Genomic DNA, 72,089 nt, shown 5'->3' on the forward strand with positions numbered 1-72,089 from the left:
TCTGATGTCTCCTGGATGCCAAACCAACTACAGCATTCCCCGTCGTGAGTCAAGATGGGTGAGTTCATGATTGTGAAGTGACAGTGTGACGTAGATCTGTCAGACTTTTCAAATTTTTGTTTCACCGCCTACTTTCTATCAGAAGCTAATGCAAGAGATATGCGTAGGAATATGTGTAAAAATGTGGTTTCCTGAAGACGGTTTCATCTCATAAAGAGTAACACTGTCGCACTGAATCTGGCTCTTTGTGAAAAGCTAATTACCTCCTTAGTTTATAACAACTAGCTGTGCCACCCTTGGCAGCAACAACTACAATCAATTAATGAGTATCGCACATCCCATCATGAAGATGTTTGTTGGTGAACGTCAGATTAGTCTTTGTGTTTTTGTTTTTGAAACTCACCCGTGGAGACCGTTTTTGCTCCATATCTCTTTCTTAGAGTTGAATGATGACCTCTGACCTTAACTTGCACCTCGCAGGGTCTGCAGAGCTTTAGATGGTGTTTGGGGTTTCTTTGATCTTGAATTTATTCAAAACAGGCAGCGATATGATGCTTTTGAGAGCTTTTATTCTACTTGTCTTTTCAGTCATGTTTTCAGAAATATTTGATAACAAAAAGGAGCAGATGAGGGGGGTCAGTCGTTTTCTTTTGTTGTTGGCACAGCTGTATCGTGTTCAGATGACTGACTCTGGGGCCAGTCATCGACCGGTGGGAGGGCTTAAAAGTCACCTGGAGACAGGAGAGTCTTTCAGCTTGTCTCGGTTCATTGAGAAGCCGTGCTGGCGGGTTTATCCCCCCCCCCCCCCCCCCCCCCCCACCCCCCCACCCAGATTGGTGGCGTGACGTGCTGCTCTTCGGGCAGGGTAGGTAGGTGTTTTCTGGTTCTATAAGTCGTGTTTTGCGATTGTGCTTAATGTTTATTTTGGGCTTGGCAGGCCCTGAAGAAGCATCGGTTCTCCCAACCTGGCAGTGCGGAGTTGAGAGAGGGACAGCATCGACGTGGTATGTATTTGTTGTTGCTCTCATGCATGTTTTCGCCTCTCGGCAATCTGATGTTTGTTTTTACATTGTAGGAGAGAACTAGGACTCAGCCATCGAGCGTTCCGTCGAGCTCAGCAGGGTTGCTGCTGTGCCGTGGTTTCCAGGTTGAGTCTCGGGTTAAAGGAAAGAGACCATCATTTAACAAGTGAATTTTGTGTTTACTTGTCTTAACTTTAGTTAATGATCTGAAAAATTCAAATATGACAAAAATGAAAATAAATTCAAAAGTCGAAGACATGTTTTACATGTTTGGTTTGGAATTCAGATCTGCCCATGCCATCAAGACCAGGGGTCACCGGCTCCGGTCCTCGAGGGCTACCATCCTGCACATAACAGCTGTTTCTTTGCTTCTACACACCTGCTTGACATAAGTAATTAACAGGCCAGTGCAGAGTTAAGGATGGGATTGCATTACTCCATTCAGGTGTGGTAGAGCAGGAAAAACAGAAACTAGCAGGATGGTAGCCCTCGAGGACCGGAGTTGGTGACACCTGATCTAGACAAAATAATTCAGTCCTTAGTAACATTTCCTTTAAACCCATACAATAGCTTTATCACAAATGGGTAAAAAACATCTTTATGGGCCACAAAAAGATCTAGAAAATGCTCTAGGACACAAACAAGCAGGGACCTTTACTGGTGCTCTGTTTGAACAATCTACTGTGGCTGCAGATGGATGAGAACAGTCAGGTGGCGTTACCAGTCCACAGCCCGGGGTCTCGATGATCCCCACTTCGCCTTGTGGTCTATGATGTCACACAAGGTTTGCCTTTGAATAGCCATGTGTTCCTCACCACTAATATCAAACAGATGATGAGAAAACCTCCAAATGATGGTCTTTCACAAAGACAAGCAGTCAAAACAAAGCTATAGGAACACAGACAAGCACTGCTCCAAGTGATCACATGACAGAAAACACTATGCGATTTTAATTGCTGCAGGCTGTGCTGCGGTTCAGCTGCGTTGTGCTATTCTGCTTTATTTAACGTTTCATTTTAAGCCTGTATTTATGACAGCACGGAGCATGACTGAATATCTGTCCGGTGAGGCTTCACAGACGTTTGCAACACAGTAGTTCCTCTACAGTTTTAGATCACATTAACCGCAGCTCGAACATCCTGAAATAACAAACAAGACTACAAGAACTGGATGAGGATCGTTCGTCATGCACGGACTTCCTAAACTGCTACAAAGCAACAGTCCTCCTCAGTAAGTGCCAGAGGTGTGACTAAGTCACTGCTTTGCAAGTCACAAGTAAGTCACAAGTCTTTCCAGTCAAGTCTCGAGTCAAGTCCAAGTCAAAGACAACCAAGTCCAAGTCGAGTCCAAAGTCAATGATGTGGAAGTCCAAGTCAAGTCCAAGTCCTTAACTTTTACTTTTCAAGTCATAATCAAGTCATCTGTCCAACTTCAATTTAATGACAATGATAATAAATACATTCCAGAAATAAAGCTTCTTAAAGCTTCATTTATTTGCTCAAACAAGCAGGAAGTTCACCTGAACTTGATTATAAACAAAGTGCTGCTGCTTTTAGCGGTACAACAAACCCAGAACCAAGAATGATTTATGATTTATGTCCACGTCGTGCCACTATTGTGCTAAAATATCAAATGTTCTCAAGTCATGATCAAGTCAACAAATGCAAGTCGATTCAAGTCGCAAGTCTTTGGCGTTCAAGTCCGAGTCAAGTCATGAGTCTTAATAGATTTGATCAAGTCAAGTCAGAGGTCACTAAAATAATGACTTGAGTCTGACTCGATTCCAAGTCTCGAGTCGCTACATTAAACCCTTCAAATAAAAATTTAGAATATGGTGCAAAAGTTCATTCACGTCAGTAATTCAACTTAAAAGGTGAAACTAATGTATGAAACTGAGTCATTACATGCAAAGCCAGGTATTTCAAGCCTTTATTTTTTGTTATAATAGTGATGAGAATGGCTTACAGCTGATGAAAACCCACATTTCAAATCTCAACCTACCAGAATATTGTAAAAAGTTCAATATTCTAGAGTCAAAGTGTCCCAAGCTAATCAGCTAATGGATCCATAACACCCACAAAGGGTTCTTGAGCTTTTAGATGGTTTCTTAGTCTGCGATGGATTGCATACATGAATGGATTTTTTTGCACAATATTCACATTTTTTTGCTTTTCACACAAAAAGCAATCTCAGCAGTTCTTGACATTTTCTATGCATTCCAGGATGCGCTGTTTCAGGGCACCATCACATTAAGACAAAAAGTTAGAGCTGGCAACGCCCACCCATCCACCTCTCAGGCTGCAACAAGCTGAGAAGCACAGCTATCCGGGAGGAGCTCGGAGTAGAGTCGCTCGTCCAGCATCAACAGCGGCGTGGGTGGGGTGTGGGGGGGTTGGAAGTTGCCCCCTTGTGAAGACAAAACCAGGAATATTTTAAAACCCTGACAGAAAACAAAGTGGCAGGTCATTCTTAAAGCTTTCCCAGAGAATGTTTTAACAATAGGAAATAATTACCGTAAATCCTCTAATATAGGCCCGGGCCTGTATTTGACTCAAGCTCATCAAGCTCCAGGCCTTTATTGGAAGGAGGACCAGAATTAGAGGCAGGCCTCAATTTCTATTTGAGCAAAATGAACTAATGGTTCACTGGAGTTTTTGACAATTAAAATTGAGCCCACATTTTCAAAGTTAAACACATTTCTTTTAACAATGGTAGTTTCTGCTTCAGCCCTCTCCCCCCTCCCCCTGCGCAGCGGCTGCAAACTCACTGATGCGCCTGCAGCCTCTCGGAGTTCCTGCTGCTCTAAACATTAAAATAATTATTTCATTTCCTGTTCCTCACTTCTGATTACCTTCAATGGTGTCTGTTTGTTGCAACCACCAGGTACAAAAACTAACTTGTTTTTATTTGACTATTTTTCTGTCCCGCCTGTTTATTATCTTCCTGCATCTCCTCTCAATCCTAAAGAAAAACTGCTACCTGGGTTCATATATATTCACCTTACGAGTTACCTTTGAACTGCAGTTCTAAAAGATCTACCGACCGCAAAAACAGCGGAGTGCTCGCCGGCCACATCAGTTAGGTGCGTCACCGAGGACAAAACAGGTGATGCGCCCCGATCTACAGCAGCGAAACGCATCAGGCACAAATAAAAGAATAAAAGACAGAAAACATAAAAGGAAATGAGCCGACATGAACGATCGCGTGTTAAATTAGTTTTTGAGGTGGCGACACCTGATTTGATAATGTTACTGTGGCCGTGCTCAGGACGCAGATGTCTGGAGCGCGTCAACAATCAGAGCTTTGCATGCGCAAGCTGGTTAAGGTTGGGATGGGGGTGAGGGGAAGGTTAAATTGCAAGAGGGTAAAGGTCACAATTTGGTTAAATGTCCGTTTCTCGGCGAGTGTCAGTACCGACGCTCTGGCACAGCGCGTTTCCTCCTGACGTGCAGGAGCTTGTCACCTGCTGACAGCAGGCTGCTGTCTTTTCCGTGGACTGCATCTTGCCGGTCATTATCACGTGACAGCGACTAGTCGATGACAGGCATAACAAGTCACTATAGAGCAGCGAAGTCGACTAGTGACTAGTTCATACAACCCCTGCTACTGCTTCCCAGAGTGTTCTGCAGCATAATCAGCACGTTCTCTTTGAACTTGATATCAAATTTTTGCCTCCTCTTTGTCTCCGCACGGTTAAAGTTACCCTCTCGGTCTATCACTAGCAAATCAAAAGTGAGACGGACAGGGGCGTAGCACCAAATTCTGGGCCCTAGGTACAAGTCTTCTAGGTGGGCCCCCATGCTCATTTACTTAATATCTCTCTTACACATTTTTTGTCATGCTATAAGACAAGTTAATAAATATGATCTTAGTTTAACCTCTATATTGAGCAAATACAAATGCCAGCATAATAAAAGTGAAATGCCCAGACTTCACATATAATTATTTTTATTTGCCAACAATGTGTTCAAACAAAAATCCTGGAATTTATTTTCCAGTAAATGCCCACTGACAGGTCTTCATGTTAGCAAAATCACTTATGAGATCTTTAAAGTCCAATTCTTTGGCTAATTGGCTTTCAATAGAAAGAAGAGCTAGGCTGTTCAGTCTATCCTGGGACATTGTTGATCTCAAATAATTTGTCACCATTTTCAGTTTGCTAAAAGCCCGTTCACTCCCAGCAGCAGTCACAGGTAGTGTGCAAAATATCCTCAGTCCAATACAAACTTCTCCAAAAATGCTCTGTAATTGCATCCTGTAGATGGCATTAAGCAGCTCAAGAGGAGACCAAATGTGTGGAAATGTGGCACCATATATTGTTCTCAGGTGTAGCATCTCATTCTCAAATTCAGCTGTGAGATCCTTGTAATATTTTCTCATCAGTGCCTGGCATGATATCTTCATCTGCTCTTCAGTCATGTCTGTCATGGTTCATGATGTTAAGCTTTGCTAATACTGATATATCTTGATATATTAAATACATATGACATGAAATAAACCAGGTTCTCTCTGTGAATGTAATGTACTCTAAATTTTATAATCCCTGAATTATCAGCCAAATTATAAGATTGTCCATTTTCAAGATCAAATATAAAGAAATTTAAAATAGACTTAAAATATCTAACCAAGTCAATAACAATCCTCTAACACCAGTGTCATCATGCTATACGAAAAACAGTGGCAGCTTCACATTCCTGAGATTACCACGAATCCATCGATACCAAGTTTGTCCTGGTCCATGACAGGAAGGAGCTGAAATATCCACATAGAGTGAACCTGTTTTTACTGCGAGGTCCGCGAATTAATTGGCGGCGGCCGCCCGCGATAATAATTCTGATTAATATATATATATATATATATATATATATATTAATTAGTGTTTTCACTGATAACACTAATTAATTTATATTTGATCTTGATGGTGAAACTAAAGGCGTTTAACACTGAACACCTAACATGAATGCAGCTTCTGAGAGCTAGCTAATATCAGCTAAAACTGTGTTCTGCTGCTGCTGCTCACCTTCCTTCTTGAAAAACCTAGTCAATACTTGCTTCTGTTCAATTAACTTTTTCTCCTTCTCCTTCTTTTCTTTTCTTTTCTGGAAGCCAGATTTCCCTTTCTTGGGAAAAGACATGACTGACTCTCCTGCCTCCAGCTCTGGCCGTCGGCATCTGCGATGTCTCACATGCGGCCGTGCAGCCCCTGGCCGCTGGTGTGGACTAAACCACTTTGCACATTTTTAAGGGGTGATAGATGCCTCAGAGATTATTCAGTTATTATTTTTAAGGCGAAATTCTGTTTCTTAACCTCTTTATCCAGGTAAAGGGAAGTTTATTAAGACATTAAGTAAGTTGGGGGGGGGGGGGGAAACAACAACAATAAAACATTTTTATTCAAAGCTGTCTCAGGGCCCCTCCCTGCAGTGGGCCCTGGGTAAATGGTACCCTTCCCCCCCCCAGTCCGACGCCCCTGGAGACGGATGACACAACTGCCCCCCGTACTTGCTTGTTACCACATTCCACCCGGCCACAATAAAAAAACGGCCATTATTCACCTCCGCCGACTCCGACACCGGCCAAAATGTGATACCCGGCAGTTAATTAAATACAGGCTAATATTAGAGGATTTACGGTATTTGAACCTCTATAAATATTTGAAACTTTGTTGGGGCTCAAAATGGCCCAGAAGCCCTGACAATTGGTCAAATACAACCCATGGTAAAGCCTTACCATGAAAAGATTGGTCTGAAACAAAAAGGTGAATTGGTCGTTTGAGCACAGACAACACACAGGCTACCCAGATGTGAGACAGGATCCCATACAGGGCCGGGCCGCACCGACCCAAATGTGAAACTCCTTCAGTACTCAAGATAATGCATTAAAACACCAGCAGGAAGCACTGCAGAGGAAACGTGTTGCTTCAGCAAAACAAGCTTTAACTTCTTTTTGCTTTTCAAGAGTAATCATGGCAATTTTTGTCTGTCTTGCTCAGTTTAGATGAAATCCTTGTGGTCTGGTGCATGTCTGCCTCGGAGAAAAGACTCTTCTTCCTAATGCCAAAAAGCTCTGAAGATCACATCTACATAACTGCAGAAAGCTGTTGCACGCTCTCGACAAAGATAATACGTTTAATCTTTCCTCATGATCATATTTACAGTTTATTATGACCTTATGGCAGCTTTAGAAGAAGTCACACACAAAACATCTGTTTTCCTCTGTAATCATTTTGATTACAAAATATTAGTTGGAAACAAATGGATTCCTTTTTCTCGGTGCGGGGCATGATGTGGGAGAAATGACGGGGTTCCGGTCCCCTGGGCTTCAGACAACTAACAAAACACATCTTACTTCTGCTCTGCTGCCCGCCCACAATGCTTTTCACATACAGGACGGGTCCAGCTAAAGGATGGAAGAGCATGGCTCTTTCACAGAATCCCTTCATAGAAAGAGTTGGACAAAGACTCTGGCGAGGAGAAAAGGGAAATAAGTTATTTTATAGTTCCTTTAAATACGGGACTACTGGAAATTCCACGAAAGCCCAAGCACGATCAAATCAGGAGTTAATTATTATCGACCCCATTTTGAGCTCCAACAGTCTATCCTAGAGCCCCACTTTGCACCAGGCACCAATTCCCTACGACAGCTGCTCCTGTTTATAATGTATACTCGCTCTATCTCCAAAGCGCACACTCAATTAGCTCCTCTTCTAAATAACTGCTCTATTCACTCAGTTTCCGGCTAAGCAATCACCTCCTTTCATCGAGCCACCCCATCCATCTCAGAACACCCCCCACTGAAAAACTGTGCCCTTGTCTGTGTCCATAAACAGGACACACACTGAGACACTTCCTATTCACATCAGATCATTTGCATGAAGGTCCTCTTCTCATTAGGTTTCTCCCAACAGCTCTGCCAAAGCAGAGAACACCAGACTCTGAAGGGCTCAGATGGTTTTTATCTCCCAGCCTTGCAGTAAAAGCCCTTATTTAGTTCATCTTTAACAGCTGATGCTAAAGTTTTTCATTTCTGCTCATAAACAGAAAACATCTCTTCTGATCATCTGTCAGGAGATTCTTGTTTGAGTGAGAATGTATCGCCCTTATTCCCAGAAGTTTATGGTTCATTCTAGTTTTTAGTTTTTGAGATTCTGATCACATCTTTCTCAACACGCTGAGATGAAGCTCCTTTATGTGAGAAAAGGAGGAGAATGTCTCAATGGAACCAACGCAGGCCCACAAACTGAACACGAGATGTTAGCTTGTTACCAACATGTGCAGAATTACATCACAGTCAAATCACATCTATTTATTTTGTTTTGATTTTAATGATTAAAGTGTTTTCCAACTCTGTGTGTGTGTGTGTGTGTGTGTGTGTGTGTGTGTGTGTGTGTGTGTGTGTGTGTGTGTGTGTGTGTGTGTGTGTGTGTGTGTGTGTGTGTGTGTGTGTGTGCGCGCGTGTGTCCTCCATCAATGGTTGAAGTAAATGTTAATAAGTCGCTACAAGCAGCTGAGCTCCCGATAGCGGCGGTCTTGTACCAACATGTAAAAGTAATAAAGAATGTGGATTTGTTGCTTAACGGTTCGAGGAGAAGCTTGTGTTTGTTTCACTAAACAATTCGTCATTAAATCAAAGCAACGTCAGTTTTTTTAAACGTGGACAGAAATGTGCCTCCTTGTCAAAGCAGAAAAGTCTTTACTGAAGCATCTCCATAAGTGCGTTTATGTTTTTCATCCACTTTAATGAGGAATATGAGTGCAAGGATGAAAAAGGCTTGCGTTGTGAACAAGTTACTTCACTCCAAAAATATGTTACCTTTATTAAACTTGTCTTCTCTGTAAAAAAAATTGTCAACGTGAATTAAGCTACGGTAAAGAAAAAAGCTTTCGGTTTAGGAACTGTGTGCCCCACATGAGCTGTTTCAAAATGTCCCTTATTGTGACGCCCCATGAGGAATACCAGCAAAGCTGTGGAGGTGAAGGAGCAGCGGCTCTACTCTGAGCCCCGCCTCAGTATCGGATCTTCTCATATGACAGCAGCCTATCTGGGGATGGGTGGAATGGCCATCTCCAACTTATTTTCCTCTGGGACTTGTTTTGAACTAAGAACTTCGTGAACATGTTTTAGATTGATCATAAAAAGTTGCATGTCCCCTTTAAATCAACGAAAACTTACAGAGTGAACAAAATGTTGTTTAAACTTAATGTGGTGATTCAGATTTTCATGATGCAGCTTTCTGAGAAAATATTTTACCTACTTCGAAATTGAAAAACCTCCGTTTGGAGCAACCGGTTTGTTCTGATTGAGACTGACGAGCTAACAGTTTGTGGAGCCTGTTTTAAACAACTGTCACTAAAAAGCTTTAATCTCAGAAATTTCCTAGCTGTTATGTATGCTAATGTTTCATAAATGTCTACACTGCAGTGTTGTGAGTTTTCATGAGCCCATAGAATTACCATATTATCCTGATTCTGCAGCTGAGCATCAACAGTGATGCTCATAACCATTTAGAGGTGTTTAAACTGTTATGCTGCTGGATTAAAAAGCAGGAATGTGACCCGTTGTTGGGAACCAGGGAGCAGAGAAAATAATCCTGACACCATTTAAACCGTTCGTCTGAAATGTGTTCAAATACAACCTGTTAAAACCGTCATTTCTTTCATTTATCCGAGTAAAAACATGACATTTTCAGATAGCACATGAAAAAGAAACGTGCTAATATTAAGAACATTAGTCTCAGTATAGCCTCATGTTCCCGTGGCAAAGAAGCGCTGTCCTCGGCGCTCAGGTCTGCTGAGCAGGATGCCGTTGCACGCTGGTGGGACGCAGAGCCCGCAGCAGCAGTGCTGTTATTTTTTTAGCTTTTGTGAGACAGGCAGAAATTTGCTTTTGAGCATCATTTTTGTCCAGTCTCGTCAAAGAAAAGTCTCGCCCGTCTCATCATGTTTTAGTCACTAAAACGCTATTTTTAGCTAGTCAGCATCTTGTTTTCATTATGGGAAAGAGCGGCATCAACGAAGTCCTCTAGTCATTGTCGTTGTTGACAAAAACAACACTTCCAGGCTCCGCCATGATGCCAAAAGAAAAAGCTAAATTGTTCCTTTTCTTTTTGTGCTTGACTAAAACTATAACAACACAAACTGACAGGAAGAATAACCAATCGGAAAACGGAATAGGCAGGACTACAGGAAAAAATAACCAGAGTCCAGATCTGGAATTACCGCTAACCGACGTCTATGCCGGTAACAGTTTATGTCTAATTTCTACGGCTGGGAGGAAAAGCATTAAAACCTTTTTCTTGGTGAGTACACATGCGGGGTTTCCCCTGGTTGTAAACGTGTTGTGGTGGTAGGGAGGAGGGAGGAGGAGCAGGCGGAGCAGGGGAGGGATTGTGGAGCTGAACTAAAGTGAACGCGTGGAGCGGCATTTCAGGCTGTTCTAGTGGTGCTTCCCTTTAAAGAAGTTAAAAATGATTTTACTGGAAGAAAATACTTTTAGTCGACTAAAATGAGAATAAAATAAAAAGAAACTGGACGAGCAAATCGTGACTAAAACTCTTTAGAATTTTAGTCAAAAAACTAAAACTAAATCAAGACGGCTTCAAACCGAGGCTATTGGACAAGTACTATGACAAAACTACAGCTCCCAGAATGCATTGGGGCTAGTGCAAACATCCCATAGTCTTCTGACTGATGCTCCTTCGTTTTTGTCACTTTTTATGGTCTTTTTAGCTAATCCCAAATATAAATGAACTTGGGAAAAAGAAAAATATGGAAGAAGTGACTCAATTGTTACTTCAAACGTGTCATGTTTTTCTTTAGTCTTAAGATTTAGTCCAGATTATTTGTATCTGGTCATTTGTAGCTTTAATGGCCTGTGTAAAAACCTTTTCACTGGAAAAATGAATTAAAAAATACTATTACCGTCTTATTCAAATAATGTAACGATGAGTAAATTATTAATATTTGGGTAATGAAAAAATATTTCTTAAGAGAATATTTAAATTTCAATATTGAATATTGAATTCTGAATCTGTGACCTGCAGGCTTAACTGTAGTTAATATATCTGAATCAAAACATCAAATTGTGAAGGTTGACCAGTTATGTCTGGATAAAAAATGTGATTAGGACTCAACACAGCCAGCGTAGTTTAAAAGTTCATGTTTAATAACTTGAGGAAGGATTTCTGCAGATGAATCGGTTGTTGTTGCAGACCCATCCAGACAGGTGAGTGGATTAGGTGAGATGAGATGTCCCGTAAAGATGTATTTTACTACCAACACATCAGCAGCATTAGAAGCTTTTTACCCTTCCCTGTCACTAAAGAACAGATAAAGTGTGTTATGGGATCCTCCAGACAACTTCTAGTAGACACACATTTTAGTCGAGTCACCAAACTGTATTTGTCTTTACATTTAGTACAAAAAACAGACATCTCTACCCGTTAGTGCTTTGTTTTAAAGATACTATAACATAAATAGACAATTTATTTTCAGTGTTCAGAACAGACAGTTCCAGTGTTACTGGAAAACCAACATTCTCCGCCGTATTCCAGTTGGCAGCAGAGGGTTTTATAGAGTTCTCCACTCAAACTTTGGCGCAACACAACGTGCCGCCATTACACAATGTTCTCGTCTACACCTCAAACTCAGGCCTCAGCCAATCTCGAGGGTGTTTGTCAACATTTACGTAGGAGTTCCCCTTTAGTGAGAACACAAGAGGATTTACAAACGTTTGCCACCATGTTTGTCACCTTAAGTCAGCTGCTGTCATTGTTTTTGTTTTGTTTGTTGTTATTCCCACGTTCCTCTGGGATCCTGTCCATGCAAATCTCAAATAATGCAAAAATCTACTCCAAACTTAGCTGTGGATGCATCCGTTCATCATCACGATCTCTATGTGACAATAAAGTTCTGGGCTGTTGTCTACTGGTAATTAGCAATTACTTTCTGAGAAGCAATTAGATAAGATTCTGCTGTGCAAAACAATGCCATGAAGAGCTGATAGTGTCAATTCCACTTTTTCAATCTTCAACATCTCTCTGGTCCAAGACCCAACAGTCAGGGCGTCCTCATCCAGCTACTCCGTGGTGCCACACCTCCTGAAAATAGGAGTCTCCCGCAGCCTTATTTGCAGGTAAACACCTCCGTCCTCTCACTGCACGTGTTGCATTTTACGAAGCAGCACCATTGGAATTTACAGTTGCATTGCCACACTTTGGTGTACTGGTGAGTGTTGTACCCTCGACCGCAGCACATAAGGTCACAGCCGTCCGTGTGTGGTGAGGTGCGGTTGCAAAGGCGTCCCTGGGTGCCAACGCTCCCCGTGGCTGCGTCCTCCTCACAGTAGTTGGGTGACCTCTCAATGTAAACGAGGTCCGTCTCCATGGGCTTTCGGTAGCCCTGTGTCTGCTTCACCTTGAGGTGGGTGGGCTGGCGCAGTCGGCTCGCCCGGACGACCTCCACGTGCACCGCTTCGTTGTATTTTTCCTTAAGTAGGTAGCCGATCTCTCGGAACTTTGGGAGTGTAGTCCAGCATGTCTTGGTGGTGCAGGAGCCTGAAACGCCATGACACTTGCACTCCAGCTTCATCCGCTCTTCTAGGACCTGTCAACAGACACAGGAAATAAAAGAACTGCGGCACACATGTTCATATAAATAATGTTCTCCTTGGCTACAGATTCTCTTTATATCTACGGATAAATTAAATTAAGATTGCAAACAAAATGTCACGCCAACATAATAATACAGACAGACAGACAGACAGACAGACAGACAGACAGACAGACAGACAGACAGACAGACAGACAGACAGACAGACAGACAGACAGACAGACAGACAGACAGATAGATAGATAGATAGATAGATAGATAGATAGATAGCTAGATAGATATAGAACAAGCATGTGGATCTTAATCGACTCAGATTATCTACAAATCCCAGATCTATTGTGACAGATTAACTTTTGATGCACCAGAGAACCCAGTAATTAAGCTTTCTTAACAAACTTCTAATAAAATGCTTTAGGCACATTTAGACTTTGTGTTTATGTGCATTTAAAAACAAAATTATTCTCTCTGCTCCCTGTAATTGATGCTTATGCTGTTCACTTGCTGCCTCGGGCTCTTTTCCAGACACCATTAGTCTGGATCATTGCAGATCTCAGTGAAATAGACAAATCCAAACATATCAGGATTTTCCACCACCCTCTGCATGCAGTAGCATGCTCTGAGACAAGGTAGACTGTAGGTACTGGTAATAATCTATCCTGTAATTTTCTCCTCTCTTCTTCAAACCACATCAGTCTCACAGGAAAAATAAACACGGCTTTCTTAGGAGCCATCAATTTCATTTGGGATGATTTAAATTTAGAAAACTGTGTTAAATGTGCAACTGAAGACAAAGACCAGCTCAGTGTGCAACTAGAGCAGGACATTTGAGGATTATGTGATTCCTTAAATAGTAGACTGGTAATTAAAGATAAGCCAGTTTACTGAATGCCACAGGAGAGGATTTATAGTCTGGAATTGTTTTAAATGAGGTGCATTAAAAACAAGCAGTGAAGCACAAATGTCTTCTGTTAACATCTCTAACCCCGGCTGCCCACTGGAAGCATCAGCAGTGCAGAACAGCAGCAAACCGGCTTACTCGTGACAATCACCGCCCTCCAGTGCACACGGGAGAGTCTCAGCCAGCGAAGCGGCTTCTCTGCCGTGCTACTTGCTCGACTCGCGAGATCACTAAACCCCTCGAGACCTCAAAGTTTCTTTGTGCAATGCGCCATTAATCCAAAAAGAAGGAAATCCCGTTTTGCACCGCTGTTTAATGTCATATATGATGTTGTTCCTCTTCACAGTCGAGATTAAAGCCACAAAAAACACACCACTGCATTTCTGGAAAGATGCTGTGAGTAAATAAGCCGTTAGGTCACACGAAAGCTTCATATACACGGAATTGCATTGCTGCTGTACTTTTATTTTGAAAATCACCATGAATTTTACACTGAAACCGTGTGTGATATCTTGTCTAGCCCTATGTTAACTTTTGACCCCAGAAGCAGCTCGCTGAAAATGTACAGCCCGACCCTAACTTTAGCGGTGTGGAGCGCCGCTTCTGGGACGCGTCTAAAACCTGCTGCATCACGACCGCTTTGTGACACTCCATAAACTATAATAGATTCTATTTGAAACAGTGACTTTCCGCTGGCGTTCCGCGCCGCTGATGCTTCCAGTGTGCTGCAGGGGTAATGGTCTGACACAAGGCCTTTAGCCCGGTTACGACCCCTCCAGTTGCTTGAAGCAAAATTGTGTTTATGTTGTAAAGTAAGATGTTGGTTCCTCGTGCAGCCTTTTTCCTGGCGCATGTCCCGAGGCACAAGTCATTGCTTCTATCCAACACTTACGAGCATTCACAAGTGATGCTCGGTATCTTTGTCAGTCATGTCTATGCACCAGTGTGGTCAGAGTTTCCCCGTTTGAAGACTTTTGATTGAAAAAACATGAGTTTCCCTGAATGCTGAAAAAACAACAAAAAATTAAAAAAAAAGAACGCCAGGGTCAGCTGTCAGCTTCGCCGCGGATGTTGATTCAGAGAGAGGATTTCCAAAAATGCACAGCGCACAAACCACAAGGAATGCCTGGCATAAGGAGCCTGACAGATGCATGGAAACATTTACTTAAACTATGTCCATCAAAGCCTCTGATCTGTTACTGATTAGTCCAATACGACCCGGTTCTCATCTGAAGATTGCTCGTCAGACACACACACACACACACACGCACGCACACACGCACACACGCACGCACACACACACACACGCACACACACACACACACACACACACACACACACACACACACACACACACACACACACACACACACTTCTAGATTTAAGGGATGTGGTGTTTCACTGGGTGTTGTTTTACACTGGGTTAGGGTAACAGAAGAAAATGGTATAATTATAGTCTTTTGTTTTAATGATGGCTCATATTAGAGATTGGAAAACAAAATCTCAGCTGCATCCCATCTGAGACCCAATTCCTTTCCTCATCACGACCAGAATATTATTTTCCTGCTCATTTGCAATAAATTCAGAAGTGATGACATGGTTTATGATCCCGCATTCTGTTGCGCATGACGCCACCTGATGCAGAAGGTCTACACGATCTATCATGTTTAATAAGAACCAATCTTTATCACGAACTAATGCAGATTGTAGTTGGATGGCTGACCCTACAAGAATCCTTCCAAGAAGCATCAGATGTCCCCCTCTCGACTGGCCTTGCAAAGCCTCAGTTAGATCTTCAGGCATGCACTAAGAAAGCATCACTCTTGCAAGAGGGGGCATAAAACCCTCGTGAGTTAGGTTGTGGTGGTTCACCATCGTGGTCCTGGGTGGAGCATATAGGAGTGCTGTGGCAGAAAATCCTTCATCTGGGCCTGGAACGGCCTGATAGTCAAGAATTTGAAACAGGGCCGACAAGACTGGCCTCACTAGCACTACACCGGTCCCACCCCAAACACATCCCAGTCTTTGTTTTGTGCTCCATCTGATGGAATCTCTCTGCCTTAGATGCCCACACCCCGTTTAGAGGAAACTAGTCGAGAGGCTAAAGCTTTTAGAGGTTAAAGAGCTTTTGGTTGTGTGAATATAACAGAAAACGTAAAAAAAATGTCAGCTCGTGACAACTGGCATCACCATCTCTATAACAACACAACAGGTTGTTCTAATAATGTGCAACTGCAGAAAGAGTGTAGGAGAATGACACTGGGATGTGGAACTGAGGAGCAAACCTCTTTGGAAGGTGAATTGTTGGATTTGGCTGGAGTATTTATTTATTTATTTTTGCATCAGCCTCTAACAGGATCATAACTAGTGTAGTTAGTTTTGATCCTTTGAAATAATTATAACACATTTTACCATCTGCTATGATAAATATAAACAATGAGATTTTTCTTACGTGCATTTCTATTTTTGTTTGAGGATTATGATTTCATCTTTTCAAAATTATGATATCAGGACAAAAATGATACTTGACCGGCTTCTTCTCGACCAGAAAAGGGCAGCTTGCCAACTCCGTTCACTGGTGAGGGAAGGAGGGAGCGGGAGATCGACAGGCGGATTGGGGCACTGTCTGCAGTGATGCGGACGCTGAACCGGTCTGTTGTGGTGAAGAAGGAGCTGAGCCGGAAAGCATGACTCTCGATCTTCCTTCCAGTCCTCACCTATGGTCCTGAGCTTTGGGTGAGGACCAAAAGAACAAGATCACAGATACAAGCAGCCAAAATGAGTTTTCTCTGCGGGGTGGCTGGGCTCAGCCTTAGCGATAGGGTGAGGAGCTCGGACATTCAGGAGAGACTTGGAGTTGAGCCGCTGCTCCTCCGTATCGAGAGGAGTCAGTTGAGGTGGTTTGGGTATCTTGTTAGGAGGCCTCCTGGACACCTCCCCAAGGAGGTGTTTCAGGTATGTCCAGCTGGCCTGGTCGACCCAGGACACGTTGGAGAAAGTGCATCTCCGAAGTGGCCCAGGAGCGCCTTGGGGTCCCACCGGAGGAGCTGGTGGAGGTGGCTGGGAAGAGGATGGTCTGGAACTCCCTAGTTGGGATGCTGCCCCCGCGACCCGGATAGGTGGAAGAAGATGAGAATAATGCTTGAGTTTTGTTCAAATGCCTAATATGTCTGGGGAACTGTTCCTCTGGCTGCGGTTTAATGAGCTAAAGGTGTCTTCTAACTAGACGGTTACAATGAAACGTCCCCTGTCATTGGGGTTTGTGTGAGTCAATAGCGCTATTTCAGTTCAACCAGCCGTTTAATAAAAGTAGGATCAAAACCTTTAATTCCATATGTGTCGGCTAATAAGAGCAAAACTGAAGCCCGTTTATCTGGGGTTGTCTACCTTTTAAGTCCTTCTCAGAATGACTTACTCTAACCTGTGATACCCTCAGACAGAGGAGATGTTGGAGTTCCAGGGACCGGGCTGAGAACAACAACGCCAAGGCTGATGGTCCAGCATGCCAGCACCCTGGCATGCAGAGCACAGACCCCATCAGTCTGGAGTGTTAACACCGGCATTGTCAGCCTGCTTTCACACCCTGAATAGATGCATTCAGATGACTGGGACATGTTTTGGTATTGTGCAGACAACTGCAATAATTTCCTGTTCCTGACTTCTTTTTTCATAACTCCATGGTAGGAGCTGAAAAACTTGGGGATGGCTGTACACCATCCATCAGCTGCTGTTTCCCATACAAACGGAGCACGTCTGCAAATTGAATGAAATCCTTTTTTCATCATATCATCAGTCTTGTTGGTTTATATTTAATGCATTACATGAAAATATCCACACAACGTTCTGAGAGGACTAATAATAAATCATCATTCTGGCTCAAGCAAAGCTCATCTGTGACTGAGAACTCACGCCAACCTGCATCAGTGAACGAAAACACAAAGACCTACTGGCCACTACATTAGGCACACCTGTCCACGGGGTTAATAACACATGGCAGCAACTCATGCAATTGGGTTTACGTGTAGTAAAGATAACGTGAGGATTTAGGTGACTTTGAATTTGGTGTGGTTATGGTGTCAGATGGCTGTTCTGATCATCTGGGATTTGAACCCACAACCATCTATCTAGTTTACTGAGACAGGTCAGGAAAAAAAATCCACTGAAGAACATCCCTGGAGAGGAGATTTGTCAGACTGGTTCATGGAAATCAAAATTATTTTAGAAAAAAAATAAACTTCGGGGTTCAGCCAAGCGGAACCACCGCACGCTGAACCCTGAAGCAGCAGACGACCCGCCGGGCGTCACGCCCATCAGCCAAGAACAGGAAACTGAAACTGGGCTATTATTTAGAAATCTTCGGTTGTGCTGCGTAGGCCTTTGCTGTCATGTCAGATCATGAGTGTGTTGTTGGGATGTTCTGGGGCTCTTGGTGATCCAAAAGCTTTCTTCACATAGCTGGTACACTTTGTTCCTAAGCAGACTCAAATGACAGGGTCTACTGTCTAAAACGAATACTTTAAAAATTACACAATCTCTTCCATACACTAGAGTGCTGTTGAGGTTCAGATCCATCCATCTACCTCAGTAGGGTCACAGGGAGCCGGACAAGAGGCGGGGGACACTCTGGACAGGCTGACTGTCAATCACAGAGTGAACTGTAGACCAACAACCAGCAACACACTATCGCACGCCTAAGTAAACGTCACCACTCAGTGTGACATCCATATTTCTGGACAGAGTACACAAACACCAAGGGAAGAACATGCAAACTCTGCACAGGGAGGTTGCTGCAGGGATTTGAACCGGCATCTTTAGTGTTGCTTTGTGAAACAAAGACGACGTATTTAGCTAGAACAAAGCATGAGTGCAAAAACTAACAAAAAAAGTTTGGTGGACCTTTGCTCAGGCTAATCAGTTGATGGGTACAAAGACTAAATGATTGGGTTAAGTCATGTGCAGTATGACATTTTTGCTATCCCATTATTCTAGCATCTTCATTCAAGAGAACTCAATCTGAAAATAAAAACCCACATGTTGCAGAGCTTGAGGATCTGAGAAGGCTCCTCACCTTCCTGCCCGCCTCATTGTTGTGCAGGTTCATCAGGCGACGAGGAGTCTTTTTAATCTCACGGGCATCTACAAAGCGTCGTGAGAACTCGATACCGTACTTGATGTCAGCCGAGCAGCCGCCCCACTTCCAGCCCTCCTCCTGATTGTAATAGCCCTGCTTCTCCCGGTCACAGCCACACTGGCTCAGGTTGCCCTGGCTGCATGCCGCTGTGATGGCATGGGCCACCCCTGCTGCCGTGATGGCGTAGGTGAAAGCTGCTTCCCGGCTACCTGGAAGAAAGAAAAGATATGTTTGTTCCACATATTAACAATTAAATAACTTGTGGATGAAGTAAATACATGTAATGATTCAAGTCTATCTAAATGTTTGGATAATTTGCTGGTTTTCCCTCCTACTCGTAAAGAGCTCCTCCCCTGCACTTTGGTACAAATGTGGTTTCCATTTCTGACCACAGAGTCCGTAAGTCCGGTCTGTGAGCGAGCACAGCTAGAACTCCAGAACGAGGAGAGCTTTTCTAGGTGCTGTCCAAAGTGCTGAATTCCTCTGCGGGAGCACCTTGCTTGCTGCTCACAGTGAACATGGCTGAGGGCTGCAGGTCATCCTGTCGCTGACAGGAAAAGGAAACACAGATGTTTCTGAGCAGGATTCCATAGAAGGGCAGAAGTTGTGATCAGCAGTTAACACCATTAGTGTTTGTAACTAATGCAGTTTGGTCATTTAACCAAACGGTGACTTCTGTTTTAAATGTTTACGTCACTTTTTACAAACTGGGAACATTTTTCTTCTCTGGACTCATGTCTCTCAACCTGAATGCAAAATGCCATTTAAGGATTTAGAGAGGGAAAATTTCAATTTAATTCAATTCAATTCAATTCAATTCAAGGTTATTTATATAGCGCCAAATCACGACAAGAGTCGTCTCAAGGCACTTCACATAATAAACATTCCAATTTAGGTCTGTTCATTAAGCCAATCAGAAATAATGTTTCCTATTAAGGAACCCAGCAACTTGCATCAAGTCACTGACTTGATAATAATAATAACAATGCAAACATTTGTTTTCCTGCTGTTAAACCTGCAGCTTATTGATTTCTGTGGAAAGTTTAGTGAAAATGTGCATTTTATGATGGTGCAAAGGTTCTTTGCACTGATTTCGTTAAACCACCTGCCCTTATGGCAGCTGAGACCGCAGCGCCGTGCTGCTCATGTGGGGTTACAAATGCATCAGATGCAAATGTAAAGTTACTGAGGATCCTCAAGTAGAATGGCTAGGCTAACCTAAAGACATGTTTAAACTGCAAGAATAAAAAAGTTAATAAAGAAAGCAGAAATAAGCAGCTGAAAAAGGAAAGCTTAATTTTTGTCTTCAGAAACAAAATACAATTTTAATGCAGTCCTCATAGTAGGCTGGGGAGGTGGGGGGTGGGGGTGGGGGGGCAAACTTGCACATGTCAAACATAATCCACCAGTATGGCATGTTCAACAATGTTAGATTTTCTATGTAAAATATAAAAATAAAGGAAGTAGAGGGTTTTATAATCCAATAATCAGTCCCACCATAGATATTACACAGTAGAAGTGACATTTTTTTTTATTATTTAACAATTCAAATGGGGACAAATCAAAAATAATGATTATCTTTAATATAGCAGTACAATATAATTAACCCTCCCACTGTCTTTATGGGTGACCCCGAGAGGAAAGTTGACCATTGAACAGGATTGATGGTTTATCCCTTGAGGTCCACGTGGCGGGGATGATGTGGTGCTCACTCCTCACCCCTGCCACATGGACCCAAGGGATAAACCATCAATCCTGCTCAGTGGTCCACTTTCCTCTCGTGGTCACACCCATTAGGACAGTGGGAGGGTTAAGGAAGCTATGGCTGAAACTTTGTGGATTAGAGCTGCAAGAAACATAAAAAATGACATTATTGTGGAAGAGACTAAATATGGCTGATAATAACCTTTCATTTGTTTACCACCTTTGTCAACATGTTCTGAGCTTGAAGCCCATGAGAGTCACTTCAGCAGTTTGAGTGACTGCTATTCAAGCAGTTCTGTGCAATACCAATGTTGCACACGCAATATGCAATGCATTGTGCAGCTAACATGCATTGCATTAGGAAATGATTAGATTAAAAATGTGTTAAAAATCATTCATAAAACTGTCTTTTAGGGATCTGTACCCTCAGCTACGAGGCAAGATCACATGTAGATTTCATGTATGTCTGTGAAATATGAGAGATGGATTTTAAATTACAAAGTGGTTGTGGGACTGCAAAAACTGAGAGAAACACTTGGCTACAAAGGCAAAAACCCTCTGTGTTCTCCACCGACATCTACAACGGCCTTGAGTTGAAAGCATCTCCTGTCCTACGGAGGGCCGTGGATGTTTAGAGCTCTGCTCTGCCTTGAAGGGGCAGTAATCTGGAAAGAGTCAGACATCAGAGTCACGGTTAGCCACAAAACATTTAGTCTCCAGCCTGTGGAGAGCAACGCTTCCAAAGTCCTTTAATGTGTGTTGTTTTATGTGTTAATGACTTGTTTTGTACTAGGTAAAGTGCTTTTTATCCTCAGCTCTTTGGAGGACTAAACACTCCTTGATAATTTGTTAAAACTACCACAGTTCTCAGGAAAACTACACTTAGAAGTTCTTCAGAGAACATTCAGATGGAGGAAAACTGCAGATCAAAACGTTGATAAAACATCCCAGAGTACAATCTAAAAGACCACAGAAAAAGGCTGCATGGTGGCGCAGTGGTTAGCACTGTTGCCTCGCAGCACGAAGGTCGCATGTTCAAAACTCGGCTGTAGCCTTTCTACGTGGAGTTGCGTGTTCTCCCCATGCATGCGTGGGTTTCCTCCGGGTACTCCGGTTTCCCCCACAGATCACAACATGCCCTATAGGTTATAAATTGTAAGTCGCTTTGGATAAAAGCGTCTGCCAAATAAATAAACATAATAATAATAAAATAATAAAAGCTCGTACTGGATTAACATTTAGGTGCCATCATAAAAAAGCCTACATGTTTATGTTTATGTGCTTAGCAGACGCTTTTACCCAAAGCGACTTACAATTTTTTTTTTACCTACATGAAGAACACACCATGCCAAGCTTTTCTTACACATAAATAAGGAAAATTCAAGTATTTCTATGTAAAGTTTATAAATAATTACTTTGCCTTCAGGCACAAACTTCTTACAGGAACTTTATTTTAGAAAGTCATTTAATTTGCACGCTGATAATTATATTGTGTTTATGATGCAATTTGCAGCTGCTTTCTATTTCATTTCCTCCTCAGCAGGACTTTTTACACCTTTTATTCTTGTCTCAGGGGAGCTTTTTGGTTTTCGCCCAGAGCTACTGTTAATTTCCTCTCCTGGGATTGCTCTCCAGCTGCAGCCACAGGTTTGCCCAGCGGGGACTGACTCACTACCACTTGCTTTTTTTGGTGAGCAGCAGCAGAGATGTACCCCATCAGCCTGTGGTAAGAATTAGCTGCCCCCACCTCACACGTGCACACACACACACACACGCACGCACACACACACACACACACGCACACACACACACACACACACACACACACACACACACACACACACACACACACACACATGTAAGCATGCATCAAGTAAGTGGCTGGCCACATAATAAAAATACACTACATGCTTATAGTTCCCTCCACCCTCACTCACTCTCTCTCTCTCACACACACACACACACACACACACACACACACACACACACACACACACACACACACACACACACACACGTTTGCACATAACACACAAAGTGAGCGTCGCTGTAATGTTTTCAACAGAATAAAGGTAGTTTCCAGAGAAAGGGTGGTTCCCTTGGCCGTGCAGTCCAAGAACCATTTCCTGTCCCAATGAGCTGTGCTGTTTACGGGAGAGAGGAGGATGATGATGATGATGAGGCTTGTACTGGTTGTTACCCCCGATGGGTCTGGCATTGGTCATAATAAAAGCCAATTCCACACACCGATGATGCTTTGATATTTAAAAGATATTTTGGCCATTCTGAATGTTGCTTTGTAAGATGTAAACACTGATGAGCCTACCCATGATGACATCTTTTCTCATGAGATATAGAGGCGATATCCAAACAGACTGATGAGCCAATCGTTAATCTGAGAGCAACCAAAAAGAAAATGTACTGCTGCTTTCTTAAATAAATAAATAATTAAATAAAAACCTTTGCAGCAGTTTTTGCAGCAATCTTTATAAAACCTTTGCACTCTTAAGTTTTGTGTTACGAAATTCCTGAAAAACCTTCTAGACGCACTGGAAATGCTCAGCTTTGCTGCTGCTGGTTACATTTGTGATGAAATCCCTGAAATTGGAGGCATGGTGACACAGTTGGTAGTAATATTGCGTCGCAGCACGAAGGTTGTCAGTTGAAATCCGAGTGCGGCCTTTCTCCGTGGAATTTGCAGGTGTGCATGGGTTTTCTCTGGGCAATCTGGCTTCTCCTCATAGACCAAAAGCCTGCAAGTCCAATTGGTTAATAAACATCAGCTCCCCGTGACCTCTACTGAGGGTGAAGCAGTCAAAGGTCAACTTTACTCATATTTTAATGCATTTGCACTGGTCTCTATAGGAATGAATGCTTTGTAAGTTTTACTCTGGGGAAAAGCCCCAGTGCACCTGTTTCCCTCTTATTTCCATGGACATCTCTCCTCTGACTGGCTAACAGCAACGTGACTCTACCACTCACTCCATTTGCTCTGCAACGCTGATGCTTTATCTCCACAGATAACACAAGCCTAGAGGAGTTCTGCTGTGTGGTGGAGTTGCTAATGCTAACAGTTAGCTCTTTCTACCCGAGACGTTCTCTGCTGGGATGCTAAATCTACAACAACCTTCCTGTCATGAGTCAAGATGGGTGAGTCCATGAATGTTAACTCATTCACTGCCAATGACGACTAAAGTCGTCAATTGCATTTTTTTACTGTGTGGGCATCGGAACGAGCCCCCGCACCGTGAGAACAAACATCTCAGCTCTAAAGCCGATCTCCATCTGCATACGTCACGCGTCACATGATCAGGAAGCAGAAATCCATGTTTTAGGAGATTGTTTGGGGCCGTTCCTGTAAAAAAAAAGTGAGGCGTGAACCAGAAAAGCTTCTGCCGATCACAATTCAACAACGGATTATGAAAGAACGGATAACGCTCGAAACGGGCAGATTCTTCCTGATGTAAGAGGTGAGTCTCCGCTTTGTTTTGGTTGTTTTGGCGTCGACATCATCCTAGCGCGCAATGTTCTGGGACTCTTTAAAAAAACAGTAAAAATGGCGGGAAACGCTGACAGCGAAGGGCTTTAGCGATCAGGAAATGGCTGGCAGGGAATGAGTTAAGAGAAAGTGTGATGTACAGCTGTCAGGTTTTTTAAACCCTAGAATTTCAATGTATATTTTCTATTTGAAGCTAATGGTGGAGATAAGTGTAGGAGACTATTTTCATGTTCAGTCTGCATGAAAAACTCACAGTGACTGATTATAATCCAAAATAATCATGTTGTTTTCAGTGAAGTTGACCTTTAACATAATGAAAGAATGAACGGGTGACCCTGCAATGATGAACTCATGAGACATTCTTGTCAACTATGTGGGAGGTCATAGTACAAAAGTGGTGCTGGATTAACATCTGTATGGAATAAACATGCAGTTATTAAATTACTTAACTTTCGAGATTTATGGTAACAAAAAGTATGGATGACAAAAACGTATAACACGTCTCAAATGGTAGCAATCTAATTGGATCTCGGCACGTTTGATCCAGCTCTGAGTGTATCAGTTCTGCCAGAAGAAAATTCTATTTCTTCAAACAGAAACTATGCAGGAAGCAAATGTAAATAATAAGAAAGCCAATTTTTTATAACTTTATCAAGAAACACATTTTCAAAACAGCCACATCCCAGCTTTTAACTATATAAAAAAGCATGCTGTTCACAATAATGAAATCAAAAGGATCACAGCAGCACCCTTCAAATGGTTGCCTTTGGCATGTATGTAAACATTTTGTTACGTGCAGTAGGTCTCTAGTTTAATGGAAGTATTTTATAATATAGAAATTGCTAAATGTGTGACTTTCTATTTATATATGATAAAATTAGCAAATGTAGGTTCATCTTCATGAATGAGAAACATTTGATCTTCATGTCCATCCTGTTCTGGTCAGAGTCTTGTTGAGTCAGATTATTTAAAATAAATAAGGAAGTCATTAGTACTTGTTCAGTATGTGTTCAATACGTGTACAATACTGGATTTACATAGTATGTCTGAGTCCCTTAAATCATGCTGCACAGTTCTGGAACTCAAGTTTCATTTTTGTTTTTTTAGTGGTTGAATATAGCTTACTGCCTATGCGTGTATACATGTACCTTTGTTATAATAATAATAATAATTATTATTATTATTATTATTATTATTAGTAGTAGTAGTAGTAGTGTAGTTGCTGCTGTTCAAATTTCCTCACTGTGGGATCAATTAAATCTGTTCTATTCTATGCTAACATAAATGCTCTGAAAGTGTCTAAAATCAAAGATCACATGCTCCAAACGCATAAAATATATACACAACATCAAATCCCTTTAATGTGTCTGCAGAGTTATTACTCCTGTATCCTGCACTACTGCACTACTGGGCTGACATTTGGGGGAGTCAAAGCACCCATGAAAGCAAGAAAAATCCCTAAAGAGGCCGCTGGACCGGGAGTTCTGACAAGCCTCCAGGAGGAACCTCCCTGGGATAGCCTCACTAGCCGCCAGCGGAAAATTGGATTGACCAGAGAAACCTCAATGAATCTGGAAACGTCAGGAGAAAAAATAAGAATGGGGAGAATATTAAAACAGATGTTTAGTGGCAAGTGTCTTTTCTACCAGCTAATACAGGAAGCCTATCAGATCAGTTTTACTCAGAACAAAATGTTGTAAAACACGCTAGTCTGTGTAGCTGAAACCAGACGTACTGAAGGGTGTTGACTCAGTGTGCTTTGGCACACACATTAACTGACCACATCACTTTGGACAGCAGCCCCTGCTAGCATGCTGCTCTTCAACCATCTGCTGGAACTGCCCAGGACACAAAAAGAACCTCCCCTAAAATGGCAATCTGTGTTTATAGACAGAGGAAGGCATACTGCTGACCCAAACTTCATATGACACAGCAGAAGAGATTTACAACCAACACTACTATGCAGGCAGCACTGGTGTGTAGATGATGAGAACACAGCCGCTGACCTCAACAGGCCTCGGTTTCTTCGCTGATCACAGACCACGGTCAGGCTGTGCTGCTGACAGGAGAGGAAATGGGGAAAAGATATACTGACAGGATCTGGACAAAGGCTTGGCTTTGGAGGCCGCGGCTCGGTCCAAATAAACAAACAATCCTTAGGGTCAATCCTGCTGTGTATGTGAGTGTGTTTTTACAGCGTCGAGCCAAACGGACACCAAAAGCAACCCTGCAACATTTTAAACATTCATGCAGCTGGTGGAAATGTTGTGCTTATTTTTTTTTAGATTTGTTTTCCTTTTCTTGGCTTTTTTATGCTCAAACCACTCACAACCAGAAGCAAATTCTTGCTATCCTTAAAACACGATTCTGATTGTGACTCTTCAGGTTGCACAAGCACAAAAGAAGGCGTGCATCTTCAGCCAACAGCATTGGAGCATGCAAATGTTGAAATTTAAACAGCAAAGCTGAACAAAGCTGGCTTAATGATTGCTGAAATGGAGCAGGGAGGAGACCATGGAGGAGATGCAGCGCTACAGAAAATAGCAAATAAAATTAGTCTTTGCAACAAGGAAGCACAAACACGCGTACATGATTTTAAAAAGTCATCCCACTGAGAGGCCGGCAACATCCAGCAGGGCTGCTGAATTACCTCTGCACAGAACAAGCCTGCAGGTGGTGAAGCAGTGAAGGAGAAAGCTTTCTAAGGCCCACTCATCCCAAACATGCACTCACAGCCCCGGGACACAGGAGACTTAGATTGCATAAGAAATAACATCTCAGCTGTACACTTGGATTTCAAACTTTATATCCATCAAGCACAAGAACGCCCTGTTAAAGATAAGTGACAGCACAGTGAATAAAAGGAAAAATGTCACCCGCTGGTGGCCAGGAGCCTTTACACTGGACAAGTCCATCATAAATAAACAGTTTCTGCAGCCGGGCTTAAATGGATTAGAAGACACGTGTTGGTTTTGCTGCTTGTTGTCAGATGTTTCTATGGTTACTGAAGTGTAAATACAAGAACTTTTCACACCTTTTGACAACATTCAACTTATACAAAGAGCTAATATTTAAAACCTTGGCTTTCTTTTTAAGACCTGTGCAGTTTCTGTTTTGATGCTGTCAGTCATCTTCTGGTGCCCATCTGGTGCGGAAGGAAGCTGGTCCTTGCACAATCAAAGCTTGAACTCAGGTGGGTCTTTGGTGGTCCACCTGTCTATTCAGAACTGACCATGAGTTCTCAAAGAGATTCAGATCTAATGAAGTTTCCTGGTTCATTTAGACACTTATTTCTGAATGTAGAATTATGCCAGTGTGATGGAAAAGCTGTTGGTCATCACTACACTCTTAGATGGTTGGATGGAGTTCCTCTTGGAGGATATCTAGGTACTTTGTTTAGAGCTGCCCTTCTGTACACCAAGCAATCCTTCAAACCTATCCACCTTACTGTGGATACTGATGCACTCACACCTGCTTGTTGCCATTCTTGAGCATGGTGGTGATGACTGGATTCAACAGCTGGTTTGACTTAATAAATTTAAGATTCTGGTGTCGCTGGATTATCTCGGGTCCAGCAGATTGGGTGGAAATGTTGTTTTTCTTTTTGGGAAAAGGGTCTACAGGTCCATTTTATTGATACTTTTGAGTGTTTAATAATTATTTAAATCCCTTTTTAATTACATATATATTATTTTTCCAACATATAACCATATATGATAAATATCGTGATACAACTGTTTGTATTTTTTCATCGTAGTGTTGTATAAAATTCTTCATTATGAAAACTTTTAACAACAACAGTTTCTAAATGATAAAAAACAAACCCAGCTCCATGTACTCCCAATCCTCTTCTATGCCCTCTGGAATAACTCTGATGAGGAGACCATATATTAAATCAATCAAATCAGACATACTTTATTAATCCCAGAGGGAAACTGGAAACTACAAATGAAACTAAAGCAAACGTCGATACCGTACAACAGTTTGTATTATAATATTGTGGTGTTCCACAAACTAAACCCAGCTCCATGTCCTCCTTTTCCTCTCCTTTCTCATCTGGACAAACTGTGATGGTGGGTCCTTGTAGTTTTATAAACTACAAATTGCACTGAAGCAAACATCTTTGCTGTGAACTAAATTTACTGTGTATCGTCGTTCCTTTTGCCGTTCATTTTCAAACTGTTTATTTTTCCTACTCGTAAGTTGAAATTTCCAAGGAGAAAGTGAACGCACCATTAGCTATGTAAACAAAAACTAAACTGGCAAGCTAACGTTATCTTGAACAGTTTATTTAGCTGCTGGAGCAGATTAAGATGCCTCATCCTCAGATATTTATCGCTGGTTTCATCATCACCCAATAGCCCATCACATTTAGTGATGGGCCCAAACTTCAGAACGCTTCCTCTCTTTGTTTACAGCTCGCCCACAGTGACTGACGACGTTACGCTCTTGCGCATGGCACAAGTACCGAAACAAGGCACCGTTTCATGTGGCATGAATCGGTACTCAGTCGGTACTATGGAATTTGGTCTGTGCCTTAAAAAGTACCGAATTCGGTACTCATCCCTAGTGACAAGTAATCTTCTCTAAACTTTAGGCCATATGCCTGTACCTCAAACCTTCTTATCTTCCAAGGCTAAAGTGGGCATGAAAAGAACTAGTTTTTTATGCAATGAGTGTTTTCCTACTTCTTTTTATCATTTTTTTTTCAACTATGTACAAAAAATTGTAAGTCTCACTTTAGAAATGCAAAAGATCACGTTGCAGCTAACTCGGAACAGGAGAACAAACAGCTGCTAAGCAGTGTGTAAATATGAATATAATTCACTACAGAAAAAGGGGCTGTTATTTCGCATCACTGAACATTTAAAGTTATGACACCAAAAGGACTGAAAATAGGCTCTAACCAAAGGCCAGGCCGATGCTGGAACCGTGTTTCCAGGGCCCCAAGAAAAGGGAGAGAAAGCTGCAGGAAAACCCCGAGCTTTGTGTACCAATCACTGAACTGACTAATGCCTTCTCTACTACTGTTTTCCGTTCCGCTTTATGTACCGTTGCTATGAACATATGCTTCCAGCAAATTATAGACAAAGTTGTGGTCCGTGAGGTTTGCAGCTCGAGGAATTAGCACAGCCATGTTCCTGTACAATAAAATAATATTGTTTTACCAGAACAAGGCTGCACATTCTCTGAGAACGTGCATGACAGAGCCGAGGAAGTGACACGCTTTGGCATGGCTGCTAGCTGATGGGTCCCAAGTTTGATTCATATAAGGAGGGCTTTGAGCAGCAAATGTAAAGGAATTATGAGAGGATTTTGCATTGCCAGTTGTTGATGCTGCATTAAATGTTGAGAATTTAAGTAAGCCGCCTCCCAGGTACTGACATTTGTGCTGGCAGAAAACCTTTTTCAAAAGCATCTCTTTTTTTCTTCTTCACTGATCTCCCTGAGGAGGATATAAAGCCTTTTGAGTGAACGCTCAGACTTGCTAAAACAAGCATAAATCCTCCTTTCCTCCCTTTCATCCTAATAATGGCACCAAATCAGGACCTCACCTGTTCAGATCTAGAGAGTCGGCACGTACAAGGCAATCATCAAGTTCAAGCAGGGACAAAGTTGAGGATTTTCCTCAATTTCAGAAGGATTTGAATTTTCTCATCTTCTGAAGAAACACATTTACTGAGTTCTACACAGACACCACATCATGCTATTAGACAATATCATTATCCTCATCACTGTAATCAGCAAGTCACATATGCCACTGATTACATGTTTCCTTCCATATTACAAGAAAAACTCCTCCTTGGTAAAAAAAAAATCCTGATATGTATTATCTTCTTAAATGAAGTTCCAGGTTTCTTAACATCCTCTGTAGACTAGCGAACTTCATCACACACCGCCCTCACTTACTGGTGCCGGCAGCGGTGTGATTGTTGGCACATGTAAGAGTCCAGCAGCAGCCCTGCATGTAGAGAATACACCGATCGGCCTGGGATTGTGTGAGACAAAGCCTGCTGCAAGATTACAGTTGATCCTTTCACATCCTGTTTCCTCCTGCGTCTGACAGACACAGACGGACGCAGATCCCAACGATAACAGAGCTCTGCAGGGAGGTCAGGGGGTTGGTAGGGGCACAAATACACACACACACACACACACACACACACACACACACACACACACACTGTAACCCCAAATAAGTTCACTGAACTCAAAATTTATGAGGAAACTGATTACCTAATACTTTTTAAGTTAACTTATCTAAAAACTATAAGTTTACCATAACTTAAAAATATGACCTGAATAAAATCAAAGCATTTAGCTACCTATAACTTAGTACGTAAGCAACTTACAAAGTTTAATTTCACTAAACTCGCATATTTTATTTTATTTGAACTTTATTACATGTTTTTACTAACTTAAATATTATAACTTATATGAACTCTAAATTGACCTATTACACCCTAACCCAAATAAGTTGAATTTACTTAAAAATGACAATGTGGCAGGCTGGTGAAGGCAGTAACTAACACCTGATCATGACTCACAGACCCATAAATGCTAACAGCCAATGAAAGTGGAACACTCTAAATCAAGTCAAGAGCATCTGGTGTGAACAACCACAGTAATATTAACAATGGGTCGGCACAGCCGTACAGCATTACTTTGACCAACCTCCTCACTTATGGTGCCAACATGATACAAAAAGTAACACCACATCTGCAACACTGAACGAAATAATAACTGAGAACAACAATCATCCACAATAAGCATGCATAAACACCCCAAAATAGAGCAAAATAACTGAAAAAATGACTACCCACAATACACCTCCCCCACCAGTTGTTTATTGTTCCTGAAATCCAACTAAATTGCTAGTTTGTGGTTGTTTTTCTTGTAAATCCACAAATATTTAAAATAATATACAAGTCTGTTTATCAAACACACTTTAGGGTTGACGTGAAGATGAATGGAATAATATAAAAACATACATTAATAAATCAATCATTTTTGGTTAATTGATTGATTGATTATTTTATGTTTCTATATTATTCCATTTATTGATTAATTAAAGTTATTCTTACTTAGAAAATAAATGGTTCAGATTAATTAAAACATTTGAGTTCTATGTACTTAAAACAAGGAAAAAGTTGAACAAGCTCAACACATTTGAGTTCTAAAAACATTTTTTTTAAATTATAATACTCAATATATTTGATTATTTGAACTTTTGGCTATACAGTGCACTCATAAAGCCTGATTTATACTTATCTGTGAGCTCCGCAATGGAGAGACGCACACAGAGTGTCAGAAAGGTTTTCACATTCGAACTTCTGTTCAGGCAGCAGAGTGTTGCAAAGCAATTCCCCGCCAGGACAACAAAAGGTGTAGCGCTGTTCTGCGGTATCCTGCCACCATAACACTCATGTATCCGGTCCATGTTTATATATTTCTGAGACTTTTCAATATGTACAAATTTGTCCTTCATTCTCCTCCACCTTTTTATGCCGTCGCTACCTCTAAAAACCCCTCTTTTTCCCGTCGTCTCTGTCCATGTTTGCTCCGTATTTTGTACTCCTTCACTCACGGGTGAATAAATGTTCATATTTTCTGACTTTTTCCGCAACGTGTTCTTCAATCTGTTCTGGGTCTGCCGCTAAATACTGTTTTACTTTTAAATGAGGCAATGGCGGTGCTGGTGAGGAATTTACAGGAAGTGGTGTCCTGACCAATCACAAGCTTGTGTTCTCCATAACTTTCGACGGATGTTTAAAATTTTGGGCATGTGACACGTGAGCCTGTTGGAGAGCCCTTGCGTCCACACATGATGGCGTTGCGTGTCCGACGCAGATGAAGAAGTATAAATCAGGCTATTACGTTTGTTTCTCCCACACCCAGCAACTACATCACCACGTCCCAACCTGAACATTTTCTGCCTGGCACAGCTCATGAGGAAGGGAACATGGGCGTAGCAGGAGCCTCCGATGAGCGAGAAATCGAAGAGGAGTCAGAGAAGCTAGTTCAAAAAAGCAGTGGCTCAATAATCTGGCTCGTGTGGTTTTCACAAGGAGGACATCGAGCAAAATGCAATAATTTGCGAAACATCCTTTTGATGCTTTGCAAAATTGTGGCAAAAATACCTTAGAAACCACCATGTTTCACTCCATACTCACTGATATGAGTGAATACTGTGAGATCCAACCATGTTTGCCTTCACGGCTTCAATAACGCCACGTGAGCATAATCTGCTGCGTACTGATGGTTTTGTTGTCCTGAAATTAACACATTGAGATATATTTTTTCCTGAGCTATAAAGATGTACCATAATATGGTTCATGATAAGATAATCTCCCTAGTTGTGACTATTTAAATTATCTTACACAGATTATAAATATATTTGAAATAAATGTATGACATTTGGACGTGTAGCTTTGACTCTTAACAGTTCATATCATAAATATCAAGATACATGTCATGTATTATATTGAGGCAGCTTTGGGTGCCTGTCCCCTACCCCTAGCCAGAGGTAAAGTCTTTCCTTCTCCTGGCCACAATGGACACTTGATTCTAATTGCACATAAATAAAGCTCTTCTTTTCATTATAAATTGCATTTTGCATGGTTTAATTTTTTCGTATGCATTATTACACCAGAATTTACTTTGGCATCCAGTGTGGGCTGCCAACTAAGTACTTCATAGTGCAGGGAAACACATTTTCCCTCTGCACATTAGGGATGTGAATCTCCACCACTGGGGCCAAATTGTTTGTATCTCGATGCACTACCAGCGATACGATACATTAACAATCTGGTGAAACCCTATGCCGATATGATTTATCCCTGCTCACAATTCATCAATGATTTGAAAAAGATTTCGGATTTGATTCAATTTATGATGCGAATTGAAATGATTTAACACATTAAAAATAAATGACAAGCCCACATCTGGTTTTTAAACATCATCACAATAGTTCTCCTTCTCCTCTATAAAGGACGTATTTGATCTTCTGTTGTTTTTGAGTAATCAATACATTCAACATTTAAAACAAATACACTTCATCAGTGATGTTCAATAATTTTCTGATTCTGTTGGTTTCTTTTTCTGAGCAGAGTGACTGTCTAAACATTAATTCTACACCTTTATTTGAACACAGGATTGTGGTAATAATAATAATAATAAATAATAATTATTATATATATATATATATATATGTGTGTGTGTGTGTGTGTGTGTGTGTGTGTGTGTGTGTGTGTGTGTGTGTATTTCTAAATATTGTAATGGTCCACATATTAAAAGCTGTTTTGACCTAATGTTACTGTTCTTTTAAGAGAAAAGTGAATGCTGGAGATGCAAAGAGATTTGGGTTTATCTCAGCTGTTTATTGGATTTCTCTAAACCACTGTTAAGGGCAAAATGCCATTATGTCTGGAGTTTATTAGATATTGTCCCAATATTGTCCCACTGCGGCTACGCTAGGTTCCGCTAAAAGAAAATGGTGATGTGTTTGATGGACCTCAAAAGACAAAGACATAGCAGGTAAACTATGAAGTAGTTGATATAACCATGGCTTTACCAATGAGAGACACGCATGGAAAGATACATTGCGATATAGCCGTCAGTTGTAACTGATGCAACCTGAAGCTACCACTGCAGCCGCATCATTAACATGATTAATGAACCACTGGTTCAGACTGGTGAATATCTCCATCCCTACTGCACATTTGACAATAAAACTATCAATGCATGATTCCTCCCCACTTTATAAATCACACCCTTCCTAAAATCAAGTGCAGGACTTTTTGGATTATAGCACGTCTCCTACACACCTGAATTCTGCCATGAATGGTCAGTGAAAACTAAAGTACATTTTGAATATTTTGCATTTGCATAGGCCCAGGAAACTGTGGGATTTCACGGTAATCATGGTAAGCGAGACATCACGAAAACACAATTTCTCTGAGACTGAAATCAAGGCTTCTTCTTCTTTCTTTAGATAGACAATTTAAAGTATTCAAAAAGTATTCAAAAAGAAACCCATACATATGTATATGCATATATATATATGTAGAACGTGTTCAATAGGAAGGGAAAGAAGCTCTGAAATCAAGGAGAAATCAAGGCTCTTGTGGGTGAAGTATAGTACCACAAAAAATATGTTATTCTGGAGTCACAGTTGTGGCATCATGAATAAATAAAGGTCTTTGAGTGGCACAGTGTAGAAGTTGTGGCAAATCCTATAAGTATGACTGAGAGATCTGTGGTGGATATAAAAAGATGTGGTTAGATCTGAAGGTGAAGGCAAAGAGGAAAATGGAATTCAATTCAATTCAGTTTATTTATATATATTCAGTTTATTTATATAACACCAAATCACGACAAGAGCCGTCTCAAGGCACTTCACATTGTAAACGTTCCAATTCAGGTCAGTTCATTAAGCCATTCAGTAAAAAGTTTCCCATATAAGGAACCCAGCAAACTGCATCGAGTCACTGACTAGTGTCAGTGACTTTACAGCAATCATCATACTAAGCAAGCATTTAGCGACAGTGGAGAGGAAAACTCCCTTTTAACAGGAAGAAACCTCCAGAGGATCCAAGCTCAGTATGAGCAGCCATCCTCCACTACTCACTGGGGATGGAGAAGACACACACACACACACACACACACACACACACACACACACACACACACACACGCACACACACACACACAACCAACAACCACCCCCATCTCTGAACTGAGAATACAAATTACGTGAGTAAAATATAATGTTTAGATTATTGGTGCATTATCGGTGTGACGTGCGACAGTGAGTCTAGTGTGAATCAAACTAGGCTATGAAGAAAGCCTGCACTGCAGTGAAATGGATTAGATCCAAAAACACTTGAACACATTTCTAGGACTGGTGTGACTTAAAACACAGAAACTGTGTGCAGACCCTGCGTAGTTGGTGCAAGTTATTGTTTTTTTGCTGAGCTTACTTAGGGTCTTGGATCTCTTTGCAAAGTTTTATAAATGAGGCCCCTGGTCAGTAGGTCGACACTGGGTGGACTCCAAGTGGGAAAGGGATTTCTGCTTCTGGCAGACCCACAGTCTGAGAAACAGACAACGATGATGAATGATAAGCAAAGAGGGCCTGGCAGTGATAAAGCCATGCAGCCCCTCCCACCCCACGCCCACCCAATTCCCTTGGATACAGGCCCATGTTGTGGCCATGGGATGTTGGGCACAACACCGGGACAGGGAGTAAAGATCTGACCTTTACCGAGCCATGATGACCACAGCCCACGCCGCAAGACAACAAAGCGTCAGACAACCCCCCCCCCCCCCCCCATCTGATAGAGTTGGGAGGGGTAGAAATCCTGAGTACACACACACACACACGCACACACACACACACTCACACAGCCACACTGTTTTCTCTGGACTCACAAGAAGGAAGGCAGAGATTACTGCTACCCACATGATGATGGGCTGAAAAATAGGCCTTTTATCCACCACCGTTCCACCATAACTCAAAGCACGCGTCATTTCCATGCTGTTATCCGTACGGTGTCAAGCAACTGCCTCAGAGCTAATCTACACTTCATCTCAAAAATACAGCATGGCCGAGATATACAAAGTATTTACCTTGTCACACCATCCTCTCACAACCACTTTCTTTTCACTCTATCCGTTTGGGAAAACAGAATAAAGTGAATCATTACATGTCTGAGCTGATAACCAGCATTTGCCTGAGGGGGAGTACAATCAGGATGATCCCAGGGAGGAGGGAGAAGTCTGCAACATTGAGATGATTGATGTTTTTTAGGGGAGTTCACCAGTGTTAAAGTATCCACTTGTGTGCTCTTGAAAACCCCCAGTTTTGAAGAATGAGACTTCATTAAACTAAGTCCTGTGTTAAACCCTCACTGCCAACTGATTAGGCTCATATGTCAAACACTGAAACTCAGCAGGCTTTATGAGATATGAAGCATTTCTCTAGTCTTTACAAGAGAAAGTTCAAAGAGGGTTTCTGGTTTAATTTTTAAATAATAATGCAGCTGACTGTTAGTAACATTGCCCTAGTCTCAGCTGTTCTCTTCCAAGACAAGTTTATCCTTCAGTCAAATAGTGACGTGGACATCTGATTTACGAGGAGAAAAAGTTCTCAAAATTAATATTTCAGCAGGCATTTTCTATCACTTTGTCAAAATGCGGAAACAAAGCACAAATGGAACCACACGGTCATTTGAATAGATTTTCCCGGCCCTTCATTATTAGCCCTCGGTTGGACTGTGCTGTTGTACTTTCAGCATTCTGCCGGGATACGATTTCACCACAATGGACCATCAACAGATTCCGAGAAGCGGAAGGAGCTCCGCCAGCGCATTTATTATCTGCAAGCATTTTGTCGTCCTCAGACCAAGAGTTTGTAGAGCAGCCTATGAGAAGGGGAAGTGATAAAAGTGGACGGAAAAGCAGATTAATGACTACCTCAAGTCTTTGACTAAAAGAAAAGTTACATGTGGGTATCAAGATTATTAATTATCACACAACTGTGGCTGTTATTCTGATAATGTTCTACTAACATCCCAGAAATGCTGTTGGAAGTAGCTGATTCTGGTCTCAGCTGACCTCCATTTTAAAAATGTGCATTAACAATTGAAACCCAACATCTTCTGATTCTGACATTCATAAAAAATGGCAGCAATGCTTTCAGTCAATATATTCTAGTTTTATAAGGCTATGTCTACCACGAAGAGAAAATCCCAAACCTCCCCCAACTGCATCCACTTTACATTTCCTTTTTTCTTGACTACTGTTCAAATTGGGGGAAAAACCCCACCTAAGCACAGACTTCAGTCCAGTGCTGCATGTCTGACGTGACCTTCCACCTCTTTTGAGAAGTTCTATTTAAAAAAGCCCAAAGTCTCACAACAACGTGTCTGCCTGACCGGACTTCTTTCCACTAAAGTGGTTATCGGTGAACCCGATGGTAGCCCGTGTCGTTCTTGATGCCATGTTTTGTCCTTACAGCTCTGGAGTCCTGCTGGATGGATTTACTTCAGCCATATACCCTCTATTCTGTAACTTGTCGTCTCTTTGTGTTTGTTCTGTGTTGATTCTGTGTATTTTTGCTTTAGCTTTGTTTTAACTTCAAAGTGGAAAAGCACTAAAGCAATCGTCTTTTTACAATTTGCTTTTCTTACTGAAAAAATGTACATCAAGCCATACAGTTCTGTTTGGTTGCATTACGTTGTAATATGTAAGTTAAATTTGTGGTAAAATTGAGAAGATATTTTGTTGATTTTTGGTTCAACCAATAATAAAATCAAGCCCTCTTTGGTACTCTAGCAGAGGAAGATCTCATCTTAAAAGCATCGGTCTAGGTTTTAACAGATAACTTTGTGTAATGATGTCTCTTTCAACACTTGAGAAATGGACTAGAAATAAAAGAACTATTTAACTTGTCATTTCTGCCACCATTAAAAAGAAAGAAATCAGACAAATAAAAAGTGATATTTTATCCCCCTGACTTATTAGGAGTCTTGCCTGAAAGTAAAAAAAAGTGTTCCGTTACCATGGGGATCCTAATGAGCCAGTGGTTGCAGGTTTTACATTTTCTCTGATCATTGTGCCATTTACACTTAAATTATTTTTTCAAAACATATAATTTTTATTGCTTATTTTTAACAAAAGTAAGTCTGAAATAACATTTATACAAAAGAACAACAACAATAAATATTAGATTTTTGGAGGTAGCTGCATTGGTTGCTATCAAATTTTTTCAGAAATGTTCCAGTTTATTCTCTGCAGAAAAGATTCACCTGTTCAAGTACTGCATCTGTTCTTGTTCAATGAGCCAGAGGCAAGATGATTGAACTTTTTGTAATATTTCACTGCCAGCACAACAAGAAACCTCTTTCAGTAATACAAGAAAAAAGCATGAATCAGGATGGTGACAACCTGAATGGAAAGTCAAACAGAGAGTAACTGGAGCAGGCCATTTTATGACAAGGGCTCCAGTGTTGGCCTTTGATGCTGAGTGTAGCCGTTGAAAGGTGTCCATTTTCAGGCTCCAAATGCTGACTTCAAGTGCATTGCTATTTGAAAAGAGCTGTAAGGTGTTCATAGGCAGGTCTTTTAAGTAAAGGGCATCTCTGTTACAGGTGGTTGGCCAAAGGAATGTAGGATTGTCGACAGGATATGGTATCCCCAGTCAAAACTTGTCATTAAAGATTAAAAAAGGTAACAATACACTTAAATGGCATCAATGGCAAAAAATAGCACAAAAAAAAAGAAAAGAAAACAGGTGGTGCACATAAAAGGAAATATTTAAACTCAAAATAAAGCTGGCCTGATATGAAGGTGTGGAGACAACAAGTTAGATGAGTAGTGTAATCTCAGCTCAGTGGCTTAGTGGTAGCATGTCTGCCCTGGGACTAGGAGATCAGAGTTCAAATCCCAGTCCGGTCATACCAAAGACTTTGTAAAAATGGGACCCAATGCCTCCCTGCTAGACACTCGGTTGGATTGGGGGGTTAAACTACCAAATTGCTCCCAAGCAAAGCCACAGCTGCAGCTCACCACCCCCCACGAGGATGGGTCAAATGCAGAGAACGTTTCACCACACTAGTGTGTGTGACAACAATGGGACAATGAATAATGGGTCACTCCATTTGGTCCTCAGCTTTCTATCAGTCCATGAGAACAATCTGTCCTTTTTTAACAAGGTTGGAACTGGTAGCTTTGGCACTGTGTGCAGGTGCCAAACCCTGTCGGAAAATGAAATCTGCATCTCCATAAAGTTCTCTAAAACATCCTGGTAGACGGCTGCGTTGACCTTGGCCCTCAGAAAACACAATGGACCAACATCAGAAGACAGTTTTTGTTTCCTATCTCAGCCTTTTGTTTTAAAATGTATGAGCTGAACTTCGAACTAGTTTGTTTTTTAAAACAAACTATCCCACATTGCCAGCAGATGACATGGCCCCCCACACCATCACTGACTGTGGAAACTTTGTGGAGCTTTAAAATGAACTGCTAAAACACAAGCAGAGCCTCAGAGCGATGTAATTAGAGATGGCGCCCTGGCCGCTTACGTCAGGTCACGCTCTGCCTTGGTTGGAGATCAGCGAGAGAAATTAGCTGCATGATAACTTAAGCTAACGAAGGTTTCTCGGGCGCTATTAACGAGAGAAACACAGTAAAGCAACTACAAAATTTACTCAAAGAGCAGTGGTGCTTCTGTAAACTCCCTCAAAGAGCTTCACAGTTGAGCAGCACTACTAAAACCTAGCATGGGAGCCAGGCAGATGCGTAGCGTGACCCCTCGAAAGATGGGAGCTTGTGGCCGCCTGCGTTTAGCAGCTGTTCCCAGCTGAGAGACAGGAGGGGCTGGGTGCCCGCCTCACGGGGCTTCCTCCAAAGGATGACGCCCAGAACACATCAGCTGCGAAGCGTCGCGAAGCAGATCGCTCACGAAATTCGCGCGCTGCCCATTGCTCCTCTGTTCACATCAGGTGAAAATTTCCGACGATCACTTCTGCTCGTGCCTTCTGCTTTCCCCACCCCACCCGCGTGCCCTTGCTGTGTGTGCCTGTGTGTGTGTAGCCAGTTTGCCCTGCTTATTGATATCAGAAACTGCGTTGCTTCTGCTGCAGTTTTGTAGACCATTTCCGTTCTAAATGGGTAAGTTAATAACGAGTGTTTGTGGTATTGTACAAAGCTATTTTGTATATTTACCTTTGAATTAAGCATATTTATTTGTATTCATATTTAATAAATCCATCTTTTGCTGTAAAAACTGCATTTAAAATTATGGAAATGCTATGCTTCTCCACAGAAGAGTGTGTGTGTGTGTGTGTGTGTGTGTGTGTGTGTGTGTGTGTGTGTGTGTGTGTGTGTGTGTGTGTGTGTGTGTGTGTGTGTGTGTGTGTGTGTGTGTGTGTGTGTGTGTGTGTGTGTGTGTGACTGCTCATTTTCATCTCTCTAGTCAGTTTAGATACACAGAAAGGATCACATTTATCAATCACAGTGTTTTATTTTGAAAAATGTCTTCATTTCGTTCAATTTACCAGCCTGCCTCTTCTGTTTTGGTTTGACTTCCTGCCAGAATTGACGAGGCTCACTCACAGCTTGTGAAAAATTTAGAGCTCACGCCGAAACAATCGTTGCATGGCAAAAGCCTTCGTGGCGCTTCGTAGCTGATGTGACCGAGAGCGTAGGACAAGGGCGCATTGTTGCGCTTCTGCGTCTGGTGTGTTCCAGTCGTGGAGCAGCAGATTCGCGGAGCTGATTGCAGGATGGCCACTGTGAGAGCCACGTTACCAAAACTCATCAAACCTCTCTGCTGCGGTTACCTCGCAAATCTTTGACCGCAGTGGAGCAGTGAAGTCCCGAAGCCTCTGCTAGCTAGCAGCTTACGAGCTTCAATGCCCAGTCAGCTAGCCAGGCCAACCAACACATTATATTTCAACCCATCGAGCTAGCAGCATTTTCCTCCATTCAACCAGCAAAATAAATTGCAGAAATACAAATTTACTTACTGATAAAAAAATAAGCAGAAACTGTTAGTGCGGTCAATACCACAGCTTACCCTCTTTGTCCAAATAATTCCATGATTAACATCCAAACACGAAGACACAGAGGACACAACTAAAGTTCAGAGAGTCTAAGTGGCCAAGCATCTATTAACGTGAGACCCAGGCTGAGGCCTTTCCCTGGACCTAGCTCCTAGCACTAGCCCTGACGTGGTTCTGGTGCTCATTAATCATTCTGAATTTTAAGTATTTCATTACATTTAAACAGAAGAGTTACAAAAAAGGCCAACCCCCTCAGTGTTGTCATGAATGTAAACTAGATCTATTAAACCTAAAATATGTTTGAACCAGGCTGTGAACATGTTTATTTCTGCTGTGAAAGCGACATTTTCAACATGAGAGTCAATGGTCTGTTTTTGTGACAGACCCTAGCGGAAGAGGGTGCAACTGCAATTTTTGCCACTTCCGTGTCAGCTTCATACAGTTCCCAGGATCATGGGGGCTTGGCTTGAACACAGAGCTCTGTGAACAGCCAGCCTCTTTAGTAATGACCTTTTGTGTCTTGCCCTCCTTGTGTAAGAAGTCAACGGTCGTCTTTTGGACAACTGTCAAGTCAGCAGTCTTCCCCGTGATTGTGTAGCCTACAGAACTAGACTGAGAGACCATTTAAATGCTTTTGCAGGTGTTTTGAGTTAATTAGCTGATGAGACTGTGGCACCAGGGTTCTTCAATATTGAACCTTTTCACAATTGTCTAATGTTCTGAGATCCTGAATTTGGGATTTTCATTAGCTATCAGTTATAATCATCAAAATTAACTAAATAAACATTTGAAATATATCAGTCTGTGTGTTATGAATGACTAATACACACGCTTCACTTTTGAATGGAATTACTGAAATAAATCAACTTTGTCCTGATATTCTACTTCTATGACCAGCACCTGTAGAATGGTTGACATGGGAAGCTGGAAAACACAAGATAATGTTCAAAGCAAATAAAAATAACTTCCACTGACTTGTTTATGCATTGCAACCAGCACTAATCAATATGCACAAAAAATCCATAGGACATCGTAGTCAAAAAAAGAACAAATGTTCAAAGATAAAAATCACAATTGTTCCAGAAGCAGGGAAAAAAATCTACAAAAATAAATCAATACAAAGTGCTAATTGAGAGAGTCACTAAAAACAAATGAAGAGAAGGATTCACTTAGAAACAAACCCAAACATTGGGGTTTAAGGGGTGACCAGATCCTATTCTCAGATCCCCTCCTTTGCCCCTGAACTGTCTGATGGATCTGGCTTTAATTCCATTATTAGTACTGAATAGACTGCAACAAATCATATAATAACACTCAGTCTTTTTAGCACAGGGTAATTCCTTCCACATTTCCCCCGAACCAATGATGCCAACTCATGCCAACACCAAAGCACGGCATGAGCGGAGGATAAAAAATCTGCTTCTGCGCAGGAAACAATAACACGCTTCAACAGCCAGTTTCAAACCTCACTAAGAATCTACTGTTGTTTTTCAATTTGTCGGTTGGAGCACATTAATGGAGCAACACTTGGCAAAATATAGAAACTGCTAAAGGAAGTTGCTGCCGAAAAATATGGAGAATTGTTTAGTTTTCATATCAATACTGGGTTCCTGAATTCAGTTCAGAGATAGACAAAAATGACTCTTAGTTAATAGTTACCTAAAGTTGCTTTTGCCTAAATCAACTTTTACGATGCACACTCCTGGAAAGCAAATGTGAGAGAAAGGAGTGGCTTCAAATTCTCCTCTCCCTAGTCCAGGTCATAGCAATGACCCGTATCAATGGGTAAGGTTTGAGATCATCTCAAACTCTAATGGAACGTGAACAGTTCATCCTCTTAGCTTGACCCCGATAAAATCAACATCAGACCGAGTTGGAACATTTTGCCGAAGGGAGTGTATTCTATGATTTCATATGCCATATTAAAGTGCTCCCTGAATCAGTAATGAGCAACAAACTGCGGAAACTTTCACCCAGTTAGATTTTATTTTTGAGATGATGGCAGCTCCAAATGAAGGTAATAATCATTTTCCACGGTGTCCACGTGCAAAGGAGACATGCAGGAGCTGTGGTGTCTGTGGTCTTCTGTGATGAGCTAGTGGGAGGCGACTAAACTAAAGTCAGATCTTATCCAGTACTCTCCTTACCAGCCACCATGAATGGTGTTTAATGGGCTTGTAAACATCCACTGACTGGTGGTAAATCAGCTGTGAAACACTAATGTACAACACAGGATACTTCAGCTAGTGTTGTAGGTAGGGTTGTCACGGTAACCGGTGTAGCGGTAAACCCCGGTAAAAAAGTTGACAATAATAATAACCGTCTTGTTTTTTAAAAAGTATATTATCTCGGTGGATTACCGTGGCTGTGGTGTAGGCGCAGTGACCCTTACCGGCCACCGTATCATCTGCTGAAGTTGCCGGCGGCACATGCGCACTTTGTTGTTTACAACCAAAACTTTCTTGAAGCTAAAGTTGAAATAATGGCTAAAGGAGGAGACGGCAGCGCTCAGGACATGTATTATCCCTCAAAGAAGACAAAGTGGGAAGTACGGGCATGTTTTGGATATTTGAAGAATGCCGAGGGACAGCTGATAGAAGACGGCTATCCTGTTTGCAGCACGTGCAGAAAAAGTGTCTGTGAAAGGCAGCAACGCTTCAAATCTCATGACACATCTGCGTGACCATCACCCACAACTCTACAGTCAACGCAAGGCAAGCTAACGTTAGCGTTTTAGCTAAAATGCGTGATCCGAGGATTTGGGTTGAGGGAGAATGCAACGAGTCGCTATATAAAGCAGCCGCAGCGCCGCTACCTGCATATAAACCGTGTCGCGGACACCCCCATGTTGAAATGACGCTATGCATTACGGGGCTCCCAGGGGCAGATAAGAGTTGGTCTCTCTCCGAGAATAATTATGAATTTAACAATGATTACTGCCTGATGACATTTTCCCCACATCTGCAAAGCTCACTGGAAGGACACAAACCGAGGACAATATTTTCCTGATATAGGGTTTATTACTCAAGTAAGGGTAAAAAAGTATCTGATTAGAAGGCTACTTGAGTACTGAGTATCATCTGATCTAATATTTTAAAAGGATGACATCAAACTGACAAAAAACAAGAAGTTATGGGCAAATATTGGTATTTTAAAGACTAAAGGGGAAAAATGTAAACAAATAAACAACATAATCACAAAACAACATTTTAGGCAAAATTTTGACACAAACAGAGGACAATATTTTCCTGATATACAGGGTTTATTTAACATGTTTAAAAAAATACCATGATAATACCGAAAACCGTGATAATTTTGGTCACAATAACCGTGAGGTTCAATTTTCACACCATGACAACCCTAATTGTAGTATGAGTTATATGCATGTATGAGGAGTAGACGTTCTAGTTGTACCCTCTCCTTTGACCATTCTGATGTTCAGAAACTGATTTCATTGGATGAGTTGGTATGTCGAAGTGCAAATTTGACTTCGGACTTCTAACTCAACATCTTCTGGCTTCTGGGGTAGACCCTAGCCTCGGGTCGTTATGTTGATCTCTGCCCTCTTTCCCCCTACTCAAAGCTAGTTGTCACTAGAATTGATTCTGGACTTGAATTTGATGCTCACATCAACTCTGTGATCCGGTCCAATTTTTTTTCATCTGAGACGCCTTTCCAAAATCAAGCCTATGCTGTCCAGAGCCCACCTGGAGCGAGTACTCCATGCTTCAGCAATTTCTAGACTTGATTACTGCAACTCTCTATATGCAGGGCTGTGTCAGTCATCACTGTGTCGCCTACAGGTTGTGCAGAACAGCGCTGCCAGGCTTCTGACTGGGACCAGGAAACGGGACCACATCATTCCAGTTCTGGCCTCCCTGCACAGGTTTCCGATCAGTTATCGTTCTCACTTTAAACTCCTGGTTTTTGTTTTCAACTTCTTCCAGGGTGGTTGCCCACTGGCCTCCTTTTTCAAAGGTGTCAATGTGATCATTGCAGCCTCCTCTGACATTTGTTTGAACAGATCTACTACAGAAATCAAGCAAGAACCACTGAAACTGGCAGAAAATTTGTTTACCAATGCTGAATGAGATGCAAAATCTGCATCACTGAGAAAAATTGGATGGGATCCTTAGGATATCTTTACTGGACTCTTCCTGAGTCCTTGCAGCAGCAAGTCAGTCATCATCATCATCAGCAGCAAGTCAATCAAATACAAGCATGAGCCACTGACACTTTGTGCCCGACACGTTTGGCCACACAAGGTCAGCGAAAAGTTTTACCACAAATAATGAATAATAATGAGATCAGAAAGTTGTACATTTATATTTTTAAATACATGGAAAGATGGAAGGTTGGATGATGCCTAACACAAATGTGCCCACTAATGCCCCCTTTCTAACAGCTCTACTCAGAGCGGCTCAAATTAATTTGGTCTAGCTGGATAGCCTTTCCATCAGTAATGAGTCTGCATCAGTACGAAGACACGAAACGCCACTGTCTGTCATTGTGAGGACTCTCCAGCAGGCTCGCAAGGACGGACAGGTTTGAGCCCACTTTTCTAAACATTCATCAAACGAGATGGAGAACGCAAGCTTCTGCTTGGTCAGGACGCAGCTTCCGTCAGCAGCACCGCCATTGCGCCCTCAAAAACAAAAAGAGGGCCGAAGATGTCTAGTAACAGACACGGAGTAGGGTGAAGAATAACTCAAGGGAAAAAAATCTAAAAATATGAATGTTTTATTTACCCATGACATTGATCCATGAGTAAAAAGATTCACAGCAAGTGTTTCATTCGTGGATGTGAATGACGGTAAACGTGGGTTTAGAGGTGGAGAGCGCATGAAGAGGTAGAGGAGGATGAGGGACAAATGTGTCCCTGTTAAAAAGTCTCTGAAACACATTAAAACAATATAAACGCAACAGTAAATGCACTATCGCAGACGGGATACATGACAGCATACCCCAGAACAGCGCTCTGTTGTCTTGGCAGGGAATTGCTTTACAACTCTCCCCAGGAGACGGAGACGTCTGAGAGCAAAACGTCTCTGTCAATCCATGTATGTCTCTCCCTTGTGGAGCTGACGCTGAAGCACAAACTGAGCTTTAGGTTTTTGTGTGACATGCAGATCACCTTACACATGTTGGTAGCATGGGTGTGGCCAAGCAACATGTCTCAGCTTGAATTTGAAAAACAACCCACACCATGTAGAGATGAGCAAAAGTTTTCTAATAGTCCCTTAGGGTAAAAATCCCGCATTTTTGGATGTGTTCCTGCTTCAACACTGAAACAATGAAAGGGTGATTTGCAGGACTTGTTGAGAACCTGAGGAGGTAAGTTAGGCTAACCCTAAACACTAAAGTCCAGGACCAGAGCAGGACACCGCTGCTGTTCTTTGTAGAGGAAGCTTGAGTTAGGATTGTAGAGAGGAGAACCACTGAATTAAATGTGTAATTTAGCCATAGCATAATGGCAGCAAAGTTTTTTTTTTTACGAAAATATATAAAAATAAACATGCAACACTAAAGAGAGCATTGCAAAAACAAACTGTTGTCTCTGCTTCATCCATGCATCCACCAGCCAGGCATGAACACAACCAACTGAGCTCAATTAACAACAGATGTACAGTGCCCATCTATTTTGGTTTAGCATGACTTCTCTGCAATAACACCATTAGTTGTCTCCTCATTGCAGATATCCTTTTTCAACCATACGTTTTCCCTATTAGGGCTAAAGCACTTTTCGGTAGCTTTTCCATAACTTTCACACAACCAGAAAACGTCTGCTAACCCAGGCTCGCTGGCGAGTCCACATCAACAGAAACCAGAGCATGTTGCAGACGAGTACTCTCAAATGAATTGGGGGCAACGTAGATGAAGTGGAGTCACCAGCATGTGGAGTCGTTGTGAGCAGAGGAAGACAACACCATTGTGTGTTACTGGTTTGAGTATTTTTTTAACCATGATAGGCTTGGATTTGGCATGTGAAAGTTCTGCCTGGTACAAACTTTTCTTTTGTTTAATTCTGATTCTGTTTCCTATGAGATAATATGTTGGCGTGCATTATGTAGCACTGTTTTTATTTAAATGAAAGACATGAATCAGGATATTGTTGTGGCATTATTATAACCACATCTTCATGAGCCCTAACCCTAACCCTACTTAGCAAGATAGACACACTGATCATATCTGAATAATCTGTTTCATTATCCAACTTTAGGCACCGCAAAACGGACAAGACTCTAATAATGATCTTTATCACTACTCTTGATTAAAGGCACTTTCTCTAATTCTACATCTGGGTTTGTTTCAAAGTTACTAAAAAGATGATCCCCAAACAACTAGGAGTGTCTTTACAGCCCTACAACTCAAAGTCTAAACATAAACAAACCCAAAGAGGCCAGATGTACAAGAGACAGTAGCACCTCTGTAAAAACTCTTCCAAAAAGTCCAAGAAAACAAAAGTTCTAACTGGCTTCAGCACACGTGTCATTAATAACACATGAATAATGAATATTTTAGGCATGTTGCATGTGTTTCTGAGTTAAAGTTATGAATATGCTTCCAGGATGGATCTGTTGGAGAAACATTTCCACTAAGACCGGTGAGCTGATGGCTCGCCCATCAGACGCCGTCATCCTAAAGCAGCTGCAGTCACCCAAATGTTTACTGTTTATGTCCAAGTTATCATTAAGCCTGTACACCAATCATTTGACATGTGTGTTGATTGTGACAGAAACATTAATTCTTCACCTACAGTGTTACATTTTTATTTGCTCTTATTGATGACCACAGAATTTCATATAAAACTACATGATACAGAAATCATGTTTTAACAGTGGTTTGGGTTGACTGTAGGGACGTTTTCCGACCTGACGCTGTTTTCAGATGGCAGCAACGCACCTGGGTCAAGGCTACACTCAGCCTAGCTGTTAGCTGAGCTGGTTGAAGAAGGTGTCTACAACGGGTAAGATGGTTACTTATAACTTTTACACAGAAACACATTTCAGCGTGACTAAAAAGTTCCTCTTGAGTTCACACATGGATTTTTGCCTGCTGTGAAAGAACTCGGACTGACCTACTCGCAGCTCCTGTCCGAAGACCGTCCTTTCTCCCAGCGCCGAACAGTTCCAGCGTCCATATCGGAACTGGTACTGACACTCGTTGATGCCCATTTGGGCACCTTCGCCCACAACAATGATGGCGTCTGGGCGGCTCTGGCAGATAGCTCGCTGGCGAGGTGCCAGCCCAGGAATCTTGTTGCAGATGATGTTGGCACCCAGAGCTACTACCGAGGACAGGGCCCTGCCGAGGTGAGAGAACACACAGCCACACAGTTAGTACTTCCTCCAGATGGGCAGGTTGACTCATGTGAGACTCTTCAAAACAGGATTCGGTTCCGTCAGTGACTGATGGATATTTAATGATGGTGTGAAAGCTGCACCAAAACCTTTCTGTTCTGTATAGATGAATCAAAAGGCTTAATTGGATGTTTAAAGGTCAACTGTTCTCATATTTTAATACATTTGCAGTTGTCTCTAGTAAGAATGAATGCCTTGTAAGTCATACTACACACATACTTGGGGCGACGGGTGATGTTGATTTTGTCCCTCTTTTATGTAGAATTTATTTCACAGTTTTCATTGGTTCACTCAATCCATTGTTTTACACATTTGTCCTGTACCAGAATGTTTCACCTATTTTGTAATTTGTATTTTGTTATTCAATATATTTACCTTCAACTGAACCATGTTCAGCGCTTTGGGCTTCCTGACAGGGTTGCGGAAGGCGCTTTATAAATAAAGCTTTGAATGATTGATTGATTGATTGATTGATTGATTGATTGATTGATTGATTGATTGATTGATTGATTGAGTGATTGACGGTGGCACAGGAGTTAAGTGCTCGCCCCGTAATCAGAAGGTTGCAGGTTCGAGCCCCACTCAGTCTGTCGCTGTCGTTGTGTCCTTGGGCAAGACACTTAACTCACGTTGCCTGCTGGTGGTGGTCGGAGGGACCGGTGGCGCCAGTGCTCGGCAGCCTCGCCTCTGTCAGTGCGCCTCAGGGCAGCTGTGGCTACATCGTAGCTCATCACCACCAGTGTGTGAATGGGTGAATGACTGATTGCGTTGTAAAGCACCTTGAGGGGTTCCAGAACTCTAGAAGGCGCTACATCAAATTCAGGCCGGTGCACCTATTTGAGGATTGAGAATTGAGCTGGAGAAGACAAATGCATAACATGGCAGGGTTTGGAGTCTTATTTCTTGATATTTGTACATCTCATCCTTGATTGGCTAAAAGCAACATGACTCTACCACTGATTCCTTTTTCTCTGCGACGTTGATGTTTTATCTCAACAAATAATACAAGCCTGACAGAGTTCTGCTGTGTGGTGGAGTTAATATTGCTAACAGTTAGCCAATCGAGGTGTACTCTGTTTACTGGAGGCTAAAACAACAACAGTTGTGTCTCAAGACGGGTGAGTCCATGAATGTTAGTGACAGTGTGACGTAGATCTGTCAGGTTTTTCTAATCCTAGAGTTTCACCGCCTATTTTCTATCAGAAGCTAATGCAGGAGATAGGTGTAGGAGACTATTTCATGTTCAGCCTGCATGACAAATTCAGACTGATTATAATCAGAAATAATAATTAAAAATGTTTGTTTTGGTGAAGTTAACCTTCAAAGGCATCTTGTAAGAAGCCAGATAGAGACTCGCCAAAGCCCCTTTCCATGTTGGTTTGGACAACAAGAGGTTGAGTAATTAGATCATGTTTAATTGTTTGGTGTTTGTGAACGGCCGTCCAGTCTTCTTTACATTTTACACTTGAACCGGTTTCTTTTGGTGTTGACGCAGCATTCACCTTCCAAACATGGAGTAGATTACTTCTCATGGTTGTTTTGATCAGGGCTGGATGCTTTCTCTTTAGCCACATCCCATTTTCAATTTGCATGAATTATAATTAAGGGTTTTATGCAAATAGTTCAAGAACATGACACACCTCCTTTTGTGTTCTTCCCATAGAGGCAACAACCAGATTTGAGAAGGCCTCCCAACTGCTGAGAAAGGCTAAACAAAGCAGCGACTCTCTCCAAGTATTTTGTTTGTAGCCGGCAAAACCAAGTAGATACACAGTTATCAAACATGCCAGACATAAAGAGCCAGAAATGACCATGGAGGAGAAAAGCAGCTTTGAAATACGATGTTGACCTCGAGAGAATCAACCACTAACAAGGCAAACGAACACAAGCGAGATGTGTGTCAGCGAAACGCGATGGCATGGTGTAAGTGGTGAAATAAAAGAATGAGCGAGACGAGGAACAAGCGCTCAGAAGTGGAAAGACTCAAGAAATACATTCCTTTGGATGCAGATGTAAGCTCTTGTTTGGAAACAACTGACTTACAACGTTCCTGAAGAGAAATCGCTTCGGTAACCACACTCTGCTTTGGATGGTTGCTTAAGTTTCTCCATAAACATCCATTTTTATTTCTAACGCATCAGCTCAGATAAATCTTAACAGATTAAAAGCCTTTAAAACGTGAACACTGAATGTTTTCAGCCATGAGAGTGCACAAAAACATTTTAAACGGAACTTTTATATTTACCACTGTTGATTTTCTAGATTATCCTCTAAACAGACGGCTAAACACTCTTTTCCTTCTTTTTACGAGCAAATAGGATAAGACATTTATCATCACTGGTTAGAGCTGTGTGATTATTCACATTTGTATAGAGTTTGCTTGTTAATGACAACAAAAAGGCTGCAATCAGCAATAAATGTTAATAAAAGTTGTTTTGTTACATTCTGCTTTGTTAAACCTCTTATTAAGCCATGCACGCTGTGCTGTTGTTTTTAAAAGCCAGCACAACAACAGCGTTAAAAACTATGTCTTCATTCGTTTAGATTCTGACTCCCTTGTGCACTGTTGTGCAGCATCCTGTGATGTTTTCAGGCATCAACGCTGCGTGTGTTCTCTCAGTCTGCCTGGACATCCGAGCTTAGGCAGCAGCTTTCCTCACTTTTATTTAGCGCTCCAAGGAGTTGTTTCTCCAAGAGTTTTTAACTAATACATCAGGCCTTTTTCTGCTATAGTTTCTATATTCTAGTGTGATAAAAGAAATACATTCTGCTTTAAACAGCACAGCCCCGTCACCGGCCGACACAAACACGTGCCTGCAGTCGTTTTTGCTGTTTTAAGTGAATCTGAAGGTACTTGTTCAAACTACACAAGTAAGTAAATAAAAAATAGCCTCTTGTGTATTTTGATGTGAAGACAAAAAATTAATGTAGTGTTCCTAAGTTGGAAATCGTGTTAAATGATCATCGGTTAGATGTTTCGCTTATAAAGGAGCACCCGTATGAAGGACTTGTTTCGATGTCAATCAGTTGTTTGGGTTTCATGTCCACTGTAAACACAGACTGCTGCAGCCTTCAGTCCCTCTGCTGTTAAAGAAGCTTGAACTCCTCTGACCCTTTGTGACCCCTGCACCATATGCGTGGTTGCCCATGGCAACAATGACATCTAGCCCGTAGGAGCCAAAGAGAGCTGGCTCATTAAGACAGGTAATATGCAACTGGAGAAAGTCAGTGACTTGTGTAGGGTTGAGCAGAACTGGCCTCTTCCTGGATTAAATTATATTCCGATAGCCCAGCTGAACGACAGATTTTCTGACAATAAGAGCTTGTAAACCCCTCCTTCCTTCACTGGTTCTCATGTCCTTCACCTGGTAGTTCGCAGCAACACAAGCTAAACCATCACACACCAAACAGAGAATTCCAGAGTTAAGCTTTTAAATCCCTGCATCATCAAAGTGCACAAACGCAATTCTGTTTGCTTAGCCTGTGTGTATGCCAGCAGCTCGGGACAGCTCGCCCACAGGGCACAGATCTCCCATCCGATAGAGCGTCAACAGAACCACAAAGAAAAATGTCACCAAAGTTCTGCAGTGGTAGCAGGCGGCTGACCGCTCACACAAAACGGGTCTCGTGATTCAGGGTTTGCTGTAAAAATCAGGTAATGGTTTACTGTTACGACAGTTTAGGTCAGGAGCAGAACAGAGTAAAGCTTTTAAGTGTTACGTAAGTGTCCCTTCCAATCTGAGCTAAACTTACAAGTCTTGTGTCATTTTCACACAGAAACATGCATAAGCATCACTAAACATCTAAATAATTTACATTCACCGTTTTTCACCCTAACCCCAAACAGATCACTGATGACTCAATAGTTCCATCAGTCTTTAACAAACTGGGTTAAAGTAACCAGGAAGTAGCCAACAGGGCCCGGTCAGCCCACATGATACATAATCATTAATGTAAATGTTTATTTGAAACCGATGTAGAGGTTGTTTATGATTGATCTGAAACAAAACAATGCTGTACAGCAACGCAGCCCACTGAAGCAAAATCCACACCTATTTCAGGTTTGGGGTCAGCACACTGAGAGGCAATGATGAGTTATTCTTGGAAACGTTAGTGTTCTCCTGTTAGCCGTTTATTTAGAGCCTCATCAGCTCATTAGAGTGCCAATCACCTGATCCTGCAGGAGGTCCCTATCAGCTGATGGCTTCATTCACACTGGCTGAAAAACTGAGGCCTGATCTCAGGTGGTCATCTGTCTCTGGCAGGTAAAATTTGACAGCATAATGATGTTTTTCTTGCAGAGTCACAAAAACAAACAGAAACTCCAGCATCCGACTGTCTAGAACATCTCTGCCACTCTGTGGCCAAAGCGAATCCATCTGCTGGTTGGAAAATGACTCGTTTTTTCTGACCTTACTGAACATTTGCACCAACCACTCTTTGTTTAACATCTCATTAGACTTCCTAATTTATATCACCACACTTCCACGCGCTTAATCGATTTTCAGATTGTTTAGAATCGAAGGAAAAGTGAAATTTAAACGTTGTAAAATAAAAAAAACATGATCCAAGTCAAACTAAATGGTCCTCAGCTGGTATAATTAAAGCTGGTTATCAGGATAATCCTCCTCCCATTGTGTTGCTGATGCTGGGAGCGCGCGCGCTCCGGACCTAATTAAGACGCAGTTAATTGGCTGAAACTTACAGGTAGCTGCCGCTGGTCAGGATGAGGAAGATCTGCGGGTAGTAGACTGACAGCAGCACACTGCGCGACGAGAGGATGATCATGATGACATTGAGCAAACCGCCACGCTCAGACTGGATGAGACGACGCTGACAGGGTGAAGAAGAAAAGCCTTTAATTCCCGTTTTTACGTCCGTGCGCGGATCCAACAGATAAAAGAAGCAGCCTGCTCTCCTCGTGCTCTAGTTTTACGCAGCTCCAATGCGCTCCCAGCGGGGCCGTGCGTGCGCCGACACTGGCTCTGACATCTCTCAGCAGCAGTAAAGGCTACTGCGGCTCCCCGAGCCGGAATGATGATGGTTTTAGGGATTCTGCATGGCAGAAAAGTGCCTCTCTCCGCTCTCATGAGAGTCGTGCCTGCCATTGGGCAGGGAGACGAGCTGCTATCCGCCCACTTCGCCACGACGGGACAATGGGGTGACACCGATCCGATCCCCGTTGGGGCGTGCAGGAGGTTTCATTCATCATCATCACCCTCCATCCACCCACCCTCCGCCACCACCACCCTCCATCATCCTCACCCATCCAGCCAAAAATAAACAGATTGAGCTGCTCCAACCCCCTTTTTTCTGACTGAATGTCACTTTTATTCAGAAAGTTGCTGACGTCATTCTAAATATTAATATTTAGCAATTTTTAAAGACTTTGTCGTTAAAACCAAAATTTCTAAATCCTCACGTTTCTGAACTGAAGCTCAAAAAAGGAAAGATAATCTGTTGAACATTTAACACTGTTGTCTGAGATTGGATCTGAGCAGAGAAATAAAATACCTGAGGAGATTTGTTCTCTGAGAGCTGAGTGAGTGTGGGGCTTTTATCGCCTCAGCATCACGACTCTCACTCAACACCTGCAGGCTCCAGCCATTGAGCGTGGATAAGAGAAAAGGGTGGAAGGAATGAAGCGTCTGACCAGGATTGGTAAACATGACTGTTACCAGTTAATGGAACTGCTGTCACGTGATGGGAGGAGCGGGACAGATGGCCCTTTGGGATGAATTAGAAAATTTACATTTGTTTTAAATAGGCTTAAGCAATGTTACAGTCAAATATTTAGATTCAGATGTATAATTATACAGTTTTCATCTAAATGTTTAAGATAAAATAAAATAAAAAGTTAAACAAAAGTCCTAACAGTGAATATAGATTATTAAATCCAAATATGCAGAATTGTCCAAATATAAAATGTTGTCAATCCCACATGGACCTCATTATAAAGTTAAGTCTAAACATCAAAAATAAAACCGCAAAATAGAAAGTGTTCAGTTTTAAACTAAATATTTGGCTAATGTGCAAAATCACCCAGGAAAAAAATGGACTAAATGTATCAAATAAAAGTTGAAGACATCTCCAATCTAATGTCTCAGGGTTGGTTTTGATGGTAACACCTTGTCAGTCATTTCAAGATTCTGTATTATATGCAGAGACCGCAAAGATAAACATGACCTTGCCACCAAAGGGTCTACGGAACTACATGGGATCTCCTTGTCCCAGTTTTAATATGTTACTTTCATTTACAGCTGTTTTAATGTGATCATTTAATTAAAAAGAACACATTTGTATTTAGATATCAAATACAGGTCATTTAGATGTACTTTAAATGTTGTTAATACTCTCAATATTAGGAATAAAATTGAGAAATTTTTAGATACAAATCTAAATATGTATTTTAACATTATTACTTCTATTTTTATAAAATCGATGCACTCCCCCCCCCCCCCCCCCCCCCCAAATAAATATGTTTGGAACATGTATGTAAAAGAAAATCCCACGGAGCTAATTATAACAAACTAAAGCTTTTATTTACTATTTTACAATTGGCACCCCATATTCCATCCTCTCGTGAAGACACACACTGGCTCATGGGTCATTTACAGGTTTGAGATGGAAACTAAAAGCAGCTTACAACCATCGATGTGCATTAAAAATCACCAAAAATGTGCATTCTTTAGACTGCGCCTATGATTCAGAAGAAAATGAAGCACTGCAGACATATCTCCGTCTTTATGCATCAATGTTAACTATTGCAAAATAGGTGAGGGGAAAATCTCTGTCGAGGCCATGGAATGTGGAAATACAACTCAGTCTACCGCTATTAATGAAGGAATGCAGCCAGGGGTGAGCTGGATCCGCAGCGCAGTGGCTCAAATGATCCTGTGCGCCCAATAAGGTGCGGGAGCCTCAGATGCTGTGGACCCAATAACCTTCCTATAATAAAACCACTTTCATCCGTCGTATCCAAACAATGACCTTAACGCACAATGATTGCACATTTAATCATTTATATTTGTATGTGTATTTAGTAATCTACCCATCCAAATCTTTTTATTTTATTACATTTAAGTGTGAGGCCGGGGTGGGGGGGGGGGGGGGGGGGGGGGTCAATCAAATACCACCGCAATGAATAAGTTTGCGCATGTGTGAGCAACAAAACGTGTGCGTATGTGTGTGAGTTCGCGCGCATGTTGTGAGAGGACAACAAAACTCACCCTAGTCGGAGGTATAGGATGCCAAAACTCAGGAACACGTAGAGACTCCACTTTCGGGGGGGTCTGTGCATGATCGTTCCCACTTTATCCAGAGGCCATGCACTGTTACACAAAGTGGCCACGCGCGTTCCTTTCGCATGAGGAGGCACCTCTCTATCCCCCCCAGATCATATGCCCTCTATTTCCTGTGACATCAAGCCGCAGCTCCTTGGAAATCTTCGATATTGTCAAATCCATGTTTGCGTTCAGGTGAGGCGCTGATGTCTGAGTCAAATAGTCCACTTCTGAAACTCGGTCGGCCTAGAGAGAGGTGAGGGAGTTCTTGGAGGAAGTGCCTCCTATTCGTCCTTACTTTGACGGTAAATTCTAATTAGCTCTTCAAGCCCTTTGCTGCGTCTGGAAGGCAGAAAAACAAGTTTCCTTCTTGTGCAGCTTGACACACAACATCTGCGTATCTGTCTTCCTGGAAGCGTGTGCGCATCGCTCCGTGTTCCTGATTCTGGGAGGCATCTTAAACTGACCAGGTAAGTCTAATACAGGTAACAAAAGGGCTGTGCGCCTCCTCCTCCTTCTTCCCCTTCCCACAGCGCAGCGAATGGGACGGGCTTGCAGGCTCAGCTAAACACGTGTAGTTGTTGTACAGAAAACTACAGAGAATGAAGTGAAATGGCCTTTTATAGGCATCCAGCTCAGGCTTGATGCAACAATGGGCATTGCTTAATGTGGGCTCCCAGGATGGGCCACCACCACAACAGTTAACCCAATAAAACCAACATCATTTCCAGCTGTTTGAATTAACAAATAAAAAATATATATAACCCAAAGACTGGTAATGAGCAACTATCATGAGCTGGTTTTCTGACACATGTATTTCAGTGAGGTCATGTTAGCACTTTGATTTGGCCTCAGTGGATTAGCATCAGAAAAAAATTGCATGCATATTTATAGGGGGTGAGTCAATGTGATGTGAATTCTGTGCAGATGTTTCAGAGTCAGCTCCTCTGGGAGGAATTGTGTGACTAAGCAGACTCCCTCTGGTGGCTGCAGACACTGATCTGATCTAGCTGAGCATCCAGAGCCACCATAAACACGGGACTCCAGCACTGCAGCTCCTTCTGAATCATGACCTCCACAAACTGGGCCCGTCTCTCAGATATTAGTGTTCTAATTTAAATATTGGGGGGGGGGGGGGGGGGGGGGTGTCATTCAAACACACCAATCCCTCTCTGTGTTGATCATGAATACAATCCATCATTGTTAAGCACAAAGCTATAAAATGGCTGGGAGTAAATTATACTTTCACTTTGTTTCTCTGCTATTTGTGCACATGGATAAACACGCACACACAAACACACACACACACACACACACACACACACACACACACACACACACACACACACACACACACACACACACATGCACACACACCAAAGTTAGACAGAGTGGGAATTATATACTGAGGTGTTTCCTAATCAGCAAACAGGTGTTTTCAATTTTGATATCAGTTTATCTTATTATTTAAAGGTAGTCACAATGCTGTTTGTTGTCAGGGTGTGTACCACACTAACACGGACCACAGAAAACTAAAGGGAATGTTGTCTCAGGAGATTATAAAGACTTGTTTTTAACCAGCATGTTAAACGTAAAAGCATAGAAGACCATCTGCAAGCAACAAAAGGCTAGCATGCAGAAGAAAAAAAAACAGAGCATGTCAGCAAAGTTGATGCAACACATTCTCACACTCGAAGCGGTTAAAACAGACGATGGGTGACAAGCCCTTGTTTCCAATGCATTGGGAGACTCAATGCGTCGGGAGGCGCCACGCGGTGCCAGAGCATCGGTTTCTGAAGCCCGCGGGAAAACGTACATTTCACCGGCATTTGACCTCTAACCTCTTGCTATTTAACTCATTCACTGCCAGCCGTTTCCTGATCGCTAACGGCCTTCGCTGCCAGCGTTTCTCACAGTTTTTACTGTTTCAAGAGTCACAGAATGTTGCGCGCTAGCATGATGTCGATGCCAAAACAACCAAAACAAAGCGGAGACTCACCTCTCACATCAGGAAGAATCCGTGTGTTTCGAGCGTTATCCGTTCTTTCATAATCCGTTGTTGAATTGTGATCGGCAGACGCTTTTCCGGTTCGCGCCTCACTTTTTTTTACAGGAACGGCCCAAAACGATCTCCTAACACATGGATGGTCTTTTTCCTGATCATGTGACATGTGACGTATACGGATGAAGATCGGCTTCAGGGCTGAGATGTTTGTTCTCTCAGCGCGGGGGCTCGTTCTGATGCTCAAACAGTAAAAAAAATGCAAATGACGACTTTAGTCGTCATTGGCAGTGAATGAGTTAACCTTCCCCTCACCCCCACCCTAACCTTAACCCAGTTTCTCATTCTAAACTTCTCGTTAACCGTGTTTGAGAGGGACGTCACCACTAGAAGCAAAGTTTTGCATGTGCAAGAGAGAAAAGGTCACAATTCAGTGAAATCTCTGTTTTACCACAGGCATCAGAAAGCAACGCTCTGGCACAGCGCGGCGCCTCGCGACGCGTTAGGGCTCCCAAAGCGTCGGGAACAAACGCTTGGTCACCCATCGTCTGTTTTAGCCGCTTCGGGTGGGAAAATGTGCTGGCTGACCATCTCGAAGCAACTTAGTGTTTTCATTGAAGTCATTATTCAAACCTTCATGGTCCACAGGAGGCTAACTTCTGTTGGCGTGGATGCGATTAAAAAACTGACAACTTAGAAGATGACTTTATGAATGATAACTAAAGAGTTCAAAAGACCTTCCAAAGAGAATGGAGTTGAACTCCAAGGTTCGTCAAGGTCATACCGCTAAATGAACTTAAAGACACATTAAGTTTTGGGGTGCTTTAACACTCCTTGGGGTAGATTTTCTTCACTGTTGTAAAAACAACCTGCAGTACTCTCCTCCTTGCTGTTCACTCGTCTTTTCAACACCCTAATCTACTGCTGAAAACGCTCCTCAGCCTTCATTAGTTTCTACAGGAGACGTTCATCACTAATTCAAACAAATCAGCTGTTGTCGTGATCTAAAACAGGCAGGAATCATGTGCTGGAAGCAGACTCCGGAGCTAGCATGTCAGCTAGCCACTTTACTTTTGACCGAGAAATTTCCTGGTAACTAATATGACCTAAACGGTGAAGGGAGACCCTGAGAGGAGGAATTTTGTAACCACTGGGAAAGGCTGTAGCCTGGCAGTAAACACAAACACAGCAGTCAGAGTGCTGGGCGGCAGGCGCGTCACTCTAGAAGCTACAAGTGGCTCGTCAAAAGGACCGGCTCGCTGAGAAATCAGTGTGTCAGGATACGAGGCACTCAGGTAGAGATGAGAAAGTGTCAAATACGCTTTTTAACTAAATCAAATAAAGGTTTTCCTTGTTTCTTCTGAGGTTCCAGCATGATGAACATGATGTAGTAAATTCTAACCGGGTGTAGCTAGTCCGTTTTGAGGTGTGAACATAGATTGATGTAAGCATTACTGCTTCTTGCGAGACACGTGACCTTGTGAGACTTCAGGTCACGGGTCCGAGGATGCTCAAATTGCAAACACGTTGTTCTGCCCATATGGAGCGGAGGGGGCTGGGAGAATATTAGTTTACCCTGGACAGGGTCACTTTAGCACCTACTGTTTCAGCAAGTGTCTGATTTTTGCTGGTTGATTTTCCGTGCATTTATTATTCCTTTTGTCAGTTTAAAGTTATTTCTGTGACCATTATTGGGGTTCTACCCTTAAAAGGGCACCATCAGTTCCCCGTCTGCATGTTCTGTTGAAATCCACGCTAATGAAAAAGCTTAGTTTAACAAAATCCAATTGGTTTTCTCATCAGAAGACCTCACTTTCATATTCTGTTGAGTTATTTGCACTTTAATGGTCCTAACACGTTTTTGTTTTACAAAAACACAACAAATTAAAACAAAGCACCCTTTCATTACATTTCCAAGAAACAGCATGAAAAATGGCTAACTTGCTGTAATAATGATGGCATAAACTAGAGCTGCAGACATGAGCTATATGAGCACAGAGACTGTGAGGCTGGTGTTCGCCACGAGAAACAGACAAAACCGCAGAGACCTTTGTTTCAAGACATCCTGGATTTATATGGTTTTCGAGGCCTTTTCCTTCAAAACATGACCATCAAAATACCAGATGATGTTAGGAATAATCAAAGTCAACATGCAGGCCAACGGTGACATAAAAAAAAGACACGCATTTGATGTCTACCCTGTAAAAGATGGTCTTGTTTGTCCTCAAATGCACATAAATCACGGGTTTGGGCGGGGATGGTCCTGTTGAGTTTAATTAAAATGTTCAAAGGCTCCGTTTTATGGTGGCAGGATCACAGCCGGGGACAGTGTGCGTCAGCCGCTATTTGTCACCCGCTATTGTCGCTGCAGACATGTCGCACACATCCCCTCGCTGTAGGCATTCCTCTCCATGCTCCCAAAACACGATCTTGCTCTTAGTGACCACACAGACAGCAAGTAGGCCCACAAATCAGACTGTAGACACAGCGGGCACACACACACACACGCTCTCTCACATACACACTAGCACTTGGGTGGTATGCGGAGGATCTTGAGACATGCTGTTTATTTAACTTCAAAAAAGCTGAGGCAGGGATGAGAGTGCTCGGGTTAGAGAGGACATCAATCTGAGTCAGTTGTCCGCCACATCACTGCTTTCTGCTGCACCTACAGGCCAACTGCATGTGAAAAATTTCCACTTAGTGTCCTGAAAGGAAACGAGTTTCCTTATTACTTCTCAAAGAGCCAACAAAGTTTTGCAGGATTGCACAACATTGTTAATCGGTTCCTTTTTGCACGTTCCTTGTGCAAACGGCAGAAAAAAAAAGGGTTTAGAAGAAGAGGAGGAGAGAGCCAGAGATCATATTTTGGCAAGCATGGGATGCTGTGTCGTACTGTCTTTTTGAATATTATTAAGTACTCTTGACCGACAACTAAATAAGAAAACCCACCGGTTGCCCATGTGTTTGCATGGGAGCGAGTTCAACTGGAAACAGTGAGAGGGCTGAAAGGCAGAGTGTGCCAAACCACGGAGTGGCGTCTGGGGCTGGGTCCACCACATCTACGCTGGGCCCCAGGCAGGAGGGGGAAAATTGCTAAACTGCACTCGCAAAGTCCCCCTTTCCATCTCCATCAGACATCCCACTGCAGCTCTGGGCTCTTCTTGATTTTAATACTTCCCACAATTACCTAATCTCAGGCTTTCGAGAGGCGCAAACGGAGAGGATTCCAGACCAAGTGACCCCTCTGTGTCAGATGTCTTTTTGTACAGCTAACCATGAGGTCAAAGGTTAAACCAATCCCACCAGTCCTCCCAGTCTTAACGACGACTTTGACCTTTTCATGTCTGAAGTCCAGCTGGATGGCTGTGTGGTCCAGTTAAATCCTTCCCACGCTCTCGGGTATATCAGATTCTTCTTGTGCACGTGTGTGTGTGCGCGCGCGTGCGACTGTCGGCCATCTTGCTTCTTAGCAGCTGATTAGTGCAGCTGAAATGCTTCACTGTGTCCTCTCAGTGAAAGGCAGGGTTTGAGGCTTTCTTTCAGGGCCGGTCCATCTCAATAGTGTCCAGTGCCACTTGTGTAAAGCTTGAACAGAAGCTTAAAGCGAGATTAGTGTTTTCTCTTCTTGCTAAAGCCTCCAAACACTAATTTGCAAGACTTTTGTTTTAAACAGTGGTTCTTTCTTAGTGAGGCTGCGAGCCAAACTGTCATGGGTGTTTTCTTGATCAGGCCAGGGCTGTGAGAGAGAACAGGGAGGCAGGATAAATTTACTCAAACCTGACAGTACCGGACGCTCTGCCAAAGCTGAAGCCTCTATTCAAGAGCACACTCAGTAGAATGACATAAAGGAAAGAAAAGAGTCCGGTTTCAAGCTGAAGAGGCTTTAGGATGGCTGAGATTAGGGTTCCGTTGCTACCGTGCCACAACTGAAAACCTGGCTCATTTTAATGCAAGTGATGGAAATGTGCGTTTTACAAATCTACCATCAGGAACAGCCGGTAATTAGTGTTTGTGACATAAACTCTGTGTAAAGGAGTTGTGATTCCACCACCAGCAGCATTCACCAAACTCAATGCAGACAACATAACTGGTGGGGGTTTCTGACTGTATGTCGTCTGCATGAACGCCTCTGATTTACAGGGTAATTAATATCTGCAAACAAACAGAAAGGCCAATAAAATACAGCCAGAAAAATGTGTTTGTTTATGTGCTGGATAAAAAAATCCAACAAACACAATCTGTTGTTCATTAGAGGAGAGTTGTTTTTAAACCGAAGTCGTTGGCTTTTCTTTCAAAAATACATAAAATGGAGAAAAACAATTTTGAGGCAACTTCAAATTTATGTTTTAAATTGTTGTTTTTTTTTTTATTTTGTAAAAGACATAAATTACATAATGTCTTTCCTCTGAAAGTCTCTTTTTGTTGCACCAAAGCTCTTATTTCATTTCTCTAAAATGAACTGGTTTACTTGAATCTACTAGATTTGTATAAAAGATGTTTTAATAAATCAAAGCAAAAGGACTTTGGTGCATCGCCTGCAGACAGTTTATTGTGTTTCAAATTCACGACTATCTTCTTGCCATAATTACTTGGATTAAGTTTTTTTTATTATTTAATAATTTTTTTGTCACAGTGAGTTCATTTCTAAAATGTCACGATTCCCTGTTACATTAATCTGTTCCATTTCCAGACTCGTTTCTGTGTTCTGGGATGTGATGGGACAGCAGATTCCCATCATGGACTGTCTCAATATTGACCAGAACCTTTGAGAAATGTCTTAACGCCTTGTTGAACCTGCCACATGAAGAGTTAAGGCTTTGCTGAAGGAAAAATGAGGTCCCAATAAATGTAAGAGGAAGAAGAAGAAGAGGAAGAAGAAGAAGAAGAAGAAGAGGAAGAGGAAGAAGAAGAAGAAGAAGAAGAAGAAGAAGAAGAAGAAGAAGAAGAAGAAGAAGAAGAAGAAGAGGAAGAAGAAGAAGAGGAAAAAGAGGAGGAAGAAGACATTTTTTTCTATAGCGCCTCTCAAGATAAAAATCACGAGGCGCTTCACAAAAACAAAAAATGTTTAATCTAAAAAAGAATTTAGAAAATGATTAAAAATATGTTTAAAATGAGCAAAAATAGACAAATTGTGATTAAAAATATAAAGAAAGAGAGAGAATAGGAAAGATGGGGTTGGGGGACATGAAAAACAACCATTCAACCAGTTCTTTTTATTTCTGGAGGCACTTAGTTTCTTACTTCTGTGCAAACCTAACACTAAACAGTTTTGCTCATTTATGTCCTCTCTTTGTTTTACTTTCTTGATATTTTGAGTTTCTTGAGAACACGACATAAAAGTCTGTCTAAGGGGAGAAAAGCTGTGGCTCAGGGCGGCCGTCCAGTAATCAGAAATTAGCACCTTCCTGATCATTCTGCCGCTGTGTCCTCGAGCAAGGCACTTCACCTGCCTCTTCTCTGTGTAAAGACGTCCCATTGGATGAAAGTACTTCATCAGACAGAAGGACAGCCCTGCTGGCTCCTGGCTCAGGTTGAAAATGTCATGAAAAAAAGTCTGTTCCCTTTTGCTAATGAAGAAAAATGTCAACAAACACAAAACTCAGTGAGGCATCACTCAGTGCAAAGCCTGTTACAAAAGCATCAACAGCATTTGTAATGAAGAATGTAATGGACGTTCGTATTACACTGCCTGGCCAGAAAAGTTGCCACCAAACAAAAATGAAATCACACACTTTAACTTTCGTTGGATCGCCCACATCACCCCGCTTCTCCTCCAGCTTCACTGGCTGCCAGTCAACTTCAGGGTTGATTTCAAGATCCTGGTTCTGGTCTTTAGGGCCTTACACGGACAAGCACCATCTTACATTGGTGATCTTCTCAGTCCCTACACCCCCAGCAGGTCCCTGAGGTCCAGTGATCAAAGCCTACTGGTTGTGCAGCACCAGGCTAAAGACCAAAGTTGACAGATCATTTGCTGCTGTGGCCCCCAGACTCTGGAACTCTCTCCCCCTTAGCCTGAGATCAGTGGACTCAGTGGTCTCCTTCAAAAAGCAGCTGAAGACTCACTTGTTCAGGCTGGCTCTGGTGTGACCTTCATCACCCTCTCCTTATTCTGCTCTTTCTACCTATTCTGCCTTTCTTGGGATCCTGTCTTACCTTTTCCTTATCCATTTTTGTCTCCCTTCTCATTTTTCACTTCAAAATGTTTATATTTTTACTATCTTCTTCTTCATTAATGTCTCATGCTCCCTGAACCACTCTTTCACTAACTGAGTCTGATGAATCCTGGCATTGTCGTCTTGGAATAAGCCCGTGCCATCATGGAAGATGGAGTAACCTGGTCATTCAGGATATTCAGGTAGTCAGCTGACTTCATTCTTGGAGCACATCCTGTTGCTGAACCTAGACCTGACCAACTGCAGCAACCCCAGATCATAACACTGCCCCCACAGGCTTGTACAGTAGGCACTAGGCATGATGGGTGCATCACTTCATCTGCCTCTCTTCTTACCCTGATGCACCATCACTCTGGAACAGGGTCCATCTGGACTCATCAGAACAGTTTTTATTAGTGTGTTGGACAGTTCTTAACCCAATATTAGTCGTTTCTACAATCTCCTTTGATGTTCTCTCTACTTGATGGCAATAATCTGACCTTTCTCACACAGACTAACGTCTTTTACATGACCACCAGATGTGTCTTTCCACATGCTTGTTTAGAAATGAGAAGCAACTCATTGCACCAGTTGGGCTTAAATAACTTGTTGCAGCTGAATGCAGTAATTATCATACAGGAGGCCAGGCGGTGTAGGCTATAGGCTTTTTGGACACAATAATATAAGATTCTAGATGCAAAAGAAATATTGAGCAGTGATTGTTCCTTCAGGCATTTGAATTAAAAGATGAATCCATAAAACAAAGAAGATTCACATGAAACAACATGGTTAGTCTTCGTCGTCTTCGTCTTCCTCCGCTTATCCGGGTCCGGGTCGCGGGGGCAGCATCCCAACTAGGGAGCTCCAGGCCGTCCTCTCCCCGGCCTTGTCCACCAGCTCCTCCGGCAGGACCCCAAGGCGTTCCCGGACCAGATTGGAGATGTAACCTCTCCAACGTGTCCTGGGTCGACCCGGGGGCCTTCTGCCGGCAGGACATGCCCGAAACACCTCCCCGGGGAGGCGTCCAGGAGGCATCCTGACCAGATGCCCAAACCACCTCAACTGGCTCCTTTCGATCCGGAGGAGCAGCGGTTCTACTCCGAGTCCCTCCCGAATGTCCGAGCTCCTCACCCTATCTCTAAGGCTGAGCCCGGCCACCCTACGGAGGAAACTCATTTCGGCCGCTTGTATCCGCGATCTCGTTCTTTCGGTCATTACCCAAGGCTCATGACCATAGGTGAGGATTGGGACGTAGATCGACCGGTAAATCGAGAGCCTGGCTTTCTGGCTCAGCTCCCTCTTCCCCACGACAGATCGGCTCAGCGTCTGCATCACTGCAGACGCCGAACCAATCCGCCTGTCGATCTCCCGATCCCTCCTACCCTCACTCGTGCAAACATGGTTAGGGTTTGCTGAATTACAAAAATTCTAATACAAAGGTTAAACAAATGTCATTTAGGGTTAGGTTAGTTAAAACTAGTCACTATATTTATTCTGAATCACTGTGTTTCATATTTAAATCAAGTGCATGTTGCTTTCGGATCGTCTTTTGCCCCTACAAGCCAGGTTGTGCACTAGATAGCGTTGCAAAACTGCACTAGGTATTAACTTTCCTCCCTTTTGGGTAAACTTTGCGGTACATCAAATGCATGCTTTAGCACTGAAGTTTACATACCTGTGAAAACTAAATAGAGTGGCATTGACTCAAGGTGTGGTGCTGTATTTGTGTGGGACCACAGCAATGGACGAGCACACACACACCCTTTAAACAGCTGGGATTGTTTGCAGTGTGAGTGGGTCGTTGGTTCTCCTCTCTGCCTTAAACAATGACCCATGCACTGTCTGTGTTTGCACTGCACCCAACTCAAACAGCCCGAGTTTCCGTCCCCTCCCGCTCAAGCACGGTCTGAGGTTTGCTTTTGTGAGGACTCACACAAACCAGGAAGACTTGGCCTTGAGTTGCACTCACAAGAAAACCAGGGCCAAGTTCATTGAGAAATCAACTAGAAATTCAGAAATCCACCTGATGGCTTTCTGCTCGTGTTCTCTCCTTCGCTGGCTGATAATGTGGATGCGTACCGATCAGGGTCACAGAGATTTCAGCCACGGGCGACTAAAACTCCATAACAATGGTGGCCACGAAGGCAAACACGCTACTGGGAAGAAACGAACACACTCCAGGTCTCAACTTTTGCTCTGCTAAGAAACGGTTCATACAAATGTGGAAATAACAATGAGCTCCAGACTTTGAGTGAGCAAAAGGCGTTTTCAAAACAACATTCTTTATTATTGTCTGAACTTACATCATAAATCATCCGCTTTGAAAGTCAGATTTGCTTGAAACTGAGCAGGCTTGGTCTGTTTTTTTTTTTCCTTTTCTTGAATTTCATGAAGTGTTATAAATCATGGTGAACAAGAGAAACATCTAAATGTGAGTTTTAAAGACCCATTGGATATTCTCAGACATGTCTGTCAAAGCAGTTTTCCTCAATAACTCCATCAGTTTTACTGACAGATAACCATTTCTGTACAAATGTGATAATGTGAGTTTTTTCTAATACTGTTGATTTTGGAGTGGTGAATTATTTTATTTTTTTTTATGTTTTTAGGAGAACTTTTGACATATCTTTAGGTTAATCTGTTGATTCAAGAGGTTTGTTCAGATTATTTGAAGGAATCTTTGTAAAAAAAAATGTGTTAATTAACATTTCGCCTGTGGTAGATAGAACAACCTCAGTTTGGAGAAACAGAGGAAAGTGGTGACTAGATTCATGAGCTAACAGCTAGCCACAGCCAGGCTAGTAACAAAATGGAGTTCTTTTAGCTAACAACTGTAACTCCTGACAATGTTATAATATTTACATGTTATAATCCTTTATGCCACCATTCATGTAGTTTTTTTAGCTGAAACATTACTAGCTAGTGCTACAGATGTTAGCTCCTCTGCTAATCTTCACTGTAAATTACAATAATCTAATAATCTTGACATTCTAAATTTATTGGAAGTTTTTATTTCAGCAAGTAAAAACCCATTTCGCCTCAGCTCTTCTCAAACCATCTGTTGTGTTAACAGTTTGACCAACAAACATCTTTGTTTCTCTGAACTGAGTTTGTTCAAAGAGCTATCTTCAACAGATTAGATCACTTTAAATTGCAGTGAATTGAGTTTCATTCATTGTTGGGTGGTTTCATTTGTTTGTCATCCAATAAAATCTGAAATTCAATTCAATTCAAAAGAACTTAAATCATCCCTGTGGGGCAATTGTTTCAGTACACACAATTCCAAAAGAATTGGTGACTGTGGTCATTCGCAACACGAGTCGCGCTACCATTTATTCATATTCAGTTTTAAATTTGTGTGTATTTAGTATTTTTCATTACATATTTAGATTTTATTCAACGGGATATTTTGTTAAAAACCTCCCAAAACCCAAAAAAATAATATATATACATTTTATTTATTCTGCATGACACTGCAAAGCATCATCTGACGCATCATCCAGGATGGTAAAACGAACAAAGATAATTACTTAAGAGGTGAAATTAGGATTTTCTTCAGATTGACATTAAGACCACTTCTTTGTCATTTCCATCAATGTTTAACACATTCACTAGTAACAGGTTAGGCTTGGTTTAACACTCTTGGTTGTCTTTCTATGACTCATTCTGTCTTTTCTTCTTTGTTCACACCTGCTTTCTGTTAGCTGTGTGCCACTCACCTGTCCGTCTATTATTCATTATTTCTTAGTATATATTCTGCTTTGGGTTTAATTTGATGGCTTGAAACCTTTTGTTTCTTGTTTTCTTTTCTTGTCCGATCATCTGGTGCTTTTAGGGTGCTTTCCCAGCAGGGTGGTCGAGGACATGCTATTCAGTAGGGTGGGAAACGCACCGAAATTAACTTAAGTTAATTAAGTTACTTCAGCTGCTTATTTGGGGCACTAAAGGTGAAAACGAGTCGATGAAGGAATAATAATGTGAAGAAGTAAACCTGGTATTATGCTTACGTCACTCCTAGTTCTCTGGATCCATCTTTGCTTTTACGCTGTAAGCAGACTCCCCCAGGCCCAAATCAGGTGGACTAATGGATTCTGGTCCAGGCCAAATGGTGCACCTTCAAACTTAAGTCTGTTTGTTTCTCACAAAATATCTCCTAAACCCAGATTTTGATTTAAAATTTGGAAGGTGAATCTACGACTGATCAAAGTTCAAGAGGGCAGTCACAGCTAATCGGTCAATGATTGCACAACAATGGTTCAACGTTTGTCAGTTTGACTAAAGATCTTCCCAATCTAATACATTTGGCTTGAAATCTTTGTTTAGTACTTTGACCTTTGGAGTCAGCTCTGTTTGCATGCTGACCAAAAATGTCATGTAGAAGAATTGAACGCATTCATCTATAGTTCTCTTTGTGAGTAAACCTGATTCTAGGTGGCCCAAAACTAAAATAAACAATTAAAAATGCAATGTTACCTCAACATAGAATGATCTTTAAAATGCTGGTACAAGAGGCTGTATGCATCCTTTCTAAGGAAAACTGTAATGTCCCGTTTGACATAATAATGCCTCAGACAAGTCAAACGTGTTAAATCCATTTTTTATAAGACCAAAGACATTTGATAAAACTAAGCAGGCTAAAATATAAAGATTTAAAAGTTGCATGGAACCAAATTTAAATACAGATGAAATTTTATGAAGAATTAGGATAAAAATGATAAACGAGGCAGCTCAGGCTCAGGTGGATTCAGAGACCTGGGCTCCTCCGGCATCCTCGGAGCATCCTGGAGTCAGCCAGGCTGTCAAACACAGGTTTCCTTTGTTGTGTCAGCTGCACACTGAACCTTGCAGGGGCCTCACACACACACACACACACACACACACACACACACACACACACACACACACACACACACACACACACACACACACACACAGAGGAATGTTTGGATGGATCCATTACACAGTGTCACCTGCTGCGTGTTTGCCTGTTTTGCTCCACGCGTTAAAGATGCTTCAGGTAGTGGTGGATGGATGTCGGGTCTAGGCACTGAAGCTGACACAAACTGTTACAATGATGGAATATTCCTTGAAAGGTCATCATACCTGTTATGATTTGAACTGCTTTTCTTCTAGCATCTCGGATGATGTGCATTAAACACACTCTATTTCATTGCTCTTATTGCTCCTGACCTCCACTTAACCCTCACACCTTCGTTGCCGTGTGTTTGTGTCTGCAGAAGCCCACTCTGTTGCGTCTGAGCAGAGAATCATCGTACTGAGCAGGCGCACAGATAGGGTGGGGGACGGGGGGGATCTGCCCCCCCCCCCCCAGATTCAAATCGACCCCGATCCGTCCCCCGCACCAAGGCCAGAAAGAAAACAAAATCGGAGGTTAAGTGCTTGAAGCTCCTTTTTCCAATTACATTGAATGCAGCATGACGTAAACAAACACCAACTCCAGAGGTGCTAAAGTGGTTGCTGCTAGGATGCAGGATGAAGTGAAAAAGGCAAACAACGATTACTGCGTATTTAAAAAAGACCAGCAGTGTAAGTAGGCAGGACCGATCTGTCTGTTTATGCATGTTGGTTCTAGTTTCAGTACAGTGTTGTTAGTGTTGGGACTTACTCGTTAAAAGGGCCAAAGCCTCATTGCTGACTTTAGCAAGTCTCATCTACAAATATGATCCCTCATGAAGTTACTACTTTACATCAGAAGATAGTGGAGATGTGGAACCTTCAGGCTGAGCAAAGTTTGGGAGTTTTTAGAGTTTGAAAATCGCCTCCCGCCGAGAGGCTCCCAGTCGGGGAGAGGAGGAGATGTGTGCAGCATGAAGAACGCAAATATTAGATAAAACGTATAATTGCCGGCAGGTCTGGTCTTTGTTGACTGATCATTTTGTCTGGTAATGACTGACTCCGATTATGAAGCAGAATATTGACTCTGATGAAGAAATTCACTCATCCAGCCGGGAAGATCGACGCTGCTGCAGCATCAGACAGCTGGTGCTGCACGAGAGGTGTGTGGAGTTTACAAGCTCCAAACGTTGGGTTTGATGTTGGTTTAACCTTTTCTGGGACGTGATGGATGTAGAAATGACGGTTAAAAACATCGCTAACGTGACAGACGTAGCGACAATGTTAAAAAAAAGCCGTAAAAAGAGGCAGATGCCGATGCGTTTAATATGGAAGTCAAAGTGTGTCACATAATCATAAAAAAGTAAAATATAAAATTAAAAAAGAGATTTTTATATTCATAAATAAATAAAAATTTGCCAAATATAATGAACATTTCTAAATAACGTAAAAATACGAAGGAACACCTGTTGGTCAGGCTGATGGGAACCACTGCTCTAAGTGATAAGTGAATTTAGTTTTTTAAATATATTTTATGTGCAGTTTTTTTTAGGGTTTTTATGTTTTCTGTAAAGATCGGTATGCTGAAAATCATTTAATGTTTTGCATTAAGCATGAGGTTTTGGTTAGTAATCGATTGGGAGAATAACAAATGACTGAATTAAATAGTGGGGCACCTCTGTCAGTGCGCCCCAGGGCAGCTGTGGCTACATCGTAGCTCATCACCATCAGTGTGTGAATGTGTGTGAATGGATGAATGATATACTGTAGTGTAAAGCGCTTTGGAGTCCTTACTCTGAGAGGCGCTATACAAGTGCGGGTCATTTATCATTTATAGTGTCGATGAGGCAGTTTTGTTGACAGCGTTCCACTGCATAACGGCTTCAAACAAGTATATAAAAGTGTTAGTTTTTACGTAAAACATTGGATGAAATTACACAAACTGACTGAGCTCTAGTTAAGGCGCTGGCAAGTGTTTGTGTATGTGTACGTGCGTGCGTGTGTGTGTGTGTGTGTGTGTGTGTGTGTGTGTGTGTGTGTGTGTGTGTGTGTGTGTGTGTGTATGTGTTTGGGGGAGGGTACATTGGAACTTTGTCCCCCCCAGTTTGAAAATCCTATCTGCGCCCCTGGTACTGAGCAATGACTTCCTGTGAAATGTGACTGCAATTTCAACCCCCAGAGAACCAGGCTGCCTGTGGTTTGTCTGTCTGTCTATCGGTCTGTGTGTCTGCCCTCAAGTTTCCTCTCGACCTGCAGAGGAAGAAGACATTTCTGCAAACTCAGAAGAGCGACAGCCACAGCTGCCAAAGCTTGTCAGCAGGCTCAACTCTGCTGCACAGGAGAGGATTCTTGGTTTGTTCCTTTTCATCATCCCATCACATTTTCTCTATAATGTCCAGCCTGCATCGTGTGTCCATCACAGAAGAAGAACCGTTTTCTGCTCTAAGGTCAGAAACATTACCTCAGCCTTCAACAACATCTTAGAGAAGTTTTGAGTCATGCTGTAAAAAGCTGCAAAGACATGATGGGTGCCCCACTTGCTTTTATTATGTTGTGGCACTTTTTGTTGTTGCATCTAAAACAAGTAAAAAAGATGTTTTTAGGTTTCAGCAATTACACCAAGAGCAAAGCAAAAGTCATCATCAACTGTGAATGGTGAAAAGCATTTACGTGGAAGAGTTTAGCCTAATTACAAAGAATTTATTTGAATTAGAGATCTGAGCAGTTAATGCTTTAATGTCAAAGATGTTAAAAGGTGGAGCGGCCCTACATGGTTGCAGCAGCAGCAGCCTCTGCTCTGCTCTGTTCAGTCATAGCACGATCGCAAACGACTAAAAGAAAACAGGCCAAAATATTTTTAGCTGCTCATGTGCCATTCTTCCAAGTATTTATTTTATTCTTTGCTGAATTTATTTGTTTTTGGTCAAATCAGCCACCTCCATAACTCCCAGAGCCAGCGTTTAACTCGGGGAGTGTTTGGCCTTTGAGTGGATTAGAACTTTTCCATTGACCAGCGGTTTGCAGAGGTTATAATCTTGCTCCCCCAAAGACAGATTTCCCGTTAAGCCCGCGAAAGATGTCTGCCACCACTTACTGGAATCAAGCAGAATTTTGTAGAAAATGTTCGTTGGCAGACGTGAAACTCACAGAAAGTGGCAGATAGAAAATGTGGACAATGCAATTCCTCTTGTTCAATCGGTGGTACACAAGGGCTATAAATTTGTCATCCCTTTATCTTTATTGAGCCTGAACAGAATAATAGGTCCCGAACGCGCACGGAGTTGGCGCCGCTCGCTGCCAGACAAATAAATCATTCATAATAGAGTGATTAAACATATTGAGGGATATATTGGTGGTTAATGGGTGGTTAGATTCTGGCACTCCAAAATGAAATTCAGACATGACTGCTGTCATCAGGAATCCATTCGTGCAATGATGTGTTTGGAAATCCCTCTACTCGTCTGAGTGTGCGCGCGCGCGCGCGTGTGTGTGTGTGTGTGTGTGTGTGTGTGTGTGTGTGTGTGTGTGTGTGTGTGTGTGTGTGGTATTGCGGAAAATCAGGAAAATGGGTCAAACAATCAGCTCCATGTTAGACTATAGATGCTACTGCTGCTGGTGACGATGGTGAAGATGATGATGATGATGGTGATGAAGCAGATGGTGAAAATGACCATGCCAATGATGATGATGATGACGATAATGATGATGATGATGATGATGATGATGATGATGATGGTGATGAAGCAGATGGTGAAAATGACAATGCAAATGATGATGATGATGACGATAATGATGATGATGATGATGATGATGATCATGATGATGATGATGATGATATTGAAGATGATGGTAATAATGAGGATGATAATGATGATGGTGATAACTACAACGACAATGATGATGATGATGATTATGATAATGGTGATTATGTCAATGACGTTGATGATGATGATGATGATGATGAAGATAATGGTGATAATGTCAATGACGTTGATGATGA

General features: G+C 42.1%; 1 protein-coding gene across 2 annotated transcripts; it reads right to left on the reverse strand.

Annotated features, from left to right (window-relative positions):
- Positions 1–12,013: 12,013 nt before the first annotated feature.
- wnt7bb (wingless-type MMTV integration site family, member 7Bb) lies at positions 12,014–55,219 on the reverse strand. Of its 2 annotated transcripts, XM_070550303.1 has the most exons (5): positions 55,022–55,096; positions 52,498–52,625; positions 47,510–47,736; positions 18,598–18,869; positions 12,014–12,625 (listed from the first exon to the last, which is right to left on the reverse strand). In XM_070550303.1, the coding sequence occupies exons 2-5, from the start codon at positions 52,578–52,580 to the stop codon at positions 12,146–12,148; spliced, it is 1,062 nt and encodes a 353-aa protein (XP_070406404.1). In that variant the 5' UTR covers positions 52,581–52,625; positions 55,022–55,096; the 3' UTR covers positions 12,014–12,145. The 2 variants fall into 2 exon arrangements, with proteins under 2 accessions (XP_070406404.1, XP_015819434.1); XM_015963948.3 differs by lacking the exon at positions 52,498–52,625 and having other exon boundaries at positions 55,022–55,219.
- Positions 55,220–72,089: the final 16,870 nt, after the last annotated feature.

This window comes from Nothobranchius furzeri, chromosome 4 (assembly GCF_043380555.1).
Source record: "Nothobranchius furzeri strain GRZ-AD chromosome 4, NfurGRZ-RIMD1, whole genome shotgun sequence".
In the NCBI taxonomy this organism is placed as follows: domain Eukaryota; kingdom Metazoa; phylum Chordata; class Actinopteri; order Cyprinodontiformes; family Nothobranchiidae; genus Nothobranchius; species Nothobranchius furzeri.

Excerpts from the sequence above, each read along its gene's own strand:
- wnt7bb (XM_070550303.1), bottom strand. The coding sequence starts at position 52,580 with ATGATCATCCTCTCGTCGCGCAGTGTGCTGCTGTCAGTCTACTACCCG. Across the intron at positions 47,737-52,497 it reads CTGACCAGCGGCAGCTACCT|GGCCCTGTCCTCGGTAGTAG; the intron begins GTAAGTTTCAGC and ends TCACCTCGGCAG. Across the intron at positions 18,870-47,509 it reads CGGACAGGAGCTGCGAGTAG|GTAGCCGGGAAGCAGCTTTC; the intron begins GTCAGTCCGAGT and ends TCTTTCTTCCAG.